Here is a 72,089-nt window from a genome sequence, read left to right on the forward strand (position 1 = left end):
TTCTTCATTTGAAACATTAAAAAAGGCATTTAGTAGCGCTCCCATTCTGATCCAGCCTGATCAGGAGAGACACTTTATTGTGGAGGTGGATGCGTCCGAGGACGGCGCAGGAGCAGTCCTTTCAGAAGGTCCTGCTAGCCTCACTAACCTGAGACCGTGTGCCTTCTTCTCTAGGAAATTCTCTCCCACGGAGAGAAACTACGACATAGGGAATAGGGAATAGGGACATTCGGGTGTTGAGGGCACTAAGGATCTGGTTTCTAGATCTTATTGGTGGTCCACTCTGACCAGGGATGTCAAGTCCTACGTGTCAGCCTGTGAGGTTTGTGCCAGGTCTAAGACACCTAGGACTCGCCCTGCTGGTAACCTACGACCCCTACCCATTCCCAGTAGACCCTGGTCCCATATCTCGATGGACTTTATAACTGACCTACCGCTGGCGGAGGGTAAGACTGTGGTTTGGGTAGTGGTCGATAGGTTTAGCAAGATGGTTCATTTCATTCCCCTGTCTAAACTTCCGAATGCTAAAACCCTGGCGTCTATTTTTGTGAGAGAGATTGTTCGTTTACATGGCATCCCGGTGTCACGGCGGACGTGCACAGTATAACAGATAACACACCAACCAGGCTCTGGACGAGAGACAGGGGAAGGGTCACCTCAGTTTATCCCTGACCTCTTTCCCTGCAATGCTCAGCCCACAGACAGACCTTAAAGGTAGGTTTGCTGTGTCCTCCAGCCTGTACTGACAGAACCCTGAACTCCCTGAGATGGTGAAGTGGGGAGAAGGGAGCAGCCTGCTCGCACAGAACCTGGATGGGATAGATGACATAAACAACCAAACAAGAAATGACACTTATCTGCTGAAAGCAGGAACTGACAGCCAACCTTCCCTCCAAACTTCCCAGACCAAAATGAACAGTATAATCCGCTCAGAGCACTTAGCTGGAGACCATTTAAACTAATGACTCCACCCAGTGCACCTGATGCGAGGCGGATCCAGCACGGCATCAAAACAAAAACTAAACTCGTGCTGCAATCCTGGCTGACCTCAGCACATCGCCAGAGTGGGGCATGACAGTACCCCCCCTTCTACAGGTGACTTCCGGACACCCTGGACCAACCTTATCCGCATGGGACCTATGAAAGGCCCTCACCAGTCGGCTGGCGTTGACATCTGACGCCGGAACCCACATCCTCTCCTCAGGACCGTATCCCCTCCAGTGCACCAGGTACTGGAGGGAACCCCGCAGAACTCTCAAGTCGAGAATCCTGGAGATCTCGAACTCCAAGTTTCCCTCGACTAGAACAGGAGGAGGAGGCAATGGCGATGGTACCACCGGTTTAACATTTTTTTTTAGTAAAGACTTGTGGAAGACATCATGGATCCTCCAAGTCTGCGGCAGATCCAGTCGAAACGCCACAGGATTGATCACCGCAGAAATTTTATACGGACCAACAAATCTTGGACCCAGTTTCCAAGATGGCACTCTCAACTTGATATTCCTAGTGGACAACCACACCAGATCACCCACACACAGGTCCGGACCAGTCACCCGTCTCCTGTCAGCCATTCGTTTATACCTCTCACCCATCCTCTCCAAATTCCCTTGAATCCTCCGCCAGATAGAGGATAAGGCAGAAGAGAATCTCTCCTCCTCTGGCATCCCGGAGAAACCAGAACCAGAAAAGGTACCAAACTGAGGATGGAAACCGTATGCGCCAAAAAATGGCGACTTACCCGTGGACTCCTGCCTACAGTTATTCAATGCAAATTCTGCTAAGGACAAGAATGAGGACCAGTCCTCCTGATTCTCAGCCACAAAGCACCTCAAGTAGGTCTCCAGGTTTTGATTGGTACGCTCCGTCTGACCATTCGACTGTGGATGAAAAGCCGACGAGAAAGAAAGTTGAATGCCAAGTCGAGAGCAGAACGCCCTCCAAAACCTGGAGACAAACTGCGTGCCCTTATCAGAGACCACATCCGAAGGAATACCGTGCAATTTCACAATATTATCCACAAAAATCTGCGCAAGAGTCTTAGCGTTAGGCAGACTTGTTAGTGGTATAAAGTGAGCCATTTTACTGAAACGATCGACTACCACCAAAATCACTGTTGTCCCGGAGGAACTCGGTAGGTCCGTAATAAAGTCCATGGACAAATGCGTCCAAGGACGAGATGGAATAGACAATGGAAGAAGTGAACCAGGCGGTCGAGTATGAGCAACCTTAGACCGAGCGCAGGTTTCACAAGCTGTCACGTAATTCTCAATACTCTTACGCAACCCTGGCCACCAGAACCTCCGGGACACCAGATCACAGGTGGACTTACCACCAGGATGTCCAGCGAGAACAGTATTGTGATGTTCCTTGAACACCTTGTATCGTAGGCCCTCAGGAACAAACAACCTCCCTGGGGGACACGAACCAGGAGCCCCCTCCTGAGCTCCCAACACCTCCATCTCCAATTCAGGGTACAGAGCGGAGACCACCACTCCATCCGCCAAAATCGGCGCTGGAACTTCTGAATCACCTCCCCCAGGGAAGCTGCGAGACAAGGCATCTGCCTTGATGTTCTTGACCCCTGGGCGAAAGTTAACCACGAAATTAAACCTGGTAAAAAACAATGACCATCTGGCCTGTCTAGGGTTCAGACGCTTGGCAGATTGCAGGTAAGACAAATTCTTATGGTCTGTATACACAGTAATGGGCTGAGAAGCCCCCTCTAACCAGTGACGCCATTCTTCAAAGGCCAACTTGATCGCCAACAACTCCCTATCTCCAACATCATAATTCCTCTCGGCGACCGAGAGCTTCCTGGAGAAGAAGGCACACGGGACCCACTTGCCAGGAGAAGGACCCTGCGAAAGCACCGCCCCAACCCCCACCTATGATGCATCAACCTCGACCACGAATGGCTGAGATACATCCAGCTGCACCAGAATGGGAGCAGACGCAAAACGCTCCTTAATAGCCGAAAAGGACTGCAATGCCTCATCCGACCAGACAGAGACATCAGCGCCCTTCTTGGTCATATCAGTAAGAGGTTTGACTAGCGTGGAATAATTCGAAATAAATTTTCTATTATAATTCGTAAACCCCAAAAATCGCATCAAAGCTTTCTGATTCTCCGGTCGGTCCCACTCCAGAACCACCCGGACCTTTTCGGGGTCCATACGAAGACCAGAATCAGAAAGCATGTATCCCAAGAATGGAAGCTCTTGCACCGCAAACAAACATTTCTCCAATTTGGCGTATAACTTATTCTCCTGAAGGATCGTCAAAACCTGTCTCACATGATCCTGATGGGTCTTCAGATCAGGAGAATGAATTAAAATGTCATCTAGGTAGACTACTACGAACCTCCCCACCAAATGATGAAAAATATCATTGACGAATCGCTGAAATACCGCTGGCGCATTCGTCAACCCAAAAGGCATTACCAGGTTCTCAAAATGACCCTCATGCGTATTGAAGGCCATTTTCCACTCATCCCCCTCCTTGATCCTGATCAGATTGTATGCTCCTCTCAAATCCAACTTGGAGAACACCTTGGCTCCAACAATCTGATCAAAAAGATCAGAGATCAAAGGCAGGGGATATGGATCCCGGACTGTAATACGGTTCAGCTCCCGGAAATCCAAACACGGTCTCAGTAATCCATCTTTCTTCTTCACGAAGAACAAACCTACAGCCACTGGAGACTTAGATGGTCTAATATGACCCTTTGCCAAACTCTTGGCGACATACTTTTGCATGACCTCTCTCTCGGGTTGAGAGAGGTTGTAGATCCGAGACTTAGGCAACTTAGCCCCCGGAATGAGATTCACAGGACAATCATAGTCATGATGAGGGGGCAATTCCTGAGCCCCACCCTCCGAAAAAACGTCCGAAAAATCCGAGAGATACTGAGGCAAGGCCGTAACGGACACTTCAGAAATAGATGTGACAAGACAATTATCCGAACAAAACTTGCTCCAACCAATGATTTGTCTCGCTTGCCAGTCTATAATTGGGTTATGTCTAGACAACCATGGCAACCCCAAAACTATTGGAGCTGGCAAATCCTTCATGACGAAACAGGAAATAATCTCAGCATGTGAATCACCCACCCTTAAATGAATACCATGAACAACGTGAGTAAGGCTCCCTTGAGAAAGAGGGGAAGAATCAATAGCAAAAACACGAATCTCGTTCTCTAACGTGCAAATACTTAGTCCCAAACCCTCAAGAAACAGGGAGTCAATTAAATTTACCCCAGCACCACAATCAAGAAAAACATCAACAAACACATTTCTAGACTCTAGCACCACCATAGCTGAAAGGAGAAAACGGGAACTGCAGGGAACTTGCATACCAGTCTGCTCCACCACACCATTCATACTATCAAGTGTGAGGGGAGTTTTTTTTTTCTTTTTTCTTTATTACTTCCCCCTGTGGTTCAAAATACGGACAAGAAAAAACAAAATGACCCCTCTTCTTACAATAGAAACATAAATTGTGCACTTTTCGAAAGTCTCTTCTATCCGAATGGAAAGATATCTGACCTAACTGCATGGGTTCCTCCCCTACCCCAGAGTGACAAGCAATATCACCCTGGGCAGCTGGTAAAACAAAACCACACGCGGGAGGAATCCCCTGCACAAAGGGACCCTTACACCTCTCTCTGATACGTCTATCCAAACGTATCGCCAAAGACATTGCGTTTTCCAAAGTATCTGGGTATTCATGAAAAGCCAGAGCATCTTTCAACCTTTCAGATAACCCCTGACAAAACAGGCTATGTAACGCGGGGTCGTTCCACCCCGACTCAGTAGCCCACCTCCTAAACTCTGTGCAGTAAACCTCAGCAGTATGTTTACCCTGTAGTAAGTTACGTAATTTTGACTCTGCCATCGAAACTCAATCTGGGTCATCGTAAATCAATCCCAGGGCTTTAAAAAATTCCTCCACCGACCGGAGAGCCAGAGAACCGGGCGGCAGGGAAAAAGCCCAGGATTGCGCATCCCCTTTCAGCAAAGACATGATGAAACCCACCCTCTGATCCTCATTACCTGATGAAAATGGGCACAATCGAAAGTACAAATTACATGACTCTTTGAAACGGAAAAAATCATCAGTACCCCCTGCAAATTTCTCAGGAAGAGCGACTTTAGGCTCACCAACAATTTGACCTGTACCTGAAGCCAACACCCTCTGACACTGTGTGACCGTACTACGCAGATCCGCAACCTCCAGGGACAAACCCTGCATGCGGTCAACCAGTGCATCAATTGACGCCATCACATAAACGCTGAACAATGGCAATCACAGTATGGCGGAATATAATGTCACGGCGGACGTGCACAGTATAACAGATAACACACCAACCAGGCTCTGGACGAGAGACAGGGGAAGGGTCACCTCCTAGTTTATCCCTGACCTCTTTCCCTGCAATGCTCAGCCCACAGACAGACCTTAAAGGTAGGTTTGCTGTGTCCTCCAGCCTGTACTGACAGAACCCTGAACTCCCTGAGATGGTGAAGTGGGGAGAAGGGAGCAGCCTGCTCACACAGAACCTGGATGGGATAGATGACATAAACAACCAAACAAGAAATGACACTTATCTGCTGAAAGCAGGAACTGACAGCCAACCTTCCCTCCAAACTTCCCAGACCAAAATGAACAGTATAATCCGCTCAGAGCACTTAGCTGGAGACCATTTAAATTAATGACTCCACCCAGTGCACCTGATGCGAGGCGGATCCAGCACGGCATCAAAACAAAAACTAAACTCGTGCTGCAATCCTGGCTGACCTCCGCACATCGTCAGAGTGGGGCATGACACCCGGAAAATATTGTTTCTGACAGGGGTGTGCAGTTTGTGTCCAAATTCTGGAGGGCCTTCTGTCAAAGATGTAAAATTTCATTGTCTTTTTCTTCCGCCTACCATCCTGAGAGTAATGGGCAGACTGAACGCCTTAATCAGTCTGTGGAACAATTCTTGAGGTTGTATGTTGCTGATGACCAGCAATTATGGGTCAAATTCCTTCCGTTGGCTGAATTTGCTTTGAATAACCGTGTCAATTCTTCTGCTGGGGTCTCCCCTTTCTTTTGTAACCATGGTTTTCATCCCCGTTTTCATTATGAGTCGTCCGTCTCCTCCTCTAACCCTGAAGCTGATAAACTCTCCTCCGAACTGTGCACAGTTTGGGCCCGGGTTCAATCGAACCTAGAAAAGGCTCAAAGTTCTCAAAAACTCAAGGCCGATAGGAGACGTTCAAGGGGGGTGAACTTTCAGGTTGGGGATAAAGTATGGTTGTCCTCCAAGAATCTATCTCTCAAGGTAGCTTCTAGAAAATTTGCTCCTCGTTTTATTGGACCATATAAGATCACAGAGGTGATTAACCCAGTATCATTTAGGTTGGAGCTGCCCGAGTCATTTCACATTCATAATGTGTTCCATAAATCTCTACTTAAAAAATATTTTGAACCGGTAGTACCATCGAAAGCCTCGCCTCCGCCGGTTCTTGTTAATGATGCTGTCGAGTATGTGGTGTCTAAAATAGTGGATGTCAGGATGGTGCGTAATTCCTTGCAGTCCCTGATTCACTGGAAGGGGTATGGACTTGAAGAGAGATCTTGGGTGCCTGCCAGCGAGGTTCATGCTCCGAGACTTGTTCGTAAATTTCATTTAGAACACCCTGAAAAGCCTGCTAGCCACAGGTTGCCTGTTAATTTCTAGGTTCCTGGTTATTTGTTGGACTACTGAATACTCATCTGATTCCGTTCCCTGACGATCCTTTGCCTGCTCCTCCTGTACTGCGCATCCGTCCTGGTATTGTGACCTCGGCTCCCACCTGACTACTCTCTTAAGGACTCCTCTTGTACTTCTCTACTCTCCTGGTATTTGACCCCGGCTTCTCCTGACCATTCTTTGCTTAACCCTTTGTATTGCGTAGCTCTCTTGGTTCTGACCCGGTCCGTTGATGTTCCGTATTTTGTCTTGTCTGTCTTCCCTGCACGTATCCTAAGTTAGGGACTGTCGTCCAGTTGTCCCCTGTCATCAGGACTCGTGAGGCAAGTAGGCAGGGCCAGGGGTGAGGGTGGAGCGCAGTGGTCACTATCCTTCCCTCTGTGTGTGTGTGGACGTGACCGTTACAATATGACATATTTTCAGTTGTTTCACACTTGTTTGTTATGTAAATAATTCCACATGTGTTAATTCATAGTTTTGATGCCTTCATAGTCATGAAAATAAAGAAAACTCTTTGAATGAGAAGGTGTGTCCAAACTTTTGGTCTGTACTGTATATATGTATATATATATATATATATATATATATATATATTATCTAATATATAAAGCTGAGTGTATGTGTGTGTGTACAGTCGTGGCCAAAAGTTTTGAGAATGACAAAAATATTAGTTTTCACAAAGTTTGCTGCTAAACTGCTTTTAGATCTTTGTTTCAGTTGTTTCTGTGATGTAGTGAAATATAATTACACGCACTTCATACGTTTCAAAGGCTTTTATCAACAATTACATGACATTTATGCAAAGAGTCAGTATTTGCAGTGTTGGCCCTTCTTTTTCAGGACCTCTGCAATTCGACTGGGCATGCTCTCAATCAACTTCTGGGCCAATTCCTGACTGATAGCAACCCATTCTTTCATAATCACTTCTTGGAGTTTGTCAGAATTAGTGGGTTTTTGTTTGTCCACCCGCCTTTTGAGGATTGACCACAAGATCTCAATGGGATTATGATCTGGGGAGTTTCCAGGCCATGGACCCAAAATGTCAACGTTTTGGTCCCTGAGCCACTTAGTTATCACTTTTGCCTTATGGCACGGTGCTCCATCGTGCTGGAAAATGCATTGTTCTTCACCAAACTGTTGTTGGATTGTTGGAAGAAGTTGCTGTTGGAGGGTGTTTTGGTACCATTCTTTATTCATGACTGTGTTTTTGGGCAAAATTGTGAGTGAGCCCACTCCCTTGGATGAGAAGCAACCCCACACATGAATGGTCTCAGGATGCTTTACTGTTGGCATGACACAGGACTGATGGTAGCGCTCACCTTTTCTTCTCCGGACAAGCCTTTTTCCAGATGCCCCAAACAATCGGAAAGTGGCTTCATCGGAGAATATGACTTTGCCCTAGTCCTCAGCAGTCCATTCACCATACTTTCTGCAGAAGATCAATCTGTCCCTGATGTTTTTTTGGGAGAGAAGTGGCTTCTTTGCTGCCCTTCTTGACACCAGGCCATCTTCCAAAAGTCTTCACCTCACTGTGCGTGCAGATGCGCTCACACCTGCCTGCTGCCATTCCTGAGCAAGCTCTGCACTGGTGGCACTCAGATCCCGCAGCTGAATCCTCTTTAGGAGACGATCCTGGCGCTTGCTGGACTTTCTTGGACGCCCTGAAGTTTTCTTAACAAGAATTGAACCTCTTTCCTTGAAGTTCTTGATGATCCTATAAATTGTTGATTGAGGTGCAATCTTAGTAGCCACAATATCCTTGCCTGTGAAGCCATTTTTATGCAACGCAATGATGGCTGCACGCGTTTCTTTGCAGGTCACCATGGTTAACAATGGAAGAACAATGATTTCAAGCATCACCCTCCTTTTAACATGTCAAGTCTGCCATTTTAACCCAATCAGCCTGACATAATGATCTCCAGCCTTGTGCTCGTCAACATTCTCACCTGAGTTAACAAGACGATTACTGAAATTATCTCAGCAGGTCCTTTAATGACAGCAATGAAATGCAGTGGAAAGTTTTTTTGGGGATTAAGTAAATTTTCATGGCAAAGAAGGACTATGCAATTCATCTGATCACTCTACATTCTGGAGTTTATGCTAATTGCTATTATAAAAACTTAAGCAGCAACTTTTCCAATTTCCAATATTTATGTAATTCTCAAAACTTTTGGCCACGACTGTATGTCCGCTAAAGGAATCTGCTCCATTGCATTTACAATCACGAACTTTGGCACACAGACACATCAGGTGTCCGGGAAGGTTTTAGAACAGGTCTCAGCTCTCTAGGACATACCGTTCCTGAGATATTCCCAAAAAATGCATTAGCCAATAGAAGCTTGGTCACATGAATCTTATCAGCCAATATAAGCTCTCAGGTCCTTCAGCCTCCACATACAGTTTTCCTTCAGGTTTCCATAACAACCCAGCCATTTATCTTCACTGCTTTAGGTGAGCTGTAAAGAAAATCTGTCACCAGGATAATCGCTATTGAAGTAAAGCCATGGCTTAGTAGCACTTAGTACCTTATTTCAAGATGTGCCTTTGTTCCAGCAATAGATGTTTTTATCCTCTGAAAATCCAGTTTATTTGGTATGCAAATGAGCCTGTAAGGTGCCCAGAGCGGCGTCACTCTTGCAGGAAGGAGCTCAGACACACCCCCTGCCACAATGTGTCCACCCTCAAAAGACTTAAAACCCCGCCCCCAAGTCCCGCTAAGCCACCCCCCGATCCAGTTAGGCCATGCCCCCTCCCTCAGCTGACAGGGATTGAAAAAAATGAAGTTAAAAATCAACTTCTGTCAGCTGCAGAGGTGGGAGGGAGGGTGACTTTCTCCCTGCAGCTCACACTCGGACAGCACAGTGATGCTGTCTTAGAGTGAGCTGTTCAAAAGGACACACCCCTGATCCGGTTAGGCCATGCCCCCTCCCACTCCTCAGCTAACAGGGATTGAAAAAATAAATTTAAAAATCAACTTCTAGGTCCCGCTAACCCACGCCCCCGATCTGGTTAGGCCACACCCCTTCCCACTCTTCAGTCGACAGGGATTGAAAAAATTAAATAAAAAATCAACTTCTATCAGCTGCAGAGGTGGGAGGTAGGGTGACTTTCTCCCTGCAGATCACATTCAGACAGTACAGTTCTGCTGTCTTAGAGTACAGTTCTGCTGTCTTACGCCCCCGATCCAGTAAAAGCCACTGTTAAGGGGGCGGGCCCCTGTGGAGGTCGCTGTCAAGGGGGTGGTATGCTCTAAAAGTCACTGTTAAAGAGAGTCTGATGAAAATGATGATCAGCCGGCACTCCGTAACCAATGGCGTGGTGCTCGCATCCGAGATCACGATCTCATAAATATAGTAAGGAAAGACCGGCACTCACTGTAGCTTGAAGAAAAGGAAATCTTTATTGTCACATATAATCCGTGACGCGTTGCGACTCACATCTGGAGCCTTCCTCAGACGTATAGGATATGGTACAAACAGAAATAAGCACACGGCATTTAAATAGCCAGCCAAGGCGGAAATGACATCACATTACCATGGTGACGATATCAACAAAATAATTAAACAATTAAGATGTAGCAGGTGAAGAAAATGAAGAAAGGATCCCAGCCGCAATCAATTGACAATTCAAATAGTAAGTATTCCATAATAGCAGTGATAGGGTTAAATGAAGTTTCAAAATAATGATGCCGCTGGGATGTCTTCAAATTTTCTAAAAGTAAAGAGAAAACAAGTTATTTGATACATTGGTTTGCAACAATGGTACATGTTATTCTATACAAAAGGGTTATACAACAAAAAATATATATATATCTCACGGGAATTTGTGAATCTCCAGTTCCCGTGAGATATACAGTTGCAAGAAAAAGTATGTGAACCCTTTGGAATGATATGGATTTTTGCACAAATTGGTCATAAAATGTGATCTGACATTCATCTAAGTCACAACAATAGACGATCATAGTCTGCTTAAACTAATAACACACAAATAATTAAATGCTACCATGTTTTTATTGAACACACCATGTAAACATTCACAGTGCAGGTGGAAAAAGTATGTGAACCCCTAGACTAATGACATCTCCAAGAGCTAATTGGAGTGAGGTGTCAGCCAACTGGAGTCCAATCAATGAGATGAGATTGGAGGTGTTGGTTACAGATGCCCTGCCCTAAAAAAAAAAAAAAACACACCAGTTCTGGGTTTGCTTTTCACAAGAAGCATTGCCTGATGTGAATAATGCCTTGCACAAAAGAGCTCTCAGAAGACCTACGATTAAGAATTGTTGACTTGCATAAAGCTGGAAAGGGTTATAAAAGTATCTCCAAAAGCCTTGCTGTTCATCAGTCCACGGTAAGACAAATTGTCTATAAATGGAGAAAGTTCAGCACTGCTGCTACTCTCCCTAGGAGTGGCTGTCCTGTAAAGATGACTGCAAGAGCACAGCGCAGACTGCTCAATGAGGTGAAGAAGAATCCTAGAGTGTCAGCTAAAGACTTACAAAAGTCTCTGGCATATGCTAACATCCCTGTTAGTGAATCTACGATACGTAAAACACTAAACAAGAATGGATTTCATGGGAGGATATCACAGAGGAAGCCACTGTTGTCCAAAAAAAACATTGCTGCACGTTTACAGTTTGCACAAGAGCACCTGGATGTTCCACAGCAGTACTGGCAAAATATTCTGTGGACAGATGAAACCAAAGTTGAGTTGTTTGGAAGAAACACACAACACTATGTGTGGAGAAAAAGAGGCACAGCACACCAACATCAAAACCTCATCCCAACTGTGAAGTATGGTGGTGGGGGCATCATGGTTTGGGGCTGCTTTGCTGCGTGAGGGCCTGGATGGATTGCTATCATCGAAGCAAAAATGAATTCCCAAGTTTATCAAGACATTAGGAGAACTGTACACCAGCTGAAGCTCAACAGAAGATGGGTATTGCAACAGGACAAAAGCATAGAAGAGGACGACCCAAAACATAGAAGTAAATCAACAACAGAATTGCTTAAACAGAAGAAAATACACCTTCTGGAGTGGCCCAGTCAGAGTCCTGACCTCAACCCGATTGAGATGCTGTGGCATGACCTCAAGAAAGCGATTTACACCAGACATCCCAAGAATATTGCTGAACTGAAACAGTTCTGTAAAGAGGAATGGTCAAGAATTACTCCTGACCGTTGTGCACGTCTGATCTGCAACTACAGGAAACGTTTGGTTGAAGTTATTGCTGCCAAAAGAGGTTCAACCAGTTATTAAATCCAAGGGTTCACATACTTTTTCCACCTGCACTGTGAATGTTTACATGGTGTGTTCAATAAAAACATGGTAACATTTAATTCTTTGTGTGTTATTAGTTTAAGCAGACTGTGATTGTCTGTTGTTGTGACTTAGATGAAGATCAGATCACATTTTATGACCAATTTGTGCAGAAATCCATATCATTCCAAGGGGTTCACATACTTTTTATTGCAACTGTATATATATTTTTTGTTGTATAACCCTTTTGTATAGAATAACATGTACCATTGTTGCAAACCAATGTATCAAATAACTTGTTTTCTCTTTACTTTTAGAAAATTTGAAGACATCCCAGCGGCATCATTATTTTGAAACTTCATTTAACCCTATCACTGCTATTATGGAATACTTACTATTTGAATTGTCAATTGATTGCGGCTGGGATCCTTTCTTCATTTTCTTCACCTGCTACATCTTAATTATTTAATTATTTTGTTGATATCGTCACCATGGTAATGTGATGTTAAAGGGAGTCTGTCACCTCCATATGGCCATATACAGTGCTTACATTGCCCTATAGCACACCTATACATGAATGTAATGGTACCTTTGTCTTTGTCTTTAGACTTGCAGAAGCTGGAAAAACGAACTTTGATTGATATGCAAATGAGCACTCGCAAGTGCCCAGGGGCGGCGTTCACTGTGTTGGTGCCCAGGCTGCCCTGCCTTTTTTCATTGTTCCCCCACCCTAGCCTCTGCATATGTCCGCCCTCCTATTCCCTTGCGTCATCCTAAGGTCCGGGCGAGATCCCGCGACTGTGCACTGCCTCGCCGGGCCAGAGCATGCGCACTGCGATGCCCATTGTGGGCACTGCATCGCTTTAAATACTGCGAATGCGCCGGCAAACGCCACATTTGAGGTGACAGACTCCCTTTAAAGGGGAAGGATGCTGTAAAGGTCAAAGTTAAGGGGGTGGGCTGCTGTGGAGGTCCAATTTTAAGGGACGGGGCACTGTGGGGGGTCAGTGTTAAGGGGTGGGGTGCTGTATATGTCACTGTTATAGTGGATAGTGTTGATATCTTTTAACGACACACACAAACATTAAATGAAATAGATTAAATATACCCGAGCGAAGACGGGTCCTTCTGCTAGTATTACATAAAGTTGAGTGTATGTGTGTATGTATGTCTGCTAAAGGAATCCGCACCGTTGCATTTACAATCACGAAATTTGGCACACAGGTACATCAGGTGTGCCCGGGAAGGTTTTAGACCAGGCCTCAGCTCTCTAGGATGTACCGTTCCTGAGATATTCCAAAAAATGCATTAGCCAATAGAAGCTTGGTCACATGACCCTTATCAGCCAATAGAAACTCGCAGGCCGCTAGCCTCCACATACACAGTTTTACTCCAGGTTTCCATAACAATGGTGGGGTTTTGCTCTGGTAGACAGGCTAGCGGATGCTGTATAGAGGCAATCACAAAGTCTTTAACTTAAACAGTACGGTGTTTATTCACACATAAGGAAAAACAAAATGACCGTTCACAGTCTTGGTGTTTGTTCACACCATGCAATGTTCATAGAACTAAATCTTCACCTGGTTGGCAGTTTTCCACCCGTAGTCCACAGCAGGCTTTAGGGGCCTGTTTCCCGGCATGCGGCTCTCAGCCTTTTAGCACAGCACAAATTCACAGGTCCCAAAACACAGAGACTCCCCAGCTTCTCTGCCAGATGGAGGATAAACCACCACCATCTGAGACTGCTGGTTGGGTTTTATATTGGTCAAAAAATACCTGGCCTGGAGCGTGGGGAGAAGTCTCCCACCCAGCACTTTGGCTACTCCCAGTACGAGGTGGTCCGGATCGGCTTTACAGCCATACTAACAACAAACAGTAATTTTGGCAAGAGAGAGAATAGGGAGAGGCGCTCATAGGGTAGTAAGCAACGATAATCAGCTTAGCGTAGTGGATGGCGTATGCTCACCTTTTGGTGTTGTGCGTGTGTGGGTACAACGTCCGTAAGGGCAGACACACAAGGGGAGGGGGTCAGTGCTGCCTGTACCCGTTCAATCCTTTTGGATGGAGTTGCCAAAACTCCTGAGGACTGTTGAGGAAGTGATGAATGGTTTGTGTGCTAGCACACGGTGTGGGTACCTCTTTGGCGCACAGAGACGACCTAGATTCAGAGACTTTTGGTATAAATGCTATTAATTGTTCAGTGGACAACGCGTTTCGGAGTTTATAACTCCTTTCTCAAGTCTTGGGGACTGTCACGGCTGTATGTGAGCAACAATAGTACACACAGTAAAAGAGCTACTGACCGGACCCAAACTAGGGAGGATAAAGGGTGACCCCTGTCAGACCCTCAAAGCTCTCCCTATGCTGCTAAGCACATGCCCGGATCCAAATGGCGGAATGAGGCATGCCCACGTACCTAAGACTGATGACCACTGTAACCCCTACAATAGTGGAAGGGGCACGGCCACCGGTGCCCTACTCAGTATATGGAGGGAACCGTGGCCACCTCAGATCCAGTCAGAAAATGATCTGGTACACAACAATGTCTGTACACTTAGCTGAAGGTGTTGCAGCCGCAGAGAAGACGGATCCAAGGACAGCTGGCAATATCCGGAGTGCTTGCTGCAGCAGAACACAGGTCCAGTGAACTGATAGCTACAAGTGAAGATACTAAAGCAAGAGCTACAACTGAAATGAGAACTATAATCCACGCCCTACAATAGGAGGAGGGGTGATATAAAGAGAGGGAAATCAAACGCATGAGGAACAGCTGGGAGGAAGGAAACCAAAAGTAAACAGAGCAGTGAGAACTCCTCCCAGCTCTAGTAGTGACATCATCACAGGGGTGGAGAAACAGAGCTGTGAGAACGTCCCAAAGCTCTGGTAGTGACAGTACCCCCCCCCTCTACGGGTGGACTCCGGACACCCAGGACCCACCTTCTCAGGATGAGCCCTATGAAATGCCCTGATGAGGCGAGTGGTTTTAATGTCCGACACCGGAACCCACATCCTCTCCTCAGGACCATAACCCTTCCAATGAACGAGGTACTGAAGAGAACCGCGGACAATGCGAGAGTCCACAATTCTGGAAACCTCAAACTCCAGATTGCCATCAACCAAAATCGGAGGAGGAGGCAAAGAGGAGGGTACCGTGGGCTGGACATATGGTTTTAAGAGAGATCTGTGAAATACATTATGTATCTTCCAAACCCGTGGAAGATCAAGACGGAAGGCAACAGGATTGATGACTGACAAGATTTTATAAGGCCCAATAAACTTGGGACCCAATTTCCAGGAGGGAACCTTCAGTTTAATATTTCTTGTAGACAACCACACCAGATCACCCACATTCAGGTCCGGACCAGGCACACGTCTCTTATCAGCCACACGCCTATACCTCTCACTCATCTTTTTAAGATTACTCTGAATCTTTTGCCAAATGGTAGACAAAGACGAGGAAAATCTCTCCTCCTCAGGTAAACCAGAAAGAGCTCCTCCCGAGAATGTCCCAAACTGCGGATGGAACCCATATGCACCAAAGAATGGTGACTTATCAGAAGATTCCTGACGACGGTTGTTCAGAGCAAACTCAGCAAGAGGGAGAAATGAACACCAATCCTCCTGGTTCTCTGCCACAAAACAGCGCAAATATGTCTCCAGATTCTGATTGAGGTGCTCAGTCTGACCATTCGACTGCGGGTGAAAAGCAGAAGAGAAGGACAGCCGAACCCCCAGGCGAGAACAGAAAGCCTTCCAGAACCTGGACACAAACTGCGTGCCTCTATCGGAAACAATATCAGAGGGAATGCCGTGCAATTTAACAATATGGTCGACAAAAGCTTGTGCCAACGTTTTAGCATTGGGTAAACCAGGGAAAGGTACGAAATGAGCCATCTTGCTAAAACGGTCCACCACCACCAGGATCACCGACTTCCCCGAGGAACGAGGAAGATCCGTGATAAAGTCCATGGACAGGTGTGTCCAAGGACGGGAAGGTATGGGTAACGGGAGAAGGGAACCTGAAGGCCGTGAACGAGGGACCTTAGCGCGAGCGCACGTCTCACAAGCAGCCACAAAACCCTCCACCGACTTACGAAGAGCCGGCCACCAAAATCTCTGAGCAATGAGATCTACTGTGGCTCTACTCCCGGGGTGACCAGCAAGAACCGTATCATGATGCTCCTTAAAGAGTTTGTGACGTAGCTCAGGAGGCACGAACAACTTCCCAGAAGGACAACGGGCAGGTGCCTCAGTCTGGGCAGCCTGGACCTCGGCCTCCAAATCGGAATATAGAGCAGAAACAACTACCCCCTCCGCCAAAATGGGACCCGGGTCCTCGGAGTTTCCTCCTCCCGGAAAACAGCGAGAGAGAGCATCAGCCTTCACATTTTTTATCCCAGGTCGAAATGTAACAACAAAATTGAATCTGGAGAAGAACAGAGACCATCTGGCCTGTCTCGAATTCATACGCCTGGCCGACTCCAAGTATGCCAGATTCTTATGGTCGGTAAAAACGGTGATAGGGTGCCTGGCCCCCTCCAACCAATGGCGCCATTCCTCGAAAGCCAACTTGATGGCCAACAACTCCCTATCTCCCACATCATAGTTTCTCTCTGCCGGGGAGAGTTTTTTAGAGAAAAAGGCACAGGGTCGCCATTTGGCAGGAGAAGGGCCCTGGGACAAAACCGCACCCACACCCACCTCGGAAGCATCCACCTCAACAATAAAAGGTAAGGAAACATCGGGATGCACCAAGACGGGAGCAGACGCAAAACTCTCTTTAATCTTAGAAAAGGCTGCAAGCGCCTCCTCCGACCAAGAGGAAAAATCCGCCCCCTTTTTTGTCATGTCAGTAAGGGGTTTGACAACAGAGGAATAATTCAAAATGAACTTTCTGTAATAGTTCGCAAAACCCAGAAAGCACATCAATGCCTTCTGATTCTCAGGAAGCTCCCACTCAAGTACAGCACGGACCTTCTCCGGATCCATGCGAAAACCAGAAGCAGAGAGGAGAAAACCCAGAAATTGAATCTCCGATACCATAAAAAGACATTTCTCCAGCTTGGCGTACAATTTATTTTCCCGCAGAATCTGCAGAACCTGAAAAAGATGATCCTGATGGGTCTGAACATCAGGGGAAAAAATCTAAATATCATCAAGATACACCAATACAAATTTCCCCATTAAATGGTAGAAAATACTATTAACAAAATGCTGAAAGACGGCCGGAGCATTCATCAGGCCGAAAGGCATAACGAGATTCTCGAAATGCCCGTTAGGGGTATTAAAGGCCGTTTTCCATTCATCCCCCTCTCTGACCCTGACCAGGTTGTACGCGCCTCTCAAATCCAATTTGGAAAACACCTTGGCCCCAACAATTTGGTTGAAGAGGTCCGGGATCAGAGGAAGGGGATAGGGATCGTGAATCGTGATACGGTTCAGCTCCCTAAAATCTAGACAAGGTCTCAGAGAGCCATCTTTTTTTTTAACAAAAAAAAAACCCGCGGCCACAGGTGACTTTGAGGGACGAATATGCCCCTTCTCGAGACTCTCGGAGATATAAGTTCGCATTGCGATTCTTTCCGGTTGTGAGAGATTGTAGAGGCGTGCTTTTGGCAGCTTGGCGCCGGGAATGAGGTTAATGGGACAGTCAAACTCCCGGTGAGGAGGTAGCTCCTGAACACCGCTCTCGGAAAACACGTCCGAGAAATCAGAGAGAAATGATGGCACAGTTTTAGTAGACACCTCTGCAAAAGTCGCTGTGAGACAATTCTCTCTACAAAAGTCACTCCACTCATTTATTTGCCTTCCTTGCCAATCAATAGTGGGGTTATGTCTAGTGAGCCGGGGTAACCCCAAAACTAGAGGAGAAGGCAATCCGTTAAGGACAAAACAAGATATATCCTCCACATGAGTGTCACCTACAGCTAGCCGGATATTGTGAACAATGCCCTTCAGAGATCTCTGTGAGAGTGGAGCAGAGTCAATAGCAAAAACAGGTATATCCTTTTCTAATGTGCAAACCTGAAAACCATGCATGGCTACATATTGAGTTTCAATAAGATTGACGGCCGCTCCACTATCGACAAAAATCTCACAAATGACTTTGCTCTCTAGCGCCACCCTGGCAGACAGGAGAAAACGGGAACTGCAGGTCAGAGGAAAAGCATCAATTCCTACATCAACTTTGCCCAAAGTAGCAGATGAAGCAGAATTTGATGATCTACCTTTTGAGGTTTTTCTCTTATTATCGCTCTTAGTACAGTTCAAGAATCTCCTAGACGGACAAACATTTGCCAAATGACCTATGCCCCCACAACAAAAACACACCATACTCTGAGGACTAAATCCTCTTTTATCAGGGGCAAGTCGACCTAGCTGCATGGGCTCCTCCTCAGAAGGGAGCGAGACAGGATGAGGCCCCTGCACACTGAATGAGTCCGCACCACTGCCCCTAGACTGACAATGGCTGGACAGAGAGGTCTCGTTTCTTTCTCTTAGACGCCTGTCAAGGCGTACCGCCAATGACATGGCAGACTCTAAGGACGTTGGTCTCTCATGGAAAGCAAACGCATCTTTCAATCTCTCTGAGAGACCATGACAGAACTGACTCCGGAGTGCAGCATCATTCCAACCCGAATCAGCTGCCCATCTCCGAAATTCAGAACAATAAAGCTCCGCAGACAGTTTGTTCTGGCATAAAACATGTAAGTTAGATTCGGCCAGAGCAACACGATCCGGGTCATCATAAATCTGCCCCAGGGCCACAAAAAATCTTTCCACGGATCGAAGGGAGGGATCCCCTGATGGCAGCGAAAAAGCCCAAGTCTGAGCATTACCCCTGAGCAGGGAGATGACAATCCTCACCCTCTGCTGCTCATTACCAGAGGAGTGGGGACACAAGCAAAAATGGAGTTTGCATGCCTCTCTGAAGCGAACAAAATTCTCACTGCCCCTGGAGAACGTTTCCGGAAGTGAGACCTTTGGCTCGCAACAGACTCCATGAGCCGGAGCAGAGCCCAATGCTTGAAGCTGAGTCATAGATTGACGGAGATCCGCTACTTCCAAAGAAAGACCCTGCATGCGGTCAACCAGGCCAGAAAGCGGATCCATGTCAAAAAGGACGGTTTTGGTGGATTATAATGTCACGGCTGTATGTGAGCAACAATAGTACACACAGTAAAAGAGCTACTGACCGGACCCAAACTAGGGAGGATAAAGGGTGACCCCTGTCAGACCCTCAAAGCTCTCCCTATGCTGCTAAGAACATGCCCGGATCCAAATGGCGGAATGAGGCATGCCCACGTACCTAAGACTGATGACCACTGTAACCCCTACAATAGTGGAAGGGGCACGGCCACCGGTGCCCTACTCAGTATATGGAGGGAACCGTGGCCACCTCAGATCCAGTCAGAAAATGATCTGGTACACAACAATGTCTGTACACTTAGCTGAAGGTGTTGCAGCCGCAGAGAAGACGGATCCAAGGACAGCTGGCAATATCCGGAGTGCTTGCTGCAGCAGAACACAGGTCCAGTGAACTGATAGCTACAAGTGAAGATACTAAAGCAAGAGCTACAACTGAAATGAGAACTATAATCCACGCCCTACAATAGGAGGAGGGGTGATATAAAGAGAGGGAAATCAAACGCATGAGGAACAGCTGGGAGGAAGGAAACCAAAAGTAAACAGAGCAGTGAGAACTCCTCCCAGCTCTAGTAGTGACATCATCACAGGGGTGGAGAAACAGAGCTGTGAGAACGTCCCAAAGCTCTGGTAGTGACAGGGACGCCAACAGCAAGAGTGGCCAGATGGCTGGAAATGCATTGTCCACTGAACAATAAATAGCATCTATACCAAAAGTCTCTGAATCGAGGTCGTCTCTGTGCGCCAAAGAGGTACCCACACTGTGTGCTAGCACACAAACCATTTACACTTAACAACAAACAGTGTCAGTCAGCACTAGCTGCCGCTGACATTTAAAACTACCGGCTCTTACCTCACCGAGGCCAGGAATCTCGTTGACACATACCTTCCATCAACGACAGCCCCTTGCGCCTTCCTACATACCTCCCCCCTTTGCGCACCAGACAGTGTAGCCGGGACAGGGCATCTGCCTTTCCCTGTAACCTGCTTGCCCTATGTTCCATGGAAAATAAAAAAAATTGTAATGACAAGAACCACCTGGTGACCCGAGCATTCCTTTCTTTGGCATGGCTCATCCACTTGAAAGGGGAGTGGACGGTCACCAGACGAAACTTTCTCCCCACCAGGTAATAGCGGAGATACTCGAGTGCCCATTTGATGGCCAGGCACTCTCTCTCCACTATACTGTACCTAGTCTCGGCTGGGGTAAGCTTTCGGCTCAGGAAAACAACAAGATGTTCCTCCCCATTGATGTCCTGAGAGAGTACAGTACTACTTCAGAGGCATCGGTCTGTACCACAAACTCCCTCTTGAAGTCAGACCTCAGACTTCAAAGCGGAGAAAGCCTTTTCCATCTGCTCATTCCACTGAACAGTCACTGACTTGCGTCCCTTCAAAAGGCCTGTCAATGGTGCGGCGACTGTAGAAAAATCGGGGCCAAAATTCATATGGTACCCCACCATATCCAGGAACGACTTTACTTGCTGAGTAGTGACAGGTCGGGGCCAATTCCTAATTGCCTTAATTTTGTTCACCTGAGGTCTGATCATTCCTCGCCCAATTACATACTCCAGGTACTTGGTCTCTTCTAACCCTATCGCACACATTTTTGGGTTAGCGGTTAAGCCAGCCATCCTAAGGGAGTCCACTACAGCCTGTACTTTAGGTAGGTGACTTTCCCAGTCGATGCTGTGGATAACGATATCGTCCAGGTAAGCCGAAGCGTACCGACAATGTGGACGGAGTACAATGTCCATTAGCCTTTGAAATGTGGCGGGAGCGCCATGTACAGTCGTGGCCAAATGTTTTGAGAATGACACAAATATTACTTTTCACAAAGTTTGCTGCTAAACTGCTTTTAGATCTTTGTTTCAGTTGTTTCTGTGATGTAGTGAAATATATTTACACGCACTTCATACGTTTCAAAGGCTTTTATCAACAATTACATGACATTTATGCAAAGAGTCAGTATTTGCAGTGTTGGCCCTTCTTTTTCAGGACCTCTGCAATTCGACTGGGCATGCTCTCAATCAACTTCTGGGCCAATTCCTGACTGATAGCAACCCATTCTTTCATAATCACTTCTTGGAGTTTGTCAGAATTAGTGGGTTTTTGTTTGTCCACCCGCCTCTTGAGCATTGACCACAAGTTGGGATTAAGATCTGGGGAGTTTCCAGGCCATGGACCCAAAATGTCAACGTTTTGGTCCCCGAGCCACTTAGTTATCACTTTTGCCTTATGGCACGGTGCTCCATCATGCTGGAAAATGCATTGTTCTTCACCAAACTGTTGTTGGATTGTTGGAAGAAGTTGCTGTTGGAGGGTGTTTTGGTACCATTCTTTATTCATGGCTGTGTTTTTGGGCAAAATAGTGAGTGAGCCCACTCCCTTGGATGAGAAGCAACCCCAAACATGAATGGTCTCAGGATGCTTTACTGTTGGCATGACACAGGACTGATGGTAGCGCTCACCTTTTCTTCTCCGGACAAGCCTTTTTCCAGATGCCCCAAACCCTCAGAAAGAGGCTTCATCGGAGAATATGACTTTGCCCAAGTCCTCAGCAGTCCATTCACCATACTTTCTGCAGAAGATCAATCTGTCCCTGATGTTTTTTTTAGAGAGAAGTGGCTTCTTTGCTGCCCTTCTTGACACCAGGCCATCTTCCAAAAGTCTTCGCCTCACTGTGCATGCAGATGCGCTCACACCTGCCTGCTGCCATTCCTGAGCAAGCTCTGCACTGGTGGCACTCCGATCCCGCAGCTGAATCCTCTTTAGGAGACGATCCTGGCGCTTGCTGGACTTTCTTGGACGCCCTGAAGCCTTCTTAACAAGAATTGAACCTCTTTCCTTGAAGTTCTTGATGATCCTATAAATTGTTGATTGAGGTGCAATCTTAGTAGCCACAATATCCTTGCCTGTGAAGCCATTTTTATGCAACGCAATGATGGCTGCACGCGTTTCTTTGCAGGTCACCATGGTTAACAATGAAAGAACAATGATTTCAAGCATCACCCTCCTTTTAACATGTCAAGTCTGCCATTTTAACCCAATCAGCCTGACATAATGATCTCCAGCCTTGTGCTCGTCAACATTCTCATGTCACGAGGGTATCAAGAACCACGCCTGACTCCGTTATACCCGGGGTCAGGAAGTCGCAGCGGTTGGCTGCGCGCTCTATGTAAGATAGGGATGTTTCCTTATGGTAGCTTTCTGGGTTTGCTTTGCAAACCCTTTTGGCTCACTCAGGGATCCGTAGCTCCTTCTCCTCAGCTGTTCCTTGTCCAGCACTCCCAACCTCCTTATATTCCCCTCTCACACTTCTCTGGTTGCCAGATATAGAGCTTCCTGCCTGGACATCTATTCTGACCCTCTTGAGCTGTGTTGCTGCGTTCTCTGGTTGTTGGTCCAGAACGCTACCCTCCGGATCCCTGTTGGACCTTTGTGGTCTGCTGTGGTCGCCCACCTGGGTGTATGTGTTTGTCTGTATTGTCTGTCCTCTCCCTGGTGTTTCCCTCTTAGTGTCAGTGGTGCGGACTAGCGATCCCACCAGCCCGTTCACTATCTAGGGCTCATTTTAGGGAAAGCCAGGGTTTAGGCACGTGATCGCCGCACGGGTGAGGAACCCGTCTAGGGACGTCAGGGCAGTCAGGTGCCAGCCGCAAGGTGAGTCAGGGGTCACCACCTTACCCTCTCCCTTGGGCAGGGCTTTCCCTTTTCCCTCCCTGTGCGTGACGCCGGTCATTACATCTCACCTGAGTTAACAAGACGATTACTGAAATGATCTCAGCAGGTCCTTTAATGACAGCAATGAAATGCAGTGGAAAGGTTTTTTTGGGATTAAGTTAATTTTCATGGCAAAGAAGGACTATGCAATTCATCTGATCACTCTTCATAACATTCTGGAGTATATGCAAATTGCTATTATAAAAACTTAAGCAGCAACTTTTCCAATTTCCAATATTTATGTAATTCCCAAAACTTTTAGCCACGACTGTAGACCACAGGGTAATACCTTGTACTAATACAGCCCCGCTGGCGTGATGAAAGTCATTTTTTCCTTGGCAGCCTCCGTCAAGGGTACCTGCTAGTACCCTTTGGTTAGGTCCAATACAGAAAAATACCAGGCTTGGCCCAACTTCTCAATAAGCTCATCCACTCGGGGCATGGGATATGCGTCAAACTTGGACACCTCAATCAGTTTGAGGAAGTCGTTACAGAACCGCAATGTCCCGTCCGGCTTGGGTACTAAGACTATCAGACTGGCCCATTAAATTTTTGACTCCTCGATGACACCTAGCTGGAGCATTAGCTGCACTTCCTCCGCGATGGCTTGTTGCCGAGCCTCGGGTACCCGGTACGGTTTTAACCAGATTTTTGCCTGAGGCTCAGTGATAATGTCATGTCGGACTATGGAAGTGCGTCCAGTAAAGTCCGAGAACACATCCGTGTTCCGATTAATGAACTCCCTGGCTTCCTGAGCCTGTTTAGAGGAGAGGCTGTCAGCAATTTTCACTGTGGCAGCCACTTCCCTTGCTTCAGACAGAGGGGCCGAAACCAATTCCCCTAGGAACCCTGGTCGTGTGCTGTCTTCCGTACAGGTTTCCCTATCTTTCCAGGGTTTGAGCAGATTCACATGGTACACCTGCTCCGGCTTTCGCCTCCCTGGCTGGGGAACCTTGTAATCTACCTCTCCAATTTTTTCAAGCACCTCGTAAGGCCCCTGCCACCTAGCTAGGAACTTACTGTCTACGGTTGGTACCAGAACCAGTACCCAATCACCCGGGTTAAAGGTCCGCACCGAGCCTGCCGATTATAGATCCTACTCTGGGCTCACTGCGCTGCCTCCATATGCTCCCTAACCAGAGGTAAATCTGTTTCCATTCGTCCTTGCATCTGGGTGACGTACTCAACAACACTTCTGTGCGGTGTGGGTTGTTGTTCCCATGCCTCTTTGGCCACGTCCAACAGACCGCGAGGGTGTCTGCCGTATAGCAGTTTGAAGGGCGAGAGCCCAGTAGAGGCCTGGGGCACCTCTCGCACTGCAAACATGAGATAGGGCAGAAGAAGGTCACAGTCCCTCCCATCCTTAGACACCACTCTTTTTATCATATTTTTTAATGTTTGATTAAACCTCTCTACCAGGCCATTTGTTTGCGGATGAAACACGGACGTCCGTAGCTGTTTTATGTGGAGCAACTTACAGAGTTCCCTCATGACTATGGACATAAACGTGGTCCATTGGTCAGTCAGAACCTAGTTAGGCAGACCCACGCAAGAAAACATCTCCATTAGCTCCTTAGCTATGAGTTTGGTTGATGTATGCCGCAGTGGCACCGCCTCCGGGTACCGAGTGGCATAGTCGAGGACAACCAAGATGTGTTGGTGTCCTCTAGCAGACTTCGGTACCAGGCCTACAATATCCATAGTGATTCGCTCGAACGGGACCTCGATAATCGGGAGGGGTACCAGGGGACAACAGAAATGTGGCTGGGGGCTCGTTATCTGACAGGTTGGGCAAGACTTACAATATTCTTCTACCTCTCTAAACACACTGGGCCAGTAAAACCACTGTAGAATCCGTTCCTGCGTTTTTTGCATTTCCAGATAACCCCCGAGAACATGCTGGTGGGATAACTCTAACACGAGTTTGCGATAAGTCTAGGGCACCACCAACTGTTCAATGGATTCACCTCGCAGCTGGTTTACTCGATACAACATCTCTTGATGAACCACAAAACGCAAAAACACTGACTCTGCCCCCGGTTGTTGTGGTTCCCCATCTAATATTAATACATTTTCCCAGGTTCGGGATAGGGTTGGCTCCCAATGTTGTGCAGTACCAAAATTATCCCCGGAGAAATTGAGGTTGGCTAGCTCCAGACCTGGGGGAAAGTCCTCCATGTCTCCCACATCACACTTAGCGGGGTTGTCTCCCCCATTTCCACCAAAGTGGCAGTCACCCCTACCGCTGGCCCTACGGACTCAGGTTCCCAGGGTTCTGGTCTCCCCCCTGAGCTGGGCCACTCTCATAGGGTCACATCTGTCTCGTGGGTATCGGTAACTTTTGTGTCGGCCATAGTGCCAGGAAACCGGGGTAATCTCTCCCAATTATTAGTTCATACGGTAATTTTGTGGCAGCGGCAACCTCATGAGTCCACCTGCTGGCCACCGTTGATATAGAGACCAGGGTGGTGGTATAGTCCTTTAAGTCCCCATGAATGCACACAACACCGACCCTTCGGCCAGTATACTCGACGGGCCGCACCAGGGCAGCTCTTATCAGGGACACCAGGCTCCCTGAATCCGGCAGTGCCACCGCCAGAGTGTCCCCCACTTCCACCTGGCACAGGTGACTATTGTCTACAGTCTCGGAGGTACCTGTGGCACACAGCTTCCTGGCATACAATGAGTGGCGGTAGCCATAGTTGGTATCCATGGGTTCACCCCAATGGGGACAGTCAGCCCTTATGTGTTCAGGCTCGTGACACCGCCAGCAAACCACCGGGGCTGGGGCTGCTATGCGCTACATCTCCTGAATGACGTTTGAACATCCTAAATATCAGTGACATTCAGCTTAATTTTTTAGCCGCTGGTGACAGCAACATTACCTACGCTACATCTCCTGTATAATGTTTGAACATCCTAAATATCAGTGACATTCAGTTTAATATTTTTGTAGCTGGTGACAGCGACATTACCTGCGCTACATCTCCTGTATAACGTTTGAACATCCTTAATATCAGTGACATTCAGTAGAATTTTTTCGCCGCTGGTGACATCGAAATTACCTGCGCTACATCTCCTGTATAACGTTTGTGCATCCTAAATATCAGTGACATTCAGTTAGATTTTTTCGACGCTGGTGACATCGACATTACCTGCGCTATATCTCCTGCATAACGTTTGCGCATCCTAAATAACAGTGACATTCAGTTTAATTTTTTTTGCCACTGTTGACAGCGACATTACCTGCGCTACATCTCCTTTATAATGTTTGCGCATCCTAAATATCAGTGACATTTAGTTTAAAAATTTGTTTTAAATTTTCACCACTGGTGACAGCGACATTACCTGCGCTACATCTCCTGCATAACGTTTGCGCATCCTATATATCAGTGACATTCAGTTAGATTTTTTCGACGCTGGTGACAGCGACATTACGTTCGCTACATCTCCTGTATAACGTTTGCACATCCTAAATATCAGTGACATTCAGTTAAATTTTTTTGCCGCTGATGACAGCGTCATTACCTGCGCTACATCCCTTTTGCCAGTGTGTGTCAGGCCCACAGAGTGTACTGTGCCCACTGCCAGTGCCCACCACTCATATCTGGTGGCACAGTAGCTTGCAGTTAAAACTCTAAAACAATTTTTTCTCTGTAATATAATTGCAGTTGCCTGCCAGTGTGTGTCAGGCCCACAGAGTGTACTGTGCCCACTGCCAGTGCCCACCACTCATATCTGGTGGCACAGTAGCTTGCAGTTAAAACAGTAAAACAATTTTTTTTCTGTAATATAATTGCAGTTGCCTGCCAGTGTGTGTCAGGCCCACAGAGAGTACTGTGCCCACTGCCAGTGCCCACCACTCATATCTGGTGTCACAGTAGCTTGCAGTTAAAACTGTAAAACAATTTTATCTTTGTAATATAATTGCAGTTGCCTGCCAGTGTGTGTCAGGCCCACAGAGTGTACTGTGCCCACTGCCAGTGCCCACCACTCATATCTGGTGGCACAGTAGCTTGCAGTTAAAACTGTAAAACAATTTTATCTTTGTAATATAATTGCAGTTGCCTGCCAGTGTGTGTCAGGCCCACAGAGTGTACTGTGCCCACTGCCAGTGCCCACCACTCATATATGGTGGCACAGTAGCTTGCAGTTAAAACAGTAAAACAATTGTATCTCTGTAATATAATTGCAGTTGCCTGCTAGTGTGTGTCAGGCCCACAGAGTGTACAGTGCCCACCACTCATATCTGGTGGCACAGTAGCTTGCAGTTAGAACTGTAAAACAATTTTATCTTTGTAATATAATTGCAGTTACCTGCCAGTGTGTGTCAGGCCCACAGAGTGTACTGTGCCCACTGCCAGTGCCCACCACTCATATCTGGTGGCACAGTAGCTTGCAGTTAAAACTGTAAAACAATTTTATCTTTGTAATATAATTGCAGTTGCCTGCCAGTGTGTGTCAGGCCCACAGAGTGTACTGTGCCCACTGCCAGTGCCCACCACTCATATATGGTGGCACAGTAGCTTGCAGTTAAAACAGTAAAACAATTGTATCTCTGTAATATAATTGCAGTTGCCTGCCAGTGTGTGTCAGGCCCACAGAGTGTACAGTGCCCACCACTCATATCTGGTGGCATAGTAGCTTGCAGTTAAAACAGTAAAAAAAAAAATCTCTGTAATATAATTGCAGTTACCTGCCAGTGTGTGTCAGGCCCACAGAGTGTACTGTGCCCACCACTCATATCTGGTGGCACAGTAGCTTGCATTTAAAACAGTAAAACATTTTTTTCTCTGTAATATAATTGCAGTTGCCTGCCAGTGTGTGTCAGGCCCACAGAGTGTACTGTGCCCACTGCCAGTGCCCACCACTCATATCTGGTGGCACAGTAGCTTGCAGTTAAAACTGTAAAAAAAATTATCTCTGTAATATAAGTATTAAGCAAATATATTGCTGCATTTGTGGGAGGGGAGGCTGATTACAAGGCTAATTACACGCACCTGTGGGCCCAGGCTGGCTGATTACTAAGCTGATTATACGCACCTGTGGGCCCAGGCTGGCTGATTACTAGGCTATTTATAGGCACCTGTGGGCCCAGGCTGACGATGATTCAGCTGATTTCACTACCTCTGAGTCAGCAGCATGGTGTGGAGGCTCCTTACGGCTGGGCGACGGCAGAATGTCTCAGGAGGGCGCTGGTATTCATGGTAGGATCGGAGTTGTTTGTACGGGACCCACGCTGCGGTCCACGACATGTAGCGCTCTGGGATGAAGAAAAGTTTGGGTGCTAATGGTCGAACGATGGTTGTTAGTATTGTTTGTCCGGCTATTCAGAGGCCTGGTGGGGCCATTGCATACAGTTATTGGGGTAGCATGTGCTTAGAGTGGGCATGGATGTATGTTTTCTGATACCTGGTTTACATGCGGGGCGCGTGTATGCAGTTGGCTCAAGCTACGCGTTCTGGGTTTAAGTGATGGTAAATGTGGATCAATGGTAGATTAAAAGAAAAAAAAGAAAAACTCCTGCAGCATCATGTGGAGGTTCGGTTGCACCTGGGCAATGGCAGAAGGTGCCAGGCGAGTGCTTGCATTCACGGTAGGATCGGACTTGGTTACACGGTCCGTGACTTGTAGCGCTCTGGGGCGAAGGGGGTTGGGCTCCATGGTCAAATGATCGTGGTTAGGATTGTTACCTTCAAAGCTACATCCGTGTGTCTGCATTTACATTTTGTCCTATACGCCATTCCCTACTAGAGCAGCGTTCGCTGTTGCATTACATTAATACTCTGCTCACTTTCAGATTGCATTCATACGGCTGCTTTATACCATGCTCCTCATGCTCATACTCAGAGCTGTGCCCATACCATGTTTTAGGCACCACTCACATCCAGAGCTGCATTTACCCACTTGTTCTTACATCATGTGTTATACTCTGCTTCCACTTAAAGCTGCATTTCTTTTCATTGCTACATAATGGTTACTCAGTATTCTTACTAGGGCTATCAGCACACCGCTCTGATACTGCTCTTCAGATAAACATGGCTGCTTTCTTTTCAGACTTACGTGTCTTTCCTCGGTGGTTTGTTACATTCCTTAGGCCTACCTTTTTCTGTTTACTTGGGGGGAAAAAAATAAAATAAATGGGTGGGGTTCTTTAATCCTGGTTTGCATTCACTCAGACTGGTCTCCTTTTACTTCTGGTCCGCATTCACGCAGATTGATCTCCCGCCCCAGTTAACCAAATAGCTCCTTAGCGGACAGTGGGCCAATAGGAGTAAGTTCCTACTATGTTTTCACAGTTGTTCATTCGTTTGTCACGACAAGGGTCTTTTCTTAGCGAACTGCAATGCCTCTGGCTCTTGTTTTTCTCCAATCTGTTTCAATTTTGCGGTTGGTTAATGTTTCATTCATGCAAGTGGTTCGGATCACTAATGTCTATGCATTTGCCATTAGGTCTGGCTCACGTTTTAATTACTTATCGTCACTGTAAGGTCATCCAGGTCAATCTCTTGGCTTCAGGGGGCCTCATGGCTTCGGGGGCCCGATGACCGTTCTTCATGTTGTTTGTTAGGGGTACAATATGGTTGTAGGCTGGTTAGTGTCCTAGGTTTATTGTCGGAGAGGGTCATGGTTATGCGAGTCCCCAAGTCATACTGGTGCTGCATAAGTGGTTTATAAATAAATAAATAAATAAAAAAAATATATATATATAATCCGCCATTAGAGTCTCTCACGCACGGCTTCTCCGTTTTAGGTTTAAACATATGACTCCGCCATCAGAGTCTCTCACGCATGGCTTCTCCGTTTTAGTTTCACACACATGACTACGGCATTAGTCACTCACGTATGGCTTCTCCGTTTTAGTTTTACACACATGACTCCGCCATTAGAGCCTCTCACGCATGGCTTCTCCGTTTTTAGGTTTACACATATGACTCCGCCATTAGTCTCTCACGCATGGCTTCTCCGTTTTAGTTGTACACATATGACTCCGCCATTAGTCTCTCACGCACGGCTTCTCTGTTTTAGTGTTACACATATGGCTCCGCCATTAGAGTCTCTCACGCATGGCTCCGCCATTAGAGTCTCACGTATGGCTTACCCCTTTTAGTGTTACATATGACTCCGCCATTAGAGTCTCTCACGCATGGCTTTGCCATTAGAGTCTCTCACGTATGGCTTCTCCCTTTTAGTGTTACACATGACTCCGCCATTAGAGTCTCTCACGCATGGCTCCGCCATTAGAGTCTCATGTATGGCTTCTCCCTTTTAGTGTTACATATGACTCCGCCATTAGAGTCTCTCACGCATGGCTTCTCCGTTTTAGTTTTACAGACATGACTCCGCCATTAGAGTCTCTCACGCATGGCTTCTCCGTTTTAGTTTCACACACATGACTACGGCATTAGTCACTCACGTATGGCTTCTCCGTTTTAGTTTTACACACATGACTCCGCCATTAGAGCCTCTCACGCATGGCTTCTCCGTTTTTAGGTTTACACATATGACTCCGCCATTAGTCTCTCACGCATGGCTTCTCCGTTTTAGTTGTACACATATGACTCCGCCATTAGTCTCTCACGCACGGCTTCTCTGTTTTAGTGTTACACGCATGGCTCCGCCATTAGAGTCTCTCACGCATGGCTCCGCCATTAGAGTCTCTCACGCATGGCTCCGCCATTAGAGTCTCTCACGCATGGCTCCGCCATTAGAGTCTCTCACGCATGGCTCCGCCATTAGAGTCTCTCACGCATGGCTCCGCCATTAGAGTCTCTCACGCATGGCTCCGCCATTAGAGTCTCTCACGCATGGCTCCGCCATTAGAGTCTCTCACGCATGGCTCCGCCATTAGAGTCTCTCACGCATGGCTCCGCCATTAGAGTCTCTCACGCATGGCTCCGCCATTAGAGTCTCTCACGCATGGCTCCGCCATTAGAGTCTCTCACGCATGGCTCCGCCATTAGAGTCTCTCACGCATGGCTCCGCCATTAGAGTCTCTCACGCATGGCTTTGCCATTAGAGTCTCTCACGCAAGGCTTTGCCATTAGAGTCTCTCACGCATGGCTTTGCCATTAGAGTCTCTCACGCATGGCTTTGCCATTAGAGTCTCTCACGCATGGCTTTGCCATTAGAGTCTCTCACGCATGGCTTTGCCATTAGAGTCTCTCACGCATGGCTTTGCCATTAGAGTCTCTCACGCATGGCTCCTCCGTTTAAATTTTACACACAACAACGCCAGTCGAGGCCGGCTGCGTGGTCCCACAACAAGTAAGTTCCATGTCTTTTTCTGCCTTCAGACCTGCTCGCATGGCTCGGTCATCTGTGGCTCGCAATACAATTTTCTTGTGGTGGCTCGCACGTGTGACTTGTGCCATTAGAGTCTCACTCACTTTATTGTTTTCCCTGACTTTTATTTTCTAGGTTGTTGGGTTTTCATTGTTTTCTTTATAAGCAGTCATCCCAAGCCTGCCTTTGCGGACATCATCTTCTCCCAGGCATGCTTACTTCATCTACAAACTCGGGCTGAGGGTGTTGGTGTCTGGCCTAAGTCCTGGGTATCGGTCCATCTTCCAGTAGGAGGTACAGTAATAAGGCGCAGTTTACGAAGTCTGTCATGTCTTCTGACACGACAAGTCCTATCACGACTACAGGCGCAGCATACATAGTTTATCACGACCTTAAGCATTTTCTGTCACAACTGCAGGTATTGTGTACGTTCTGTCCTTATTACAGGTAACATTAGCTCGTTAATCGAAATAGCCATGTATTCCTGTGGATGGTTCCCCAGGCCTGGTGGGTTTACACATTTCCCTTAATTTACTACTACAGTAAGACGGCAGACACCATGTTCTGACTTTTGGGCCCTTAATAGGAAGTGTGGCCTGGGGAATAAGTAGAGGTAAAGTATCTTGCCACCAGGAACAGTTGGTGCCCGATCAGGGCCCTTGGCGAATGGTTGGGGTTCATCTGGGCCGGGGGTCTCGGGCTGCGGCCCTACGGCTGTTGCGGGGCTGCAGCTCCCACGGTGCCCGGACAGCCTACAGGTATCAGCCTACAGCAGGGCGTTGTGGGGGTTGTGGTTTTGCGGCAGCTGGGGGGCCGCGGTTTGAGATGCCTGATCTAGGCACTTCCAACAGATTCACCATTGTTTGTTTCAGTCTGCAGCTCTCAGGATTCAGACCTTCTCATAATATGGTCATATGTTAGTCAACATAGGAGTAAATCGTTCCTGGTTACCAGACACTCTTTCAATTGCATCAGCATTAACCATCTCCAAGAACGATGTGGCGGTACACATGACAAAGAGGTAAGGTAGATGGAAGTCACTGTGATATTTACGGTATATTCCGCACCTCCATCGTGAAGGGTCTTTTCCGTTCCTAATCGGGTGTCGTAACGGTATGTATATATTTACTCTAAACAAGGTATGCTCTTTTTGGCCCCTTTAGGCTGCCCTACCACGGCAGTAATGGCATAACTCCACTGCTTGTTGTAGATAGGGGTTAGATAGGTTAGGTTCACCTTTCTGATAGCCGATCCGACCACAAGTATTAAGCAAATATATTGCTGCATTTGTGGGAGGGGAGGCTGATTACAAGGCTTATTACACGCACCTGTGGGCCCAGGCTGGCTTATTACTAAGCTGATTATATGCACCTGTGGGCCCAGGCTGGCTGATTACTAGGCTATTTATAGGCACCTGTGGGCCCAGGCTGACAATGATTCAGCTGATCCCACCCACACCTTCTTACAGTCACTTCACATTAGGGTGGCCCCCTTTAGGCTGCCCTACCACGGCAGTAATGGCATAACTCCACTGCTTGTTGTAGATAGGGGTTAGATAGGTTAGGTTCACCTTTCTGATAGCCGATCCGACCACAATTGCAGTTGCCTGCCAGTGTGTGTCAGGCCCACAGAGTGTACTGTGCCCACCACTCATATCTGGTGGCACAGTAGCTTGCAGTTAAAACTGTAAAAAAAATATAATCTCTGTAATATAATTGCAGTTGCCTGCCAGTGTGTGTCAGGTCCACAGAGTGTACTGTGCCCACTGCCCACCACTCAGATCGGGTGGCACAGTACCTTGCACGCATAGTACCACTAATCTAAAAAAAAATTACAGGCAGAGGCAGGCCACCCCGCAGGGGCTGTCATGGTGCTGTGATTTCCTTTGGCCCTAGAATAATGCCCAGTGTTCAGAGGCCACGTACCCTAAACTCAAAGTTCTGAGGACATAGTTGACTGGCTAACACAGGACACCCAATCTTCTACAGCTTCCGCTCGGAACCTTGACGCACCATCCTCCTCCAGCTCAGCTTCGGGCACCTCTCAAGTTACCACTCACCCGCCTGCTGCCACCACCAACACTAGCACCACAGCCACTTCACTTGATCTGTCAGAGGAGTTATTTACACATCAGTTGGAAGAAATGAGTTATGCACAACCATTATTGCCAGAGGATGTAGATAACAGGGATATGTCTCAGTCAGGCAGCATTACACACATGGACGTACGGTATGATGATGATGTTGTACCCGCTGCTGCTTCCTTTGCTGAGTTGTCAGATACAAGTGAAGCGGTTGATGATGACGATGTGTCCGTGGATGTCACGTGGGTGCCCGCTCGAAGAGAAGAACAGGGGGAAAGTTCAGATGGGGAGACAGAGAGGAGGAGGAGACAAGTTGGAAGCAGGGGGAGGTCGTCGCAAGGAGCTAGTGGCACAGTCAGACAGCATGTATCGGCACCCGGGGTCAGCCAGACAGCACGCCAATCAACGCATGCTGTTGCCACCACCAGAATGCCGTCATTGCAAAGCTCAGCAATGTGGCATTTTTTTTTGTGTGTCTGCCTCTGATAACAGCGATGCCATTTGCAACCTGTGCCAAAAGAAGGTACAACTGCTTTGCGAAGGCACATGATCTCACATCACAAACGCCTATGGGATCAACACATGATGTGTACAAGCAGCACACAAACTCAAAGCCACCATCCTCCTCCTGGTCCAGCATCTTCAGCCACGTCAACCACTGCTGTCCTCCTTGCCCCTTCTCAACCACCCGCCTCTCCGCCTCTCACCTTCAGCAGTTCCTGCTCATCTGCCCACAGTCAGGTGTCTGTTAAGGAAATGTTTGAGTGTAAGAAGCCAATGTCAGAGTCACCCCCTTGCCCGGCGTCTGACAGCTGGCTTGTCGGAACTCTTAGCCCGCCAGCTTTTACCATACAAGCTGGTGGAGTCTGAGGCCATCAAAAAATTTGTAGCTATTGGGACACCGCAGTGGAAGATACCCGGCCAAATTTTTTTTTCACAAAAGGCAATCCCCAACCTGTACTCGATTGTGCAAAAGGAAGTAATGGCATGTCTGGCACACAGTGTTAGGGCAAGGGTCCATCTGACCACTGATACCTGGTCTGCAAAGCACGGTCAGGGCAGGTATATCACGTACACTGCGCATTGGGTAAACCTGCTGACGGCTGCCAAGCATGGAATGCATGGCTCTGCAGAGGAGTTGGGGACACCGCCACGACTTGCAGGCAGGCCTGCTGCCACCTCCTCTACTCCTCCTACTCCATCCTCTTCGCTAACCTCCTCGGCTGAGTCCTCTTCTGCTGCTGCGTCTTGCTCCACATCAACTGCACCCCCCCAGCTCCCCCAGGGGCTATTTCACATCCCGGATACGACAGTGTCACGCCGTCTTGGGGTTGACTTGCCTGAAAGCAGAGCGTCACACCGGACCAGCACTCCTGTCCGCCCTGAACGCACAGGTGGATCAGTGGCTGACCCCGCACCAACTGGAGATCGGCAAAGTGGTGTGTGACAACGGAAGCAATTTGTTGGCGGCATTGAATTTGGGCAAGTTGACACAAGTGCCGTGCATGGCACATGTGTATAATCTGATCGTGTAGTGTCCCACTACGTAAAGGTGGGCACTACTCAAGGGTCAATTGGGTCATGTTGTTCTCCACCTCCTGTGAAACATGGTCATGGTGTTTGGTATTGCATATTGTAAGGGATTGTCTCTTTTCAGGGGGTCACACTCACAGATATCTCACCAGACAACGGATTTTCATGTTCAAACTGTGCATTTATTTTGACAGTCTTCTTATAAAGGATAGTCCAGTTATACATCACTGGGTGGGGTGAGGTTCCCGCACCGCCAACACTTAAAACACAAATAAACTCCTGCCCGTCTAGGCACTACCTAAACAAAATACGTCCCTACCTCACTCATAGAGCACAGTTCACACATGGACAGTATATGCGGCTTTCCTCAGCCAACATCAATACTGCAGCCTCCAGGCTGTGCCAACTCCAGTACCTTTTGGGGGAGTGTGGCCCAGTAGTCCTCCAGACGCTGGGGCGTGCAACCCTCGTTCTCTAGGTGTCGCTAGGTCCTCCAAACCTCAGGCTATTTAAAGCCTTGTGGCCCCTCAGTCCTCCTGACTGAGACCACACACAGAGCCTCTGCTTCACAAAACAGTCTCGCTCTCCCTCCTCAGACTGACCTACTCTGAGGCACTTTATGCCAGCCTAATTACAGCAGGCCTCACCTGCGATCCCCTCAGGTAGAACCTGTACTGGAAGGGTGTGGACTGGGAACTCCCTCTACCAAGCCTAGCCACCAGTCCAAGTAAAATCCAGCCCAGAAAATGTATACAGAAATGTCTCGGCAAACTATGCTTTGCTGAGACTACAGCCACTCTCTGGATTTTATCTGTCTCCCCCATCTGAGGTACCTGAAGTGGGACAACACACCTTCCAGCACAGTTCACATTACCACAATATTTTTATGTTATTTCCTGTGTACCAGGCCTGCTAGGGGTGTAGTTTCTCCTCCTAAGCTGTAGAGGGAGCTAGGGAACCCCCTAGTATATTTAGACAGGCCCAGTCCAGAGAGAGGGGGGTGTGGTTGGAAGCCAGGAGTCACTTCAGCCAGGCAGTAGCTGAGTTCCAGCTTCTAACATGCAGCTAGATAGCCCAGGTTCCTAACCTGCGTCCAGGAGAAGAAGGTTCCTCCTGAAGTTATCCTGCATTTAGCAAAGTACAGAGCAGTGCTAATCGTATCCAGCCAAGTAGAAAGCTGAAAGGCAGAAGTTTATTTACAGCAAGAGGATTTATACCAGGGGAAGGTTTCCCTACCCAAGGATAAAGCCAGCTATTAGGCATTCGGGCCTTGGAGAAAGTCAGACAGGATTCTGCAAAGAAAGTACAGCCTGATCTGTGAGTTTATTCCCTCTGAGTTATCTTGCTAGGATTCTACCTGCCATTTATGTAAAGCCTGCCTGTTACCAAATCTACTTCCTATGGAACTGTTTGAAGCTTGTATATAGTTGAACTGTTCAGTAAAGAGGAATTCTAGTTCACTATAATCGTGTGTACCTCCATTATTCCTCCTAACAAATCGGTGTGCCACCGTTACCGGCACTGGCGTCACGAACTGTAAGGGATCTTGCCACAGGCACGCTAAACTTTCAACACCCAGGGCACCTCACCAATCACCCGGCCTAGTCCCTATATCTAGAGAGTGCCCCAGAGGATCTACGTGCCAGCCTCTTCATCACTGCTGTACGCCTGCCCAGGGTATACTACAAACTGTGAGTACTAAGAGCAACCCTTGGTCTGTTAACTGACCCCCGTGACCTCTCATTCGCTCACCCTGAAGGACTGGCGTACTGCATATTTTGGCGTCACGAACAGGATGCGAATATTTCTACGCCATAGTGGAATCTGAACTGTGTGCCATAATTGCCTATTAAGTGATAAATTCCCTATCTGTTTGTTTGAAAATTGGGGCCAAAGAACTGTGGAAAATTGTGGTGTGAAACTGTACATTGTGGACTGTTTGCTGGTTTCTGAGTCACCGCTTGCTGTCAGTGAATTGACAGCATTATGCTGCAAGATGGCCGCCTAAGCTGACTGGAATTATTGCTGCGTCATCACTACATTTTGTTGGCGGGGACAAATTGGCGCCTTCCACTGAGGGAGCGGAAAGGGCTGTATGTTCGCGCCACCGCCTCTTCATTTAATTTACATGTATGTCAATATGGACTCCGCCTCCCCATGTTGGAGTACCTAGAGGGCGGCCTCCTGGAGCAGTGGGAGGTCCTGTGCGAAGTCCTGCGTGCCGCCCTGCTGTGTGCAATAGAGGGATCGGACATGTCGCCGAGTGGAGATTCTCCTGCTGGAATGGCATTACCTGCGGACAAAACCCCGAAGCCTGGGATGGTCAGAGAGGGAGAGGAGCCACCCGCCTACACTCCGGGACTGGAGAGGCCACATTGCCCCCCACCGCGGTCGCAGCCCGAGCCGTGCTCTGGCTCGCGCAGAGGATTCACTAGGCCTTTTGTGCAATGGCCTCTGCAGATGGCCGAGATACGTGCCGTCGCGATTCGCAAATAGACAGCCAAGAAGATTTATTTCGAGGAGCTCGCAAAGACTGTATTCGAGCACCATGCAAATACCCAGGCCCGTCTGGATAGAAGGATGGGAGTGGTTGTGACCTTTGATAAAGGCCGAGGTTTCGGGTTTATAAAGGACTTCTCTACCGGCCGAGACCTTTATGTAAATCGGAGGTCCGTGAAGTGCAGCTACTTGCCAGAATACCTGCATAACCTCAGAGAAGTAGAGAAAGTTGAGTTTACCCCTGCTGAGGGCCTGAGGGGTCCCTATGCGACGGCAGTAACCCGTCCCAAGCTGGAACCGGAGGACTGGGAAGAGACTGATGAGCCCACCGGTCCAGAATGCGAGCCAGAGGATCCGTCCGAGCCAGCTCGCAATACCTACCAAGAGACGGGTTCATTCACAGGCCCCAACATCTTCTGGCAGCCTACGGTGTTGGAAAAGCGGGTGAGTCCATACCCTTCACCTGAATTACCTCGCAGGGAAAAGACGCAAGTGGAAATAGAAAATATGCACAAGTTCCATGAAGCCCTTGACGTCCTGCGGCGAGGAAAAAGTCATGAATCATCACCTGTACCTGCTGCGACAGCATCACAAGAGACTCTGGAAGAACAGATCGCCAGGCTAGAAGTTCACCTTGATGGCCTGCGCCAAGTTGCTGCGTCCAGAGTCGCCCAAATACAATCGGATGATGGCGATTCGTCCATGAACTCTGTTCTTCCCGGGCCTGCAACGGAGGATCCCCTCGCCATTAGTTCGGCAGCCACCATCACTGCGCCTGCAGAAAAACTTTGTTATGCTAGAAGTCGGGTCCGTCGTACAGGACAGACGACACCCAGACCTGTGGAGCCTCCTGTATCGATAACCTCCAGACTTGCGGAGCCTGTACAATGGACAGGCCCATTTGCATTCCAGCTTCCAGATAATACTGCTTTGTGGGCCCAGCCAAGTGTCAATCTATGTCCCAGGCCAAGACTCTGAGCGGAACAAGGCTGCACCACTTCTGATGATCAGGACGAATTTGACACGTACCTGTGAGTAGGCCTGCTAGGCCATCATAGCTAAGAGACCCATATAGTGAATCTAATTGTTTCAGGACAAGAGTCCTATGTTTGGGCACAATGAGCTGCTGCCAGTTTTTCCACGGCCCAGTGGTGGTTGCAAGGCCACTGAGTATTCCATAGCTCTTTTGCCATGTTGTTTTCCAGGACTTCCTGCCTGCTTTAAGTGCCATTCCAAGTTGTGCCTGCTGTTTTGCACCTTACGCTTTTTAACCCCCTTTTCAGGTTGAGCAGGGATATTACAGCACCATTTTTATCTACCAGGACTTGCCAGGGGAAAGTATCCCTGAGATGTAGAGTTCCGTGCTGTGAATTTTATATGCAATATTAGTTCAAGAACTGTGCCCAGGGATGACCACAACGCATGTGGGCCTCTGAGATGCTGTTTTATGGGACTATTGTATCTTATCATTATGGACTATCCTGGTTACTCCTGATACGCTGTACCAGGTCAGCGCCCCCGTTCCATGTACCAACTTATGAAGAGAACGACGCCCCTTTTCACCGCACTTGTCCTTTGCCAGCGGAGCTGCCTGCTAATCTCATTGCAAATGTAGTGATTGTTGTATATCTCTGCTTTGCATTTTTGTCTTTCAGGTCAGTTTCCAGCTGGGCGGGCCCCCTGTGTTGCGCCGAGGTCAGGTAACCTCAAAGCAGCGGCGTATGTAGTGTTCCACTACGTAAAGGTGGGCACTACTCAAGGGTCAATTGGATCATGTTGTTCTCCACCTCCTGTGGAACATGATCATGGTGTTTGGTATTGCATTGTAATGCATATTTTTATGTTATTTCCTGTGTACCAGGCCTGCTAGGGGTGTAGTTTCTCCTCCTAAGCTGTAGAGGGAGCTAGGGAACCCCCTAGTATATTTAGACAGGCCCAGTCCAGAGAGGGGGAGGTGTGGTTGGAAGCCAGGAGTCACTTCAGCCAGGCAGTAGCTGAGTTCCAGCTTCTAACATGCAGCTAGATAGCCCAGGTTCCTAACCTGCATCCAGGAGAAGAAGGTTTATCCTGAAGTTATCCTGCATCTAGCAAAGTACAGAGCAGTGCTAATCGTATCCAGCCAAGTAGAAAGCTGAAAGGCAGAAGTTTATTTACAGCAAGAGGATTTATACCAGAGGAAGGTTTCCCTACCCAAGGATAAAGCCAGCTATTAGGCATTCGGGCCTTGGAGAAAGTCAGACAGGATTCTGCAAAGAAAGTGCAGCCTGATCTGTGAGTTTATTCCCTCTGAGTTATCTTGCTAGGATTCTACCTGCCATTTATGTAAAGCCTGCCTGTTACCAAATCTACTTCCTATGGAACTGTTTGAAGCTTGTATATAGTTGAACTGTTCAGTAAAGAGGAATTCTAGTTCACTATAATCGTGTGTACCTCCATTATTCCTCCTAACAAATCGGTGTGCCACCGTTACCGGCACTGGCGTCACGAACTGTAAGGGATCTTGCCACAGGCACGCTAAACTTTCAACACCCAGGGCACCTCACCAATCACCCGGCCTAGTCCCTATATCTAGAGTGCCCCAGAGGATCTACGTGCCAGCCTCTTCATCACTGCTGTACGCCTGCCCAGGGTATACTACAAACTGTGAGTACTAAGAGCAACCCTCGGTCTGTTAACTGACCCCCGTGACCTCACATTCGCTCACACTGAAGGGCTGGCATACTGCAATCGTACAACGCTTTGTGCATAAGTACCCAGGCTTACAGGACATCCTCAAGCAGGCAAGGAAGGTGTGTGGCCATTTCAGGCGTTCCTACACGGCCATGGCGCACTTTTCAGATATTCAGCGGCGCTTGATTTGCGACAGCCCGACACGTTGGAATTCAACACTCCTAATGTTCGACCGCCTGCTCCAACAAGAAAAAGCCGTCAACGAGTATTTGTATGACCGTTGTGCTAGGACAGCCTCTGCTGAGCTGGGTATTTTTTTGCCACGTTACTGGACGCTCATGCGCAATGCCTGTAGGCTCATGCGTCCTTTTGAGGAGGTGACAAACCTAGTCAGTCGCACCGAAGGCACCATCAGCGACATCATCCCATTTGTTTTCTTCCTGGAGCGTGCCCTGCGAAGAGTGCTGGATCAGGCCGTAGATGAGCGTGAAGATGAAGAGGAAGAGTTGTGGTCACCATCACCACCAGAAACAGCCTTATCAGCATCGCTTGCTGGACCTGCGGCAACGCTGGAAGAGGAGTCTGAGGAAGAGGAGTCAGAGGAGGAATGTGGCTTTGAGGAGGAGGAGGAAGACCAACCACAGCAGGCATCCCAGGGTGCTCGTTGTCACCTATCTCGTACCCGTGGTGTTGTATGTGGCTGGGGGGGAAGAACAGACCTTCAATGAGATCAGTGAGGACGAGGAACGGGACATGAGTAGCTCGGCATCCAACCTTGTGCAAATGGGGTCTTTCATGCTGTCATGCCTGTTGAGGGACCCTCATATAAAAAGGCTGAAGGAGAACGACCTGTACTGGGTGGCCACGCTACTAGACCCCCGGTATAAGCAGAAAGTGGCTGAAATGTTACCGAATTACCGGAAGTCGGAAAGGATGCAGCAGTTACAAAACAAGTTAAAAAGTATGCTTTACACAGCGTATAAGGGTGATGTCACAGCACAACGGGAATCTAACAGGGGAAGAGGTGAAAGTAATCCTCCTCCTACCACGACCACGCCGGCAAGGACAGGACGATTTACAGACGTGTTGTTGATGGAGGACATGCGGAGCTTTTAAGTCCTACGCATCGCCACAGCCCTTCGGGGTCCACCCTCAGAGAACGACTCGAACTGACAGGTAGCAGACTACCTCACCTTAACTGCAGATATCGACACTCTGAGGAGCGATGAACCCCTTGACTACTGGGTGTGCAGGCTTGACCTGTGGTCTGAGCTATCCCAATTTGCGATAGAACTTCTGGCCTGCCCTGCTTCAAGTGTCCTGTCAGAAAGGACCTTCAGCGCAGCAGGAGGTATTGTCACTGAGAAGAGAAGTCGCCTAGGTCAAAAAAGTCTAGATTACCTCACCTTTATTAAGATGAATGAGGCATAGATCTCGAAGGGACTGACAGTGGGGGATGAATTTGACTAAAAAAAGGCCTGATGAGATGCCTTTGGCTAAAAATGGTCCACACGCTGCTGTATTTAATCTCTTCATGCCGGATGACTTGCGTGACTTCTCCGCTACCAACTAGGGTTCAAGCCGCAATGTTTTAGTGCACTTTCTGCCTGGAAAACATCAATTTTTTCGGCTGCAACAATACCAAATTTTTCTGGCATGTGTACATGCCTAATTTTTCTGGCCTCTGGTGCTGCACTGTGGCTGCAAAAAAAAAAAAAAAAGAGGCACATACATGTGTCAATTCCCCCTCGTGATCGTTACCTTGTTGTGGTAAAGGGGCTTGTGTATCACAATGAAGCGATCACCTCTGAGTGTGTTGGCAATGGCAATGTTGGCACACCCCAGATGATAAGGTCGTTGCTTCATTGTGAACAGACCAAAAGCTGGATAATTTTGCATAGAAAAAACATAAATTTTCTTTGTGATCATCTAAGGTGATCATTAAAGCCTACTAGGCCAACAATGGGCCCATACTGCAGAATCATTGTTTTCTGGGTCACTTAACTGTCACTGAACTACCTAAGCATGACCATAGGCTTTGAAAAACCGCCATCGCCTGCAATCTCCCAAACGTGCGCACGAGCACAGTCATCACTACACCAAGATTGACGCATAGAGGAATAAAATTTATGTCATGAGTGTGTCAACTATTGACAACTCTTTGCGGTTGTCTAAACTCTATTCGATACACATCCCCTGATAGGGGACCTAACAGGGATTAAACTGATAGGAATAGTACTACTTAACATACCACTCATATAGGGTGGCACAGTACATTGCACGGCGCACGCACAGTGCCCCAAATTGGAAGTAGGAGGACCAACCAAGCATCTTTTTCCATCTCCCGGTTCCTAAAATCTATTCTATATGTAACATCCCAGAGTTATGTCACTAAACTCTTTCTCCCCGCTACAACATGTTAAGTGTATCTGCATTGTCATCCTGTGTAATTTTACATCGCATCCTTAATAATGTGCATTGTCTGAGCTTGTTAAATGTATTTGCTGTAATTTCCATGTACACCAGCAGGTGGCAGCAATGTGTTTAGCAGGCCTTAGTAACAGTTTAGCATATCTAGATTGGAACAGTACATTCCAGTTTAGCCCCCCCTCTTTGAGGAGGTGTGGAATGTTCCCACATCCTGCCTCATGGGGAGGAGAAAAAAGTTATAGTTTAGTGTACCAGCCACCCCTTGCTAGGGGAAGGCTGTGTTAGTAGGAGCTCCCAGAAATAGGGACCCCAAACCAGGATCTCTCTCGGCTGAGACCAAAGATCACCCCTCACAGTCTGAGCCTTTCAGCCTCAACTGTTGACAAGCAAGCAGCACCTCCAGTCCTCCAGGAAGAGCCATTCCCTGTGAGCATAACTGTGAGTACTTATCCAGAGACCAGGAGAAGCCAAATTTCTCCTCAGCTAGTCAGGCCCACACCAAGCAGAAGATAGAGCAGAAGACAGATTCCTGCCATATTCTCCAGGCATATAGTATAGGAGCAGAAGAGATATTGATCCCTGCCATACATTGCCAGAAACCTGCTGGGACCTAAAGACTAATGCTGTACCTCGTATGGATTTATGCTGCCTCCAGTAAAGACAAGTTGAACTTTATTACAAGTCTGGATCTCATTCGTTATTACCAAAATCCCTCATTTACTCCTACTAGAAAGACTCATTTTATTGAAGTGAGCCAGGATCCAGGAATCCAGCCGTACCAAGGTAGGAGACACTGTTGACACTACACAGACATTATCCCCACTCTGGCATTCCTCACCTGGTACGCTAGTTACAACATCTTAAAGGGCCCTGCAACAGTACCCTGCACACGCTGCAATTGGCGTCACGAACAAACCATAGACTTATATACACAAGCTCTGACCCACTGCATAATCGGTCACCGTACCACGGTCCTGCTCATTGCATAAGTGGCATCACGAACAGGATCGGATCGAATTGTGTGCCTATCCCTGACAACCGAACCGGATCCAATTGTGTACTTAACCGGATCGCAGTACTGCAAGTTCTGAGAATTGTACAAAATCCCTGAAAATTGACTTTATTGCTTTGTTGCTGTGCCAGAAAGCGCTAAACGTGCGCTCCAGCACTCAAAGGGTTAATTCGCCATATTCGCAAAATGGCGCTGCTTCTTCATGCCCAGAAGCGGGAAAACTCAGGAACGCCCTCTCAAGAGCGGGAAGATGCCGAATACGCCCCCCTAGAAGCGGGAACTCTAAAGCCTGCCCACCAAGAACTCTGTAATGCGAGCCAAGGGAATGCAGACTCCTCCCTCTGGGCTCCACCCTTACCTCCTGCACTCATGATGACGGAAAAGAAGATGACCGCCAACCCGGAAACCAAGATGGCCGCCGATGCAGAGCCTGCTCCCGCGGAGGATGCCGCTGATAGTCGCCCAGGCTTTGGACCAGCCTGCACCGCAGACAGTGATTGGACCCCGCGATGACCACCAGGAGGCACCAAAACCGGCCACCCGGCCGCGACATCAGGTAGGAGCAGACGTGCTCCCTGAGGCCCAGGCCCGGTCCGTACCTGCCCCTGCAATGCTCCCTGAGGGTCCCGATAGCTCCAACAGGCCTAGGCCTGCTCCGCCAAGGACACTTACTGGTGCGGCGGAGGCGGCCGGAACTTCCACTCCGTCGTCCAGTGCTGCAACTACTGTCAGAGCGGAAGGCTTGAACCCGGAGGTTCCCATGGTGATCCCTGAACTCCCTGCTGCTTTAACTCTACAGGTGTCGCAAATAAATAACTTAGTAATGACTTTCAGTCCCAGAGTACAGGGGCACGTCTTACCCAGAGAGGTCCGTAAGGTGTCCCTCATCACGCCGGTTGGCACGGCGGAGGCAGCCAAAGCTCCCACTCCGCTGCCCAGAGAGAGCGCTCCTTCCCTGTCGTCGTCATCACTGGCGATGCCTTTGCCAGAGCCACTACAGCCAGGAGTTCTCAGTCCTTCTGCCCCGGCAGGAGTTCCCGATGTACAGCAGCTCACCGCAGCTTTGACCAGCCTCACTACCCAGACAGTACCAGAAACCGCCACAAGAGGTCAGTGGAGCTCCATCACAGCAGCCAGCCTGAACTACAAGATGCAGGAGCGCCCTCTTGTGTTCCTCAACAGTTCCTGCAGTGATGAAGAAGTCACCTGGCAGGATAACCTTGCCCAATGGAAAACCCGCAGGTGGAGTAAATTACAGGACTTTCTAAAAAGAAGAACAACAGAAAAAGGTACAGAGGATGTTTAGTGATGAAGCCTCCAAGTCTTCTTCTCAGCCGCCTGCTGAAGACAGCACACCTGATATGACTCTATCAGAACCAGCACCGAATCTGGAGATCTTTGCTATGAAAGACCAAGGGTCCGTCCTTTATTGCTGTCCAGAAAACCTGTTACCTACAAGGAAAAAGCTAAGGCTTACAGAAGATTTTCCAGAGAAAGGTGATCCTGCAATTCCAAGTTCTGCCACAGAAAACCACCAGGAGATTGCAGATAAAGCTTCTGCAGGAATTACAGCTGCTGAGAGCATACAGCTTAAAGAAGAACTTTTGCATCCTCAAATATGGGATCCAGGAGAAAGATTTCCCGACTTTCCTGTGAGGAAAACTACCCACTGTAGCAATTACCCACTACCTTGCGTGAATTATAATTTAACTTTGTTGCTCATTGGATTACAAGTGACTTTTGTTTGTTTTCAGAGGATTACAAGTGATTTATGGAGTTTTTGTTCCTGTCCACAGTCAAGCACTTCAAGGAAAAAGCCTCAAGCCATATTTGAGCGTATTATTGCATTGATATTCGCATAATGTTTTTGCACTAACTTCATTTTAAATTTACAGGTTATGCAACATTTAAGATAACCTGCCTATTGTGTGTATTCTCTCCTAGGTGCCGCAATGTGAAATTTATGCACTTATTGTGATGTTTGCACTTAACCATTGCACTTAACTTAAAATGTAGCAACTTCCTTTTGTATGCCTTAACTTGACAGCTCTTGTTCTCCCCCCCTTTTATACGGACTGCCTTCATACGGACGCTGAAAACTAATGGCCTACACCCGGTGTTATATACCCATAGGTACCCAGGATAGGACCAAGTGGTAAGTCCTGGCAGATCCAGTTACTACACAGGTACCCCCGCTGCTTCGGGAATCGTTAGAAGTCATAGACAGCTCCTTCCCGCTTGTTTCATGTTCAGGATTGTTCCCATCCTGAGGTGTCTTATTTCCAGGAGATCCATGGGATCGTACTGCCCTCCTCCTGTGACATTGCCAGAAGTATACGGAGACGATAAATACCTCCCCTTCTGAGACTTTTGCCTAAGGTAAGGAGCATCAAGCCTTAGAGCCACAATTTAGCTACCCCATAGTCACCATAGTGATCGTGCTTTAAGCCAAATTTCTCAGTGTAACGGGGTGCCGAAGGCACACTCGGTCTCCCATCAGCCGCAGACCTGCTGCTTAGCTTCGGGAGTGAGGATCTGTGTTTGACCTCGTTCCCAGGGCGGCTTTGCTAGCTGGGAGGCTCCCTGCTCCTAGGTCTGCCTTGAGCGCCGAGCTGATAACTCGGTGCTCGACTGGTCGGTCTATCGGTCATGTGACGCTGGCCACGTCACATGACCCTCACTCCCCACTATAAATACAGGCAGCCTGCTGGCCACAGGTTGCCTGTTAATTTAGGTTCCTGGCAGTTGTTGGATACCTGTGTACTTACCTGATCCTGTTCCCTGACGATCCTTTGCCTGCTCCTCCTGTACTGTGCATCCTTCCTGGTTTATTGACCTTGGCTTCCACCTGACTATTCTTTGCGGACTCCTTTGGTACTTCTCGACTCTCCTGGTATTTATGACCCAGGCTTTTCCTGACCTTTCTTTGCTTATCCCTCTGTACTGCGTTGTCCTCTTGGTTTTGACCCGGTCCGTTCACTATCTGTTATTTGTCTTGTCTGTCCTTCCCGCACGTATACTAAGTTAGGGACTGCCGTCCAGTTGTCCCCTGTCATCAGGACTCGTGAGGCAAGTAGGCAGGGCCAAGGGTGAGGGTGGAGCGCAGTGGTCACTATCCTCCCCCCTGTGTGTGTGTGTGTGTGTGTGTGTACGTGACCGTTACAGATTAACAGGCCCAATAACCACTGTATAATGAATCCTCTGGTGACCCTGACTGACCATGTCTCTAATTTGACGCAGATGGTGCAGGAGCTAGGGGAAAAACTCAGTTCTTTTGAGTTAGGGCAAGGTTCTTCCACTCCTCAGGCCTCCAGTCCGCATTTTGAGCCCCAGATTAAGCTCCCAGAACCCTTTTCTGGAGACCGGAAGAAGTTTCTCTCTTTTAAGGAGAGTTGCAAACTTTACTTCCGTTTGCGCCCCGTGTCCTCTGGCCCCGAGAGTCAACGCGTGGGCATTATCATTTCCCGACTACAGGGTGATCCCCAGGACTGGGCATTCTCTTTACCTGCTGGCGCCAGTTGTTTATCTTCTGTGGAGGGGTTCTTTCAGGCCCTGGGTACCCTCTATGATGAGCCAGACAGGGCTCTAGTAGCCGAGACGGCTCTAAAGGCACTGGTTCAGGGCAATCTACCTGCGGAGGATTATTGCACCCAATTCAGAAGGTGGTGTGTCCCCTCAGGATGGAACGAACCAGCCCTGAAGAGTCAGTTCAGGTCAGGTCTGTCTGATAATTTAAAGGATCTTCTGGTCAGTTATCAACTTCCAGAGACCTTAGAGGAGATGATGACCCTTATTGTCCGACTTGACCGACGGGTTAGAGAGAGACGACAGGAACAACAGTTCTCTTCCCAGATGGTGGTACAGCCAGAGGCCTATCCCAGAGACAATGCTGAGGTCTCCACCGAGGAACCCATGCAGGTTGGCATGACCCGAGGGAATCTTCGCCGCAGACGTGGAGAATGCTTTTACTGTGGAGATCCTGACCATTGGATCAACCAGTGTCCTAAGAAGGTCCTCTCTGTCAAGTTTCCTAAGGCAAGGCAACCTAAAGACCAGGTACACCCTGATTTTTCTAAATGTAAGCTTTTTGTACCCATTACGATTTCTCTGGGGGTAGATAAATGGTCGGGTAAGGCCTTTATTGATTCTGGCTCAGCGGCCAGCTTTATTGACTCTGTGTTAGCGGTTTTCTTCAGGCAGGTTTATGCTGGTATAAGATGAGGCATCAGACCTCCAACCCATGAATATTTCCCTGTGCAATAAATATCCGGTTTGCTTCTGATCAGGAGATAAATAACCACCGTGCGTCAACATAGGTTGTTAAATATCTGACATCTTTATTTCCCAGCACATATTTATAGGGTTCATTGGGGGTGGGCGCATATTGTCTCTCAAGATCCAATTGGAACAATCCTGGTAGTTCTCAGCAGGCCTTGGGAGACATGTTTGTGAAGATACAGTTGAAACTTTGTTAAACAATGCTAGTATCTGCTGTATACAATACATGACAAAAGCTTATTTTACATTGAACAGGTTTTTCTCTACATGCTAATAAGTTGAATAGGTTATCTCAGTTCGTTTCATTGTATGTGAGGTGAGATGTTAAATAGCTCCTATGTTCAGGGATGCTGCTATTGTGTCCAGCACTGGCAGGGTGTGATATGTGCTAATTCGATGTGCTGCATGCCACAAGAGATGAGGCTTGTATAATATATGTCTAATCTGTGATGTATCAAAAGTAAGATTATGAAAATCCCTTTCACTCTGAGTACGCTGTAAGATTGGGTATTCCAATGTTTGCTTTACCAACTCCTATCCATGTCATGGCTATTGATGCTACTCCTCTTATTGGTGGTACGGTGAGCTCATGTACCTCAGAGATTTCTCTAACCGTGGGTGTGTGCCACTCAGAGAGATGTTCCCTTTTAGGTCCTGGAGAACCTACCGGCTGAGGTGGTACTAGGGTTGCCTTGGCTCGACTACATAACCCCACTATAGATAGGCCCCCATCTCACAACTCCCCCTTGGACCAAAGTGTGACTCGTGCTTGTCCGTGGTACAGGCTAGGGTCTCAGTAAAGTCTGATACTTTACCCACTGTTAGGGAATATTCTGATGTATTCTCATCACCAACCCCGGAGGTTCTACCCCCCCCCCCCATAGACCTTATGATTGTACCATAGAGCTAGTAGAGGGGGCCAAGTTTCCTAAGGGGCGAATTTATAATCTTTCTAAGCCCGAACGCAAGGCCATGGAAGATTATATTAAGGAGAGCCTTGGTAAAGGGCATATTAGACCTTCTGTCTTTCCTATGGGGGCGGGGTTTTTCTTCGTTAAGAAAAAAGATGGTGGTCTTAGGCCATGTATCGATTACCGGAGATTAAATACAATCACTGTCCAGAATAGATACTCCCTCCCATTGATTCCGGATTTATTTAACCAGGTTCTGGGGGCAACCTGGTTTTCCAAGATTGACCTGAAAGGGGCATACAATCTAATCCGAATCAAGGAGGGAGACGAATGGAAGACGGCGTTCAATACTCCAGTATGACACTTTGAATATCAGGTGATGCCTTTTGGACTCAGCAATGCCCCAGCTGTGTTCCAAAACTTCATGAATGACATTCTTAGGGAGTTCTTAGGTAGATTTTTGTTATTGTCTATCTTGACGACATTTTGATATTCTTTCCTGACTTCGAATCCCATGTGTCATGTTAAACAAGTATTAGAGGTGTTGAGGGAGAATCAGCTATCCGCTAAGCAAGAGAAATGTGTCTTTGGTGTACAGGAGATTCTGTTTCTAAGGCATGTTCTGACTCCTTACGTCTTCAAGATGGATCCTGGTATGGTACTAGCAATTAAGGAATGGGTAAGACCTTCATCCTTTAAAGGCCTTACAACGGTTCTTAGGTTTCGCCAATTACTATCGTAAATTTATTATGAATTTTTCCATAATTGCTAAACCGTTGACCGACCTTACTAAGAAAGGAGCGGATTTGGAGAATTGGTCTACTGAGGCTATTTCTTCATTTGAAAAATTAAAAAAGGCATTCAGTAGCGCTCCCATTCTGATCCAGCCTGATCAGGAGAGACCTTTTATTGTGGAGGTGGATGCGTCCGAGGACGGCGCAGGAGCAGTCCTTTCACAAGGTCCTGCTAGCCTCACTAACCTGAGACCATGTGCCTTCTTCTCCAGGAAATTCTCTCCCACAGAGAGAAACTACGACATAGGAAATAGGGAGCTGCTGGCCATTAAATGGGCATTTGAGGAGTGGAGGCATTTTCTGGAGGGGGAAAGGCATTGTGTAACTGTTGTCACTGACCATAAAAACCTTATGTTTCTCGAGTCTGCTAAGAGGTTGAATCCCCGTCAAGCCAGATGGGCTCTGTTTTTTACTCGTTTTGATTTTTCCATTACGTTCAGGCCGGGAAGTAAAAATGTGATGGTGGACGCATTATCTCGAAGCTTCCATGCTTTTCAACCTACTGAGGTACCACCTGAATCCATCCTACCAGCAAAAATCTTCATAGCCAGGATATCTCGGCTCGCATTAGGTTTGAACAACATCTGGCACCGGTATTCACCCCAACAGATAAGTTGTTTGTTCCCGTACAATTTTGTCTCCAGCTGTTGGGTAAGTGTCACGATTCTGCCTTTTGTGGACATCCGGGTGTTGAGGGCACTAAGGATCTGGTTTCTAGATCTTATTGGTGGTCCACTCTAACTAGGGATGTCAAGTCCTACGTGTCAGCCTGTGAGGTTTGTGCCAGGTCTAAGACACCTAGGACTCGCCCTGCTGGTAACCTACGACCCCTACCCATTCCCAGTAGACCCTGGTCCCATATCTCGATGGACTTTATAACTGACCTACCGTCGGCGGAGGGTAAGACTGTAGTTTGGGTAGTGGTCGATAGGTTTAGCAAGATGGTCCATTTCATTCCCCTGTCTAAACTCCCGAATGTCAAAACCCTGGCGTCTATTTTTGTGAAAGAAATTGTTCGATTGCATGGTATCCCGGAAAATATTGTTTCTGACAGGGGTGTGCAGTTTGTGTCCAAATTCTGGAGGGCCTTCTGTCAAAAAAGTCTAATTTCATTGTCTTTTTCCTCTGCCTACCACCCTGAGAGTAATGGGCAGACTGAACGCCTAAATCAGTCTGTGGAACAATTCTTGAGGTTTTATGTTGCTGATGACCAGCAATTATGGGTGAAATTTCTTCCATTGGCTGAATTTGCTTTGAATAATCATGTCAATTCTTCTGCTGGGGTTTCACCTTTCTTTTGTAACCATGGTTTCCATCCCCGTTTTCATTCGGGGTCATCCGTCTCCTCCTCTAACCCTGAGGCGGATAGGCTCTCCTCTGAACTGTGCACAGTTTGGGCCCGGGTTCAATCGAACTTAGAAAAGGCTCAAAGTTCTCAGAAACTCAAGGCCGATAGGAGACGTTCAAGGGGGGTGAATTTTCAGGTTGGGGATAAGGTATGGTTGTCCTCCAAGAATCTCTCTCTTAAGGTAGATTCTAAAAAGTTTGCTCCTCGTTTTATTGGACCATATAAGATCACGGAGGTGATTAACCCGGTATCATTTAGGTTGGAGCTGCCAGAGTCATTCCACATTCATAATGTGTTCCATAAATCTCTACTTAAAAAATATTTTGAACCGGTAGTACCATCGAAAGCCTCGCCTCTGCCGGTTCTTGTTAATGATGCTGTCGAGTATGTGGTGTCTAAAATAGTGGATGTCAGGAAGGTGCGTAATTCCTTGCAGTACCTGATTCACTGGAAGGGGTATGGACCTGAAGAGAGATCTTGGGTACCTGCCAGAGAGGTTCATGCTCCGAGACTTGTTTGAAAATTTCATTTAGAACACCTGGAAAGGCCATCGCCTGAAGTCTTGGGTCCAGTGGCCCCTCGTAAAAGGGGGGGTACTGTAACGGGGTGCCGAAGGCACACTCGGTCTCCCATCAGCCGCAGACCTGCTGCTTAGCTTCGGGAGCGAGGATCTGTGTTTGACCTCGTTCCCAGGGCGGCTTTGATAGCTGGGAGGCTCCCTGCTCCTAGGTCTGCCTTGAGCGTCGAGCTGATCACTCGGTGCTCGACTGGTCGGTCTGTCGGTCATGTGACGCTGGCCACGTCACATGACCCTCACTCCCCACTATAAATACAGGCAGCCTGCTGGCCACAGGTTGCCTGTTAATTTAGGTTCCTGGCAGTTGTTGGATACCTGAGTACTTACCTGATCCTGTTCCCTGACGATCCTTTGCCTGCTCCTCCTGTACTGTGCATCCTTCCTGGTATATTGACCTCGGCTTCCACCTGACTATTCTTTGCAGACTCCTTTGGTACTTCTCGACTCTCCTGGTATTTATGACCCAGGCTTCTCCTGACCTTTCTTTGCTTATCCCTCTGTACTGCGTTGTCCTCTTGGTTTTGACCCGGTCCGTTCACTATCCGTTATTTGTCTTGTCCGTCCTATGCCATCATAGGAGGTTTTTAAAAAGCTGTTATAGTGGGGTGACCACTACTCAGCAGCCCCCAATGTCGCCTCACTATCCGTTCTATATTTGGGCTCAACTCGTTGTCCACTATTCTCCTTACTCTAAGCATTTGGCTGAACGGTAAAGAATTTACCATCCTCCTTGGATGCCCACTAGAGAAATGTAATAATGTGTTCTTGTCAGTGGGTTTGATATTCAAATCCATATGCATTTGTTCATCCTCTATGTATATCTGAGTATCCAAAAATTGCACCCGGTCCACCGATGCCGTTAATGTAAATTGGATCTCCTGATCAATGGAGTTCAAAAATACATGAAAGTCCATCAGTGTCATGGTGCCAGTCCAAATGAGGAAAATGTCGTCTATGTATCTCCACCACGTCAAAACATGGTTGAAGTGGGGAGATACATAGACAAGACGTTCCTCAAATGACCGTACAAATTTATTTGCATAGGTGGGCGCGACGTTGGACCCCATCGCCGCGCCCACCATCTGCAAATAGAACTGTCCCTGGAACACAAAATAATTGTTCCTCAGTGACAACTCCAATAATGTCAAAATGAACTGGCGGGTTGGAGCAGGATAGTCAGAATCCCGCAACATCTCCGCTACAGCCAACAAGCCCTTTTCATGGTTAATTGAAGTATATAATGATACAATGTCAAAGGATGCCAAAATCGCCCTTTTCGGGATCTGCATCCCTCTGATCTTGTTAATGAAATCTCCAGTGTCCCTAATGTATGATTTTGCACCCATGGCGTATTCTCTCAATATTTTGTCAAGGAAGACATCAATATTTGAGAATATAGAGCTCCTTCCATGAAATTATTGGCCGCCCTGGAGGGTCTTTCAGCCTTTTATGTATTTTGGGTAATACATACATGGTTGGTGTAACCGGAGACTTCACCACCAAAAATTCTTTGAGCTGTTTGTTGATGACACCCTTTTCTTCAGCTATAGTTAACTGTACATCAATTTTTTTCGCAATCTCAAACCTGGGGTCCCTACTCAATGGTTTATCGACACCAGGTTCCCCTAATTGCCTTTGTATTTCTTTCACATATTGGGAGGTGTCCATAACCACGATTCCACAACCCTTATCCGCGGGTTTTATGGTGAGATCGGGGTTCTTGGACAAACTCTCAAAAGCAGCCATTTCCTGTTCAGTAATGTTTGGTTTCAAAAATGCATCAGATTTGGTATTCTGTCTCAACAAAACTACCGTATTTTTCGCCGTATAAGACGCACTTTTTTCCCCCCAAAAGTGGGGGGAAAATAGCAGTGCGTCTTATACGGCGAATGCTGCCGATTTTGTCGGGTTTTCAATGATACACCCGCCGCGATGCCGTGCGGCGGGTGTATCAGCTGTGAGGGAGGCGGGACTGGGGGCCGGCATCTGCTTTTAAAATGACAGCGGGGCCCGTGCAGTGACTGTGTTCTACTACACGGGCCCCGCTCACTGTATGATCCTATGTCTAATAGTTACCGTAATTGTATGTAATCAGGAGCGCTGTGTATTGCCGGTACTTACAACTAGAAGCGGTAGGTAGCAGAGAGGAGGGAGGAGGGAGAAGGCAGGCCGGGAGGACGGGCGCTGGCAGCGTGAGTCATACGTCATGCGTCCACGCCGCCTGCTTCATTCATTCATAAAGTGGGCGGCGCAGCCGCATGACGTATGACTCACGCTGCCAGCTTCCGTCCTCCCGGCCTGCCTCCTCCCTCCTCTCTGCTACCTACCGCTTCTAGTTGTAAGTACCGGCAATACACAGCGCTCCTGATTACATACAATTACAATTACGGTAACTATTAGACATAGGATCATACAGTGAGCGGGGCCCGTGTAGTAGAACACAGTCACTGCACGGGCCCCGCTGTCATTATAAAAGCAGATGCCGGCCCCCAGCGTGTATTGAGGGTCATTCACTACAGGGACACTTATGGAGGGGATCTGTGGATGACACATAGCATAAGATGCTATATATGTGTCATCCACAGATCCCCCCCCATAACTGTCATACACAGATCCTCATAACAGTGTCACCCAGAGATCCCCCATAAGTGTCACCCAGAGATCCCCCATAAGTGTCACCCAGAGATCCCCCATAAGTGTCACCCAGAGATCCCCCATAAGTGTCACCCAGAGATCCCCCATAAGTGTCACCCAGAGATCCCCCATAAGTGTCACCCAGAGATCCCCCATAAGTGTCACCCAGAGATCCCCCATAAGTGTCACCCAGAGATCCCCCATAAGTGTCACCCAGAGATCCCCCATAAGTGTCACCCAGAGATCCCCCATAAGTGTCACCCAGAGATCCCCCATAAGTGTCACCCACAGATCCCCCATAAGTGTCACCCAGAGATCCCCCATAAGTGTCACCCAGAGATCCCCCATAAGTGTCACCCAGAGATCCCCCATAAGTGTCACCCACAGATCCCCCATAAGTGTCACCCACAGATCCCCCATAAGTGTCACCCACAGATCCCCCATAAGTGTCACCCACAGATCCCCCATAAGTGTCACCCACAGATCCCCCATAAGTGTCACCCACAGATCCCCCATAAGTGTCACCCACAGATCCCCCATAAGTGTCACCCACAGATCCCCCATAAGTGTCACCCACAGATCCCCCATAAGTGTCACCCACAGATCCCCCATAAGTGTCACCCACAGATCCCCCATAAGTGTCACCCACAGATCCCCCATAAGTGTCACCCACAGATCCCCCATAAGTGTCACCCACAGATCCCCCATAAGTGTCACCCACAGATCCCCCATAAGTGTCACCCACAGATCCCCCATAAGTGTCACCCACAGATCCCCCATAACAGTGCGCCATCCACAGATCCCCCATAAGTGTCACCCACAGATCCCCCATAACAGTGCGCCATCCACAGATCCCCCATAACAGTGCCATCCACAGACCACAATTAGTTCAAAACCCACCAAAAGCACACCTTTTGGTTCAAAATATTTTTTTTTCTTATTTTCCTCCTCAAAAACCTAGGTGCGTCTTATAGGCCGGTGCGTCTTATAGGGCGAAAAATACGGTAGATCTCTTTTAACTGCTTCAATAAAACACTCTAGAGCATGTGAGTTCACAATGGGAAAAAAGTCACTTTTTAAATGCAGACCAAATTGTTTCAAGGTTAACCCAATATCTGATGTAGTAACCTCATTAGCAATCCTGGTCTCAGAGGAACCAGAGTCGAACCACACCCTCAGTCTAAGATTCCTGAAGAGGCGGTTCAAGTCCAGTTCCAACTGAAACCAATCAGGCTTAGCCTGTGGACAAAAGGACAGTCCTTTATTCAGTACCTTCAATTCATGCTCAGTCAATGTACAGGATGAAATATTTACCACTTCATTCGTTTCTACTTCTTCTTTATCATGTTCATCTGTCTGGAGTAAATTTTATATATATATATATATATATATATATATATATAATGAAAAAAGAAATGTGGGCAGCACCACTGTCAAAGTAGTACAAACGGAGTGCCAGCGGCTGAGTAGGCGATCCACCTCCAAATAATGTAGAAAAAATGAAATCCGCAGCACATCCAAGTCGTGAAGAAGTAAAAAGAAGCTTTATTCACCAAGCATGCAACGTTTCAATCCTCTCAATGGGATTTTTCTCAAGCAGTCACTGCTTGAGAAAAATCCCATTGAGAGGATTGAAACGTCGCATGCTTGGTGAATAAAGCTTCTTTTTACTTCTTCACGACTTGGATGTGCTGCGGATTTCATTTTATTTATATATATATATATATATTGTATGTATTTTTTTTTTTTCGATTTGTACCTTTGTTTCCAGATATACACTCACCTAAAGAATTATTAGGAACACCTGTTCTATTTCTCATGACGGGGGTATTGATTATATTTCGCTCGCCCCTACTACAACTACCTGCTCTCACCTGTTCAGCCCACCCATTATACCAATACACCCAACCATCCCAAAAAGACTCGGACACCTGTTGGAATGTATTGGCCACAGCAGCCGTTTATTAATATAAATACAAACATAACATAAACCATAAAATTCCCAACAATGAATCCTCCTAACGGGGGAGGTCCTTGAAGCCCCAAAAACCCCACAGCTGCCGACCCGGGGTGAGCCATTTTGCCTCCAGCCGTTACCCCCAGCTCAGAAGCACCACAGAATGGCCCCCCCCTCAATCCACCTCAACAGCTCGGCCACCATGGGAGTCCATCCCCAACCGTGGGGGCCCTCCCAATGTCCTCCAGTTCCACCGTAACCAACTCCAAGGACCCCCCACCGCCACCAACGCACAGATTTGACTCCTCAACTCTGTGCGTTCCTCCACATACTCAGGGCCACCTCAATACCCTCCTGCAGCGCCAGGCTCCACATATCCACTCCTACTGCATTCAGGTGCACCCCGTCCGCTCTCCAGAAGGATCCAACCCCGCTCTCCAAGTCCTTATGCCTGACCACCACTGCCCCATTCCGTGCCATAAACCGCCCAATCGCCCGATTAACTTTAACCCGAGCCTTATTTACCGCCTCCAACGACCTCGCCTCACTCCATACTCGCCTCGGTACTATGTCTGACCATACAGTCACCAACCCAGGGAACAATGACTACAACCGCAACATGTCCCATTTGATATCTTTCACCAGCTCCCTGATAGGACTCGCAGCCAAATCATTTCCACCCGCGTGGATCACCAACACATCAGGCGCCCTATCCATCCGTACAAAACGATGCACCTCAGGCAGCACCCCTCTCCAAATCATGCCCCTGCGCCCTATCCATCTTACCACCACCGACGCTCTATCGAAACCTAGTTGCTGACCGTCCGGCCGAACTGCTGCTCGAACGGCCCCCCAGAAAACATATGAGTGTCCCAAAATCCACACCAGGGCGGGTGCTGCACCTGAAACGAGAAAAATAATGCAAGAACAACACAGCCAACGTAAAGCAAAATATCATCCACCTTTTTTTTTTTTTTTTTTTTACAAACGATTCAAACGAACATATGACCTAAAACGCGTAGATTCCCGTCGTCCTATGCATTTTATGACCTCATCCCCCAAACCTAGCCTTGCCGCTTCAGTTGCTGCACCAATCCTAAACGAGTGACTGGAGTACCCCTCCCGATCCATCCCCAACCCTTGCAAACATTTAGAAAACACTGCCGAAAATTGAAAACGGGACAAATAGGATCCATCCGTGTGAATTAACAGTGGACCTAGACCCACCTCCACCCGTGAACCATATTCCCAAAGACAGCTGACCGGACACATATCCCAATCCGCCACCGCAAACACCACCCTACGACCCCGACCCTCCACATCGGTCTTTGATCTACGGATAACGAACTCCACCCTATCCGGAAACAAATCCACATCATCCCTCATCAACCCCCCCCCCCCATTCTATACACCGACGGGCAAACTAGTTGGCCCAAACGAAGCGCCCCAAAAACGCCAGCGAAAAAGCCAATCTAAACAAATGGACCTCCCCCTCTGAATTACACCCCCCCCCTCAACTGACCCCCCAACTCCAACAATAGCGCAAACAATACCGGCCTCCTGGTATCCACCCCCGATCGCAGCCTACGCCATCCTTTTAACGCCTGCACCACCAGAAACGACTTAGTAAAATCAAACATCCGTCTCATTTTAAAACCGAAAGCCAGCCCGGCCATACAACCATTAATTTTACTAACTGACCATCCCTCTTCCTTACAGTGACCCAGAAACATCAACAACGCTACCTCAAAATCCTCCGTCTTCGCACCCAGATCCACACACCAAGCCTCCCAATGATCCCAAGCTCTGACATACATAGCCCACGTACCGGGCGCCAACGACGCTTGAATGAGCCCATTCACGGTTCTTCCAGCAGATCCCACAGGCAAGCCGGACAAGGTAGGCCCGTAGCTTCCGCGTCCGGAGCCAACTGACGAAAACCATCCCACTGTGAACGAGAGAGGGTGTCAGCAATACAGTTCTCCACCCCCGGGACATGCACTGCCACCACCCAGGCATTAAGCGACAAGCACTCCAACACCAACCGCTGAAGAAGCCGTACCACTAACGGCGAAGATGCCGACAAACCATTTATCACCTGCACCACCCCCATGTTATCACAGTGAAAACGAATCTTCCTATTCCGAAAACTGTCCCCTCACAACAACACCGCCACCACAATTGGGAAGAGCTCCAATAATGCCAAATCTCTAACCCAGCCACGCTCAAACCACCCTACCAGCCACTGCCCAGCACACCATTGGCCACCACAAAATGCACCAAAACCGGAACCACCCGCCGCATCCGTAAACAGCTCAAAGTCAAACGAGTCCATCACCTCCCCCATAAATAACGAGCGACCATTATACTTCTCCAGAAATGACATCCACACCTTTTTAAGTCCGCCCGCAATTCCTTCCCCAGCCAAATGTAGTGACGAGGAGAAACCACCCCCGCGGGCGCCCTAGCCAGTCGTCTGCAAAAAACCCTTCCCATAGGCATGACCCGGCAAGCGAAATTGAGTTTCCCTAACAGTGATTGAAGCTCCCATAGCTGCAACTTCTTCTTTCTCTGGGCATTCACCAAATTTCCTTTTAAATCCTCTAATTTATCTACTGGCAGTCTACACTCCATCTTTTCGGAATCAATCACAATCCCCAAGAAACTCAATACCGTTACCGGACCCACAGTTTTTTCCGCCGCCAATGGAACCCCAAACCAATCAAAAAGCGAACGTAACGTTTCCAGCAACAAGGAGCACACCCGCGGGGGCCGATACACAAAAAATCATTCAGGTAGTGAATCAGAGATGCACAACCTGATGAGTCTATCACAGCCCATTCCAGAAACTAACTGAACGTTTCGAAGTAGGCGCATGACAAAGAACACCCCATGGGCAAGCACCGGTCCACAAAGAAACCCCCTCCCAAAAACAGCCTAACAAATGGTGACAATCCGGATGCACCGGCAGTAACCTAAACGCCTCTTTAATATCCGTCTTAGCTAAGAGTGCCCCCGCCCCAAAACGCTTCACCCACGCGACCGCTGCATCAAATGACGTATATACCACCGAACAAAGTGCGGGGTCAATACCATCATTGACCGAAGAACCCTTTGGAAAAGACAGGTGATGAATAAGCCGAAACTTATTCACCTCCTTCTTAGGGACCACTCCCAGCGGTGACACTCGCAAATCAGCAAAAGGCGGCTCCTGAAACGGGCCCGCCATCCGACCCAACAACACTTCCTTATTTAGTTTATCGGTCACCACCTCCGGATGCTCCCTGGCCGAACGCAAATTCTTTTTTAACAACACTGCCCCCCCTGGTACGACCAGAATCCTAAAACCCACCCCAAACCCTGCCTCAAGCAATATCGCCGCGACCCTATCCGGATACCTAGCGAGAAAAGGCACCATCCTTTCCAGTCTGACCGGCGTCGCCCCCTTTGCTATTGGCGTCCCCTTTCTGCTTCCCGCCCCTAAAGCATCTTGCCGCTCCATGGTTCCCCCCACAACCTGAGCATTCGTGTTTAAATTTACATTTAACCCCGAATCTACAGTTTCCTTCATTAAAGGCAAAGCACAAGCCTCTTGCTGAGGCTGTCACCATGCTGGAAGACCCCCCGCTCCCCCTTTCCCCCCGAAAGGGCTGCCCAGATCTAACCGGCGCCGTCACTTTCAGCCATAAGGCAATATCCTTGTGATCCCACCTCATTTCTGGACGCACCGCTTTCCTCTGCCGGAATTGTTCATCGTAACGCAACCAGGCAACCCCCCTGTAAACCCTATACGCTTTGCCTATAGCATCGAGATAACAAAACAGCGCCGAACAATTCTCCGGCGCCCTCTCCCCAATCACACTCGCCAAAATTGCGAACGCCTGCAACCAATTGGCAAACGTCCGCGGTATCAACCTGAACCGTCATTTTTTTCCTCCTCCTCTTTCTTACCCTCGTCCTTTCTCGTCCTATCTAGATTAAACCTCTCCAGGGGGAGGCAAAGAAAAAATCTCTACATACTCCCCCTTCCAAATCCGCTCCCGCACCTCCGCCTTCAAATGAGCCCCCAAAGGCCCCTCGAAACAAACATACACCTCTCCCTTTGCCTTATCGTCCACCCGCACTGTCTCCTCCTCCGCCTCAGCCCCCGCCTGCGTCTGCACTGACACCCCCACTCCCAGTAATGCCCGCTGAGGCTCACCCCCCAACCCGAAACCTCCCGATGGACCCTGTACTCCCCAAGCCTGTAAAGGGGATCCCCCCGCCACCCCCCAACTGGCCATCAATCCCGCCAAACCCCCCAACAATTGCCCTAAACCCCTGCTGACATCCGCCTGCGGCCCACTACACCCCCAGCCCCCATGCTCTGCACTACCTGAGCTAACGGTCCCCAAGTAATCTCACCTGGCTGCCTGGGTGCTGTGTCCCCATCAGCCGCGATTCCTGACTCCAGACGAACTATCCCTTGAGGAAGATCTTCGGATCCCGCAGCCAATCCATCTTCATACTGTCCCCTGGAAAAGCTGGGACCAGGGACGATGCGTCTCTCCACGACCGGATCCTGAGGGGCAGAGCTCTCCTCTTCACTCTGCGTCCAGGCAGAGCTGGGGCCAGCAGCAAGGCAGCACTCTCTAGGACAATCCGGATCCATCCTGCTGCATCTTCTCCCTTCTTCCTGTCCCCTGGCCAGCCTCAGACCAGGGACGCTAGGGTTAACTGAGGCACTGTGGGCGGAGCTACTGTGGGCGGAGCTACCCCTCACACACCGATCGGAGGGCCTGCTGCTCGTTTCTCCTTCCATTGCAGCAGCCCCGTATTGCAGCCTGTTCCTCCCACGCCGGGTGGTCACCCCCCTGCCAGGAGTTAGGGAGGCCTCCGCCGTACCAGGTCCCGAACCCCCGCCGCTGCCGCTGGATGAAGGAGATGGCCGGGCCCGGCCACCCCTGGGGCTCCGCCTACCAATCGTATTCCTTCCACGTCGGGGCCTTTAAGCAGCTGGCACCGGAGGCGCCCGACGTGAAGGGTCCTGTGAAGGGCTCCGGACACGGCGCTGAGCCCGAGGGGGGGATGAGGATGGGCTAAAGCGCGCCGGCGGCCGTGTTAAAGGTGGCTGAGGCAGGACAGGAGCCTCAGCCTCCCCCCTCAGTAACAACCGAACCTGCTCCTGGGCCCATGCAGATCCGTTGACCGCTGCCTCCGCCCGCAACTCCTGAATCGCCGCTTCCAACTGCTCCATCACCGCAACAGGTCTGGTCAGCTTTCTCAGGTAACCAAAATGGCTACCGTCTTCTTCCCCCCTACTCTATTTAACCCCTACGCCCCTCCCCTCCTGCTTAAACCCACCAATACGACCCTCCTGCATCCACCCCACCCCCTGCTACCTCAATCCTATCTCCCTGGGGCTCCCTAACCAAACCCCCCGTCATGTGGGCCTACCCTTAGGGGCCCCCTTTTCTCCCCCCTTCCAGTCTGGCCATTTCCTTAATGCAATTATCTAGTCAACCAATCACATGGCAGTTGCTTCAATGCATTTAGGGGTGTGATCCTGGTCAAGACAATCTCCTGAACTCCAAACTGAATGTCAGAATGGGAAAGAAAGGTGATTAAAGCAATTTTGAGCGTGGCATGGTTGTTGGTGCCAGACGGGCCGGTCTGAGTATTTCACAATGTGCTCAGTTACTGGGATTTTCACGCACAACCATTTCTAGGGTTTACAAAGAATGGTGTGAAAAGGGAAAAACATCCAGTATGCGGCAGTCCTGTGGGCAAAAATGCCTTGTGGATGCTAGAGGTCAGAGGAGAATGGGCCGACTGATTCAAGCTGATAGAAGAGCAACGTTGACTGAAATAACCACTCGTTACAACCGAGGTATGCAGCAAAGCATTTGTGAAGCCACAACATGCACAACCTTGAGGCGGATGGGCTACAACAGCAGAAGACCCCACCGGGTACCACTCATCTCCACTACAAATAGGAAAAAGAGGCTACAATTTGCACGAGCTCACCAAAATTGGACTGTTGAAGACTGGAAAAATGTTGCCTGGTCTGATGAGTCTCGATTTCTGTTGAGACATTCAAATGGTAGAGTCCGAATTTGGCGTAAACAGAATGAGAACATGTATCCATCCTCTGATGGCTACTTCCAGCAGGATAATGCACCATGTCACAAAGCTCGAATCATTTCAAATTGGTTTCTTGAACATGACAATGAGTTCACTGTACTAAAATGGCCCCCACAATCACCAGATCTCAACCCAATAGAGCATCTTTGGGATGTGGTGGAACGGGAGCTTCGTGCCCTGGATGTGCATCCCTCAAATCTCCATCAACTGCAAGATGCTATCCTATCAATATGGGCCAACGTTTCTAAAGAATGCTATCAGCACCTTGTTGAATCAATGCCACATAGAATTAAGGCAGTTCTGAAGGCAAAAGGGGGTCCAACACCGTATTAGTATGGTGTTCCTAATAATTCTTTAGGTGAGTGTATATGTCTCTCTAAGGTATTTGAATACATAAGATCCAGAAATTTTCCTTAAGTTATGCAATTTTTTTCTTTTGTTTCAATGATTTTTGTTGGCTTTGTTTTTTTTTGTTTTTTTTTTGTCAATTGGTCAATTGACCACTCCACCTGAGAGCTGGACACTGCTGCTTTCTCTTAAGATAAATGCAGTGATTTGAGAAGGACTTGCAATGATGTTACCATCTTGTGACCAGTGCAGGAGAGGATGGAAGTAAAGAGGAGAAGAAGCTGTGGTGATGTCTGCTACATAAGAAGAGGTAAGGCTACTTTCACACAAGCATTTTTGCTGGATCCGGCAGGATTAAGCAAAAACGCTTCCGTTACTGATAATACAACCGCATGCATCCATTATGAACGGATCCAGTTGTATTATCTTTAAAATAGCCAAGATGGATCCGTCATGAACTCCATTGAAAGTCAATGAGGGACGGATCCGTTTTCTATTGTGTCAGCCAAATGGATCCATTTCCATTGACTTGCATTGTGGGTCATGACGGATCTGTCTTGCTCTGCATCCCATGACAGAAAGAAAACCGCAGCTTGCAATCAAACGGAACGGAATGCATTTTGGAGCATTCTGTTTTGTTCAGTTATGTTTTGTCCCCAATGACAATGAATGGGGACAAAACTGAAGCTTTTTTTCCCTGGTATTAAGACCCTATTACGGATCTCAGTACTGGAAAATAGAAACGCTAGTGTGAAAGTAGCCTAAGTGAAGGGAGAGTGCAATGCTGGGAGTTGTGGTTATTTAACTGGGACTGTATGTAAGGGAGGGATGTTATTTACATGGAACTGTGTGTTGAAGGTGGCTGGGGAAGGGGTCATGTTGTTTACATGGGACTGTATGTTAATGGCGGCTGTGGGAGGGATTGATGTTATTTACATGGGACTGCATGTCGGAGGAGACTGGGGAGGCAGTGATGTTATTTACATAGGACTGAATGTTACAGGGGTCTGAGGGAGGGAGTGATGTTATTTACATATGGGACTGTATGTTGAAGGTGGCTGATGGGGGGGAATTATGTTATTTACATGGGACTGAATGTTGAGGGGGTGATGTTTACATGGGATTGCATGTTGGAGGTGGCTGGGGAGGAGGTGATGTTATTTACATGGGACTGTATTTTGGAGGGAACTGTAGATAGAGGGATGTTATTTACATGGGACTGTATATTGAAGGGGGCTGCAGAGATGATGTGATGTTATTTACATGGGACTCTATGTCAGAGGGAGGGAAATAGTATTATTTACATGGGACTGTATATTGGAGGGTCTGAGGCGAGTTAGGTTATTTACATAGGACTGTATTTTGGAGGGGGCAGGAGGTGATGTTATTTACATGGGACTGCCGGGGTCTGTAGACCGCTTTATTACCACTGGGGGAACAATAGGGGGTTCTTATTTCTACTGTGGGCTCTGTGAGGGTATTATTAATACTGGATGGCTCTTCTACTAATGGGGGCACTCTCGGGGAGCGTTATCAAGGTGTGGGGCACTGTAGGGGGCAGTATTACTAATGGGGACATTCTTGGGGAGCATTATCACTGTTAGGGCACTGTAGGGGGGCAGTGTTACTGATGAGGGCATTCTAGAAGGGAATTACTATTGGTGGGACTATGAGGAGCACTATTACTATGGGGGCACAAATTTTTCTTCAGGATAGTATTTGGGGGTATTGGGTGCACAGTGAGCAGCAGGATAACACTGTGGGGACTCCAGGTTGGGGGATGATGATGATATAAAAGCGAGGAAGCTAAGATGTCTGTGTCTTACACTCTGCAGAGACGAGGCGCGGCTGAAAGAAGTTGTAAGGACCAAATGGAGAAGATGATGACAGAGAAGATCTACAGGGTGGGCCATTTATATGGATACACCTTAATAAAATGGGAATGGTTGGTGATATTAACTTACTGTTTGTGGCACATTGGTATATGTGAGGGGGGGAAACTTTTCAAGATGGGTGGTGACCATGGTGGCCATTTTGAAGTCGGCCATTTTGAATCAAACTTTGTTTTTTTCAATAGGAAGAGGGTCATGTGACACATCAAACTTATTGGGAATTTCACAAGAAAAACAATGGTGTGCTTGGTTTTAATGTAACTTTATTCTTTCATGAGTTATTTACAAGTTTCTGACCACTTATAAAATGTGTTCAATGTGCTGCTATTGTGTTGGATTGTCAATGCAACCCTCTTCTCCCACTCTTCACACACTGATAGCAACACCGCAGGAGAAATGCTAGCACAGGCTTCCAGTATCCGTAGTTTCAGGTGCTGCACATCTCGTATCTTCACAGCATACACAATTGCCTTCAGATGACCCCAAAGATAAAAGTCTAAGGGGGTCAGATCCGGAGACCTTGGGGGCCATTCAACTGGCCCACGACGACCAATCCACTTTACAGGAAACTGTTCATCTAGGAATGCTCGGACCTGACACCCATAATGTGGTGGTGCAACATCTTGCTGGAAAAACTCAGGAAACGTGCCAGCTTCAGTGCATAAAGAGGGAAACATATCTGTCACAACCAGACAGCTGAGAAGCTCTGACAGAAACCGTTCAGAACCTCCTCCTTGAGTTTTCTTGTTTTGGTTTCAGTTCCTCATCTCGTTAGCCTATCTCAGCTGTCATGCAGTTGGACTGATTGCTTCCCTTTAAATTCCTCCCCATAATGCAGTAGTGTGCGGCTTATACAACTTCCTGGAGTGTGTGTGCATGCTGTTTCCTATTTCCCAGTCCTCTGCAAGAGAAGTACTGTTCCTTTATTTGTGATTTTCTGTCTGCTGGATTTCAGGAGACCCTGACTCCCTCCGTGTCTAGTGTAGGGAGCCGGTGGTCGTGTCCCCTCACTATTGTAGGGTCTTCAGGTATTAGATAGCCGAGGTACGTGGATATGCGCCCATCCACCTTTGGGGTGTACGCATAGGCTGAGCAGTCAGGGAGAGTGGCAGGTCTCATGCAGGGGTCTCCCTTTTGTTCCTTAGTTGTGGATCCAGTGAGTCATTGATGATATTGCATTGTCTTGTTTCCTGTACACCATCCGTGACATTATAAGCCGCCAAAACCGTCTCAAGCATGGATCCGGTTTCACTTTTGGCTGAACGCTTCCAGGGTCTTTCATTGGAGGTAGCTGATCTCCGTAAGACTTTTTCTCAGTTTCAAGTGACCGGTTCAGCCTGCGTTCATGGAGTTTGTTCTGAGCCTAAGATCTCGCTCCCGGATACGTTCTCCGGGGGTAGTGAGTATTTTGTGCGTTTTAGAGAGGCTTGCAAACTCCATTTTCGCCTTCTTCCCCATTCCTCTGGTGATGAGGAACGGAGGGTGGGGATCATTATATCGCTGCTCAGGGGTAACGCTCAGTCCTGGGCCTTTTCGCTGCCGGAGGGGCCGTGCCCCCTCCGTTCAGTGGATGAATTCTTTTTAGCCCTGGGTCAGATATATGATGATCCGGATCGTATTGCTCTGGCTGAGTCTAGACTACGTCTGTTATGCCAGGGTAAACAATCCGCAGAGATATACTGCTCAGAATTTCGGAGATGGGCAGCTGATACTGGTTGGAATGATGCTGCACTCCGAAGTCAATTTTGCCATGGTCTTTCAGAGGGATTGAAAGATGCATTTGCCTTTCATGAGAGACCTACCTCCTTGGATTCTGCTATGTCTCAGGCCGTTCGTATTGACAGGCGTCTTAGAGAGAGAGGAGAGATCTCTCCTTCCTGTCATACTCAGTCCCGGGACAGTGCAGCGGTCTCATTCTGTGCGCAGGGGTCTCAGTCGCTGTCAGCCCCTTCTGAGCAGGAGTCCATGCAGCTGGGGTTGATTGCCTCTGACAATAGAAGATTCAGCCCGCATGGGAGGGTTTGTTTTTGTTGTGGAGGTATAAATCATTTGGCAAATGTTTGTCCCTCTAGGAGATACAGGCAGTTTTCTGGGAGTAATAAAGGAAAAAATCTTTTAAAAATGTTCCGTCTGTTACTATTGGCAGGGTTGAGGCGGTAATTGAAGGTTTTCCGTTTGCTTGTAGTTCCCGTTTTGTCCTGCCTGCTAGGGTGGCGCTAGAGAGCAAGAGCATTTTTTGTGAGATTTTTGTGGATAGTGGAGCAGCTGTCAATCTCATTGATAATCAATTTGCAATAACTCATGGTTTCCAGGTATGCACTTTGGGAAAGGATATTCCTGTTTTTGCTATTGATTCCGCTCCACTTTCTCAGAAATCATTAAAGGGCATAGTTCACAATATCCGTTTAATTGTGAGTGATGCTCATGTTGAGGATGTCATGTTTCGTCCTTAGCGGTTTGCCTACTCCTCTAGTGTTGGGGCTACCCTGGCTCACTAAACATAACCCCACCATTGATTGGCAAGCGAGGCAAATAAATGGTTGGAGTGACTTTTGCAGAGAGAATTGCCTCACGACATCTGTTTCAGAGGTTTCTACTAAGACTGTACCACCTTTCCTCTCTGAATTTTCGGATGTCTTCTCTGAGAGTGGAGTTCAGGATTTGCCCCCGCACAGGGAGTACGATTGCCCTATTAATCTCATCCCAGGTGCCAAGCTGCCTAAATCTCGTTTATACAATCTTTCCCAACCTGAGAGGGTCGCTATGCGTGCTTATATCTCTGAGAGTCTGAGAAAAGGACACATACGACCCTCGAAGTCACCTGTTGCCGCTGGTTTTTTCTTTGTTAAGAAAAAAGATGGTTCTTTAAGACCTTGTCTGGATTTCAGGGAGCTGAACAGTATCACTATTCGTGACCCCTATCCGCTTCCTCTGATCCCGGACCTGTTTAACCAGGTTGTTGGGGCTAAAGTATTTTCCAAATTAGATCTAAGAGGGGCATACAACCTGGTCAGGGTCAGAGAAGGAGACGAATGGAAGACGGCCTTTAATACCCCTGAGGGCCATTTTGAGAATTTGGTTATGCCTTTTGGTTTGATGAATGCCCCAGCCGTTTTTCAGCATTTCGTGAACAGCATTTTTTATCATTTAATGGGAAAATTTGTATTAGTGTATTTGGATGACATTTTGATTTTTTCTCCTGATTTCAAAACTCATAAGGAACACCTACGTCAGGTCTTGCTCATCCTGCGGGAGAATAAATTATACGCGAAACTGGAAAAATGTGTGTGTGCGGTTCCAGAAATTCAATTTCTGGGGTTTCTTCTCTCCGCTTCTGGTTTTCGCATGGACCCCGAGAAGGTCCGCGCTGTGCTTGAGTGGGAGCTTCCTGAGAATCAGAAGGCGCTGATGCGTTTTTTGGGCTTTGCCAATTATTACAGGAAGTTTATTTTGAATTATTCCTCTGTTGTTAAACCACTCACTGATATGACCAGAAATGGGGTAGATTTTTCTTCCTGGTCGGTAGAGGCGCGTAAGGCCTTTTCTAATATCAAGGAGAGTTTTGCTTCCGCTCCCATCCTGCTACAACCTGATATTTCTTTACCCTTCATAGTTGAGGTTGATGCTTCTGAGGTAGGGGTGGGTGCGGTCTTGTCTCAGGGTTCCTCTCCTGCCAAATGGCAACCGTGTGCCTTTTTCTCGAAGAAACTCTCCTCCGCAGAGAGAAATTATGATGTGGGAGATAGGGAATTGTTGGCCATCAAGTTGGCTTTTGAGGAATGGCGCCATTGGCTAGAGGGAGCCAGACACCCTATTACCGTGTTTACTGACCATAAAAATCTGGCCTACTTGGAGTCAGCCAAGCGTCTGAACCCGAGACAGGCCAGATGGTCTTTGTTCTTTTCAAGGTTTAATTTTGTTGTCACGTTCCGCCCTGGGGTTAAGAATGTGAAGGCAGATGCCCTGTCACGTTGTTTTCCGGGAGGTGGGAATTTTGAAGACCCGGGTCCCATTTTGGCTGAAGGTGTGGTGGTCTCTGCTCTTTTTCCTGAATTGGAGGCAGAGGTGCAGGCAGCCCAGTCAGAGGCTCCTGATCTTTGTCCTCCTGGGAGGTTGTTTGTGCCTCTCGCTTTGAGACACAAGATTTTTAAGGAACACCACGATACGGTCCTTGCTGGGCACCCGGGGGCAAGAGCCACACTGGATCTCATCGCTCGGAGATTCTGGTGGCCTGCACTTCGTAAGTCGGTTGAGGGTTTTGTGGCAGCTTGCGAGACTTGCACTCGTGCCAAAGTCCCTCATTCACGGCCATCAGGTCCTCTCCTTCCCTTACCCATTCCTTCCCGTCCTTGGACACATCTGTCCATGGACTTCATAACGGACTTGCCTCGTTCCTCGGGGAAGACTGTGATTCTGGTGGTGGTGGATCGTTTTAGCAAAATGGTGCATTTCATCCCTTTTCCTGGTTTGCCCAATGCTAAGACGCTGGCGCAGGCATTTATTGACCACATTGTCAAATTGCATGGTATTCCTTCAGACATAGTCTCTGATAGGGGCACGCAGTTTGTTTCCAGATTCTGGAAGGCTTTCTGTTCTCGCTTGGGGGTTCGGTTGTCATTCTCTTCTGCTTTCCACCCGCAGTCGAATGGCCAGACAGAGCGCGTCAATCAGAATCTGGAGACATATCTGCGCTGTTTTGTGGCGGAGAATCAGGAGGATTGCTTTAAATAACCCTCGTCAGGAGTCCTCTGATAAGTCACCATTTTTTGGTGCATATGGGTTTCATCCGCAGTTTGGGACTTTCTCGGGAGAGGGGTCTTCTGGTTTACCTGATGAGGACAGATTCTCCTCGTCTTTGTCATCTATTTGGCAAAAGATTCAGGATAATCTAAAGAGCATGAGTGAGAGATATAAGCGTGTGGCAGATAAGAGACGTGTGCCTGGTCCGGACCTGAATGTTGGTGATCTGGTGTGGTTGTCTACCAAGAATATCAAATTGAAGGTTCCCTCTTGGAAGTTGGGTCCTAGGTTTATTGGGCCTTACAAGATCCTGTCTGTCATCAATCCTGTTGCCTACCGTCTTGATCTTCCTCAGACTTGGAAGATCCATAATGTTTTTCATAAGTCCTTATTGAAACCTTATGTTCAACCTATTGTACCCTCGCCTTTGCCTCCTCCTCCGATTATGGTTGATGGAAATCTTGAATTTCAGGTCTCTAGGATTGTGGATTCTCGTCTTGTCCGCGGTTTTCTCCAGTACCTCGTTCATTGGCAGGGTTATGGTCCTGAGGAGAGGATGTGGGTCCCAGTGACGGACATTAAGGCCACTCGTCTCATCAGGGCTTTCCATAGGTCCCATCCTGAGAAGGTGGGCCCTGAGTGTCCGGAGTCCACTCGTAGAGGGAGGGGTACTGTCACAACCAGACAGTTGAGAAGCTCTGACAGGAGCTTTCCAGATCCTCCTCTTTGAGTTTCTTTGTTTTGGTTAAGTTCCTCATCTCGTTAGTCTATCTCAGCTGTCATGCAGTTGGACTGATTGCTTCCCTTTAAGTTCCTCCCCATGATGCATTAGGTTGCGGCTTATACAACTTCCTGGAGTGTGTGCTTGCTGTTTCTATTTCCCAGTCCTCTGCAAGATAAGTGCTGTTCCTTTATTTGTGATTTTCTGTCTGCTGGATTTTCAGGTGACCCTGACTCCCTCCGTGTCTAGTGTAGGGAGCCGGTGGTCGTGTCCCCTCACTATTGTAGGGTCTTCAGGTATTAGATAGCCGAGGTACGTGGATATGCGCCCATCCACCTTTGGGGTGTACGCATAGGCTGAGCAGTCAGGGAGAGTGGCAGGTCTCATGCAGGGGTCTCCCTTTTGTTCCTTAGTTGTGGATCCAGTGAGTCATTGATGATATTGCATTGTCTTGTTTCCTGTACACCATCCGTGACAATATCATGTAGCAATTTCGCATATCCAGTGACCCCCTTTGACTTTTATCTTTGGGGTCATCTGAAGGCAATTGTTGCCTCCTCCTCCATTTTCTCCTCTACGCCTTTTCATCATCCTCTACTACCTGCTAATCAGGTCAGTGTAATACCTGCACGACCAACATCAGCATAGCTAGGAGGAAACGACAGCAGGCTGTTCTTAAACTCCTCTGGGGAAAAAAAAAAAAACACACCATGCAGGAGCTGTGGACGGACATAAAAGAACAGACCAATGAGTGGTTGGTGCCGCTGAGCCTCAAGCCCGGCCTGGTAGTGTGCGATAACAGGTGAAATCTCATAGCCGCTCTGGGCCTAGCGGGTTTGATGCATCTCCGTTGCCTGGCGTATGTGCTAAATTTGGTTGCGCAGAGGTTCCTGAAATATTAACCCAAAATGTCAGAGCTGCTGCAGAAAGTGTGGGCCATCTGTGTGTGCTTTTGACGTTCTCACCCTGCTGCTGCTCACCTGTCTGCGCTGCAGCGTAACTTCTGCCTTCCCACTCACTCATATGCAAAGTACCCATAAGGTGAAACTCCACCTTGCACATGCTGGAGAGACTCTGCAAGCAGCAGCAGGCGGTAGTGGAGTTTAAACTGCAGCACACCCGGGTGAGTTCCTCAGTTCACCACCGAGTGGGCCTCTATGAGGGACGTTGGTGCCGTGTTGCACTGTTTCAAGTACTCCACCAACATAACCAGCACTGATGATGCCGTTGTCAGCATTACTCTCCCACTTCTATGCCTCCATGAAGAAACACTTCAGGCAATGATGGATGAGGATGTGGCTCAGGAGGAAAAGGAGGAGGAACAGGGATCATTCCCACGGCTATCAGGCCAGTCGTCCACACGAGGATGGGTTACTGCACCAACAGCGGCCAGGTACATAACTGTCCAGTTAGGGCACAGTTTTGGAGGAGGAGGAACCGTGTTCACAGCAGGGTGGCATCCAAATGAGCTTACAGGCATCAATGGAGCATGTCTGGGAGGATATAGAGGACACAGACAATACACCTCCCACCGAGGAGAGCTTGTCATTACTTCTGGGCAGCCTGGCACACATGAGCGAGTACCGCTGAGCAACAAACGCTGAGTTGCCCTTGGCAGTGCTGATTACTGGGTGGCCACCCTGCTGGATTGCCACTACTAGGACAAGGTGCTATCCTTACTTCGCTCACTGGAGCGTGATCGGAAGCAGGAGGAAGTCGCAAACGCAGCTGGGGCACTGGCAACCACCTCAAAAGGGAGGGTTAGCATGGCTGAAATGTGGAAAAGCTTCGTCAGCGCGCCACCATCACCACCATCTGATACGTAGTGATGAGCGGTAGGGGCAATATTCGAATTCGCGATATTTCAGAAATATTCGTCATAAATTCAAGAATTCGCCATTATTTTCTTGATTGCAAAAATCGGCAATGTAATATGCGCGTATTGCGCAATACAGTCGTGGGTCACTTTTGCTACATTTTTCAGCTAGAAATTTCCTGAGACTGGAGAAAATGGTTGGCATGGCAGAACATTACAATAGCTTTATATGCAGACAGAATTCTCCAATATATTCGCGATTGCTCAAATCGGCAATTAATGATGCGCATATTTTGGCGCAATACGTGCAACTTCACATTTTAGCAGGTCTGACTACATAATACTGATTGGTGCACTAAGTATTGTTGTGAACTTGTGACATCACAGCACTATGTCTGTAGCACGTATGTATGGACAGCAGAACCTACAGCTTCAGCTACACTAGATCACAATCTAACCTACACTGACTATCTCCCACTACCTATCTGTAATATATATATGCAGCGTACTCAAGTTGTGTTTAGAAATGTTCCTGGGTGTTGTAGTGCAATAGACACTAACCTGAGACGGCTGACT

This window comes from Bufo bufo, chromosome 5 (genome assembly GCF_905171765.1).
Source record: "Bufo bufo chromosome 5, aBufBuf1.1, whole genome shotgun sequence".
In the NCBI taxonomy this organism is placed as follows: Eukaryota; Metazoa; Chordata; class Amphibia; order Anura; family Bufonidae; genus Bufo; species Bufo bufo.